At 44.1% G+C, this 71,496-nt stretch overlaps 2 protein-coding genes across 2 annotated transcripts in view; both read left to right on the top strand.

The window, feature by feature from the left end:
- Positions 1–1,310, top strand: part of TMEM158 (transmembrane protein 158) — a 1,551-nt gene extending 241 nt beyond the window's left edge. The window contains exon 1 of the mRNA XM_075140744.1: positions 1–1,310. This exon is cut by the window's left edge and continues 241 nt beyond it. Coding sequence (XP_074996845.1) covers positions 1–689 — 689 coding nt within the window. The 3' untranslated portion in view covers positions 690–1,310.
- A 41,484-nt stretch (positions 1,311–42,794) lies between these two features.
- Positions 42,795–70,303, top strand: CDCP1 (CUB domain containing protein 1). Its single transcript, XM_075140743.1, has 10 exons — positions 42,795–42,880; positions 49,624–49,688; positions 56,691–56,894; positions 58,267–58,623; positions 59,968–60,336; positions 64,655–64,882; positions 65,633–66,013; positions 66,474–66,839; positions 68,093–68,174; positions 69,383–70,303. Exons 1-10 carry the CDS (start codon positions 42,795–42,797, stop codon positions 69,825–69,827), a joined length of 2,583 nt encoding a protein of 860 aa, XP_074996844.1. The 3' UTR covers positions 69,828–70,303.
- The last annotated feature ends 1,193 nt before the right edge of the window (positions 70,304–71,496 follow it).

The following is a 71,496-nucleotide window of genomic DNA, read 5'->3' as shown; positions in this document are numbered from 1 at the left end:
TCCCTTCCGCTCCCACCTCCTCCGGGCAGCAGCAGCAACAGCAGCAGCAGCAGCAGCAGCGTCCCCAGCCGCAGGGGCAGCCGCAGCCCGCCGAGGACCCGCACTGCAATATCAGCGTGCAGCGGCAGATGCTGAGCTCGCTGCTGGTGCGCTGGAGCCGCCCGCTGGGCATCCAGTGCGACCTCCTGCTCTTCTCCACCAACAGCCACGGGCGGGCCTTCTTCTCCGCCGCCTTCCACCGCGTGGGGCCGCCGCTGCTCATCGAGCACCTGGGGCTGGCGGCCGGCGGCGCCCAGCAGGACTTGCGCCTCTGCGTGGGCTGCAGCTGGGTGCGGGGCAGGCGGGTCGGGCGCCTGCGGGGCGCCGCGCCCCAGGCCGCCGCTGCCTCCTCCTCGCTCTCCTACCCGCCGGCGGCGGAGCCCGGCCAGTACTGGCTGCAAGGGGAGCCGCTGAATTTCTGCTGCCTGGATTTCAGCCTGGAGGAGCTGAAGGGGGAGCCGGGCTGGCGGATGAACCGCAAGCCCATCGAGTCTACCCTGGTGGCTTGTTTCATGACTCTGGTCATCATCGTGTGGAGCGTAGCCGCCCTCATCTGGCCGGTGCCCATCATCGCCGGCTTCCTGCCCAACGGCATGGAGCAGCGCCGCAGCACCGCCGCCGGCACCACCACCGCCGCCGCCGCCAAGTAGCCTCTCCCGGTGACTGCTCCCTTCTCCTCGTCGTGTGGTGTGGAGGGACGCGCGGCGGCCGCCTCCCGCCGGGCCGGACTCTACCGTGTTTTTCTTGTTTAAAGCCTGTCACAGGTGCGCGGCGGGACACCGCCCGCCCGGGCGGCCGCGGGGCCGCCTCAGGGCCCGGCCCGCCCTGAGGGGAGCAGCCCCGGCCTGAGGGGAGCCGCCCCGCCGCGCCGCCCGCCCCGCCGCCGCCGGAGGCGACCAAATCCTGTGGGCTCGTTTTATATCTTTAATACCCGTTTTAAACGAACCTTTTAGTAAAAAAGAAGAAAAAAAAGAAAAAGCCCCCAAAAAATCAACGCAGGAAATAAAAGACCCTCCCATTCAACCGCATTTGTTGTAGTCGGAGTAGCTTTTTTTGTATATGAATATAGTCGGAGCGGGTTTTTCCTTTATTTACGGAAAGGGAAGTCTCTTTTTGGCAGGATCAAGAACTGAAGCGGTATATATATATTGTTATTGGTGAAGCTGAACTTTAACGAACCTTTTACACTGTATTTCCCAGTTGAGATAGTGTGTATTTATTATTGTAGCTCCGCGTTACTTGGCTTTTAATACAGAGGTTTTCTTTCTGGAGCCACCGTAGCCTTTTGTCAGTCTGTTTTCGCCAGGGTGGAAAAGAGGGTTTGGCCGATTTCCCCGTCTGCAAACCGGCTGTGAAGCTCGTTTCCCCGTGAGATGATATTACTCGGCTTGTTGGTGGAAAAAGGAGAATCCCCAACCCTTTCTGAATGGTGTTTGTCCATTCCTTAGAGTAGATTTAGGTCTATATGCCTACATCAGGGAGGGGTGGGATGGGGAACATGTCTGTGCCAGAGATCCTCCAAGGCGATTTACTTAGCACCGCTCCACAGACTATGGCTTTCTCCTCGGTTTGAGGTCGGGTGGTTTCGGTCCTGGGAAGATGAGGCCCACTCTTTGAGATGTGTTAAAAGCAGCCCGGGGGCAAGTCTCTGACTTCCACAAAGTGCATTCCTCAAAAACAATTCAGATGCAGTGTGTTTGTTGAAGGCATGGTAATATCGTACCTTTTTTTCATCTACCGGTCCGCAGGGTTACTCACAGAAAGCCTGTGGGGTGGAGAGAAGGCAGGAGCTGCCAGTCCAGAGCTAGATTACATCTGCCAACTGTGGAAGCATGCAAGGAAGAAAGATTCGCAAGATTTCTTCTTTCTTGTTAAAGCAGCCAGTTGCGTAGCCTGAAATATCATTTGTTGTATACTTCCAACTGTTTAGCCTTATAAGAAGTCGTTTCATTTGCCTTAGATGTGATTAGTCCACCTAAAGTTTCTAAAACCAAAATGTGAACTAAGTGAGAAAGATTTGCAATAGGAATTCTCATTCCTTTTGTCAACATCAATGTATTTAATTCGTTAGGGACACATGAACTCACTCGGGGCTAATTTGATGTATTTGTAATGTTGTTTTCTTCCCTATGTTTGGTGGAAATGACTGGATGAAAAGTCTGGAAGGATTAAATTCTTAGGATTCCTATTTTTTTTAATTGAGAACAAAATAAAATAAATGCATGCTCTATGTGTATGCTATCTGGAAAAAAATGCAGAGAGAAAAAGATTGACAAACAGCAGAAATAAATCAAGATTTTAAAATGTTCTGTGTTACTGGGCCACCTCTACATCCACTGTTTCTCCTATTGATCTTAATGGGCACGTCACTTGAGTAAACATTGCAGTTGTGTTGTTTTCAGAAAGTAGAGGATCCAGGCACGGTGAGAAATGTGCATTTGACTTGTTGATCCAAAGGGCACTTTCCCCTGTATGCTTAGTTTACAGAGCCCTGCTTTTCTTTTCTTGATGTGAAAAACATAAGTGTCATTTCCACCTTGTGCAAATTCTTTTGCACAGAAGTGTGACGTGCTAGAGAGCAGTTACTTGCCTATAATGCCCCGTCTGACAGAGGAGCCTGTTCGTACTGAAAGGCAAGGCTAGCAAGAGAACATTAAAGCTGATGTTAACACCCTCCTGAAACAGAAATGCACTACATACAGAATAACCCTGAGAAGGGTTGCCATGCCAGAAAAGAATTTCTTCTTTTAAATGAAGATACGTTTAGGCAGAGAAGTTAAGAACTTTTGTTGGAAGTTTTGCTGGCTTTGTAGTGTACAGTGCATAGTACTCACTCTGAGTAAGCCTGTGCTTAAACTCGAGGTTGGAATCTCTTTTTTGCTTATCCTAATTTCACCAGTGATGTGCCATTGTTTTTTGTCTTGAATTGCATCAACACAAGCAAGATAATGGCATTACTATCTGAAACAGGCAGCTTCAGTTGTTAAAGGTTTTTTATTTGCAGTGCTTACAGACACCTACCAAGAACAGTAAAGCTGGTACAGAATGGTTTTGGGGTATGTCTTCTAACTTCTACCAATATCAGCTTGAATACAAACCTTGTGAACAGGCAATGCCATACTCAGAATATTTTGCTGCTTCTCTTAAAAGTGTGATAGAAGAGAGGGATTTGCTTATAATTCTTCTATAAATACGCTTGTAAATGGAGCTGCTATTAAAAATCTGCTAAAATGTGAAATGTTTAAAACACAGGGATGGCATTAAAAAAACCCAAAACAAACCCCAAAAGGTAAATCTTGTCCAGAATACAAAAAAACGCATTGTTTTCAGGGAATACTGATCTCAGCTACAAAGTGCAAAGAGCAGTTCTGAGTTAGGGAAGGTGTTTCCTTGGATCACAGTAACCATTGGGGTAAGCATGTTCCCTTCGTAGAGAGAGGACAGTCATGTTTCTGTGCCTTAAAGAGTACTTTTAAAAAAGTACTTTTAAAGAGTACACAGTGGAGGGCACAGAGATTACCAGATGTGCAGGGTTTAGCCTGGACCTAGCTCCCTGACCCCTCAGGTTTCAGTGAATTGGCAGCAGGGTTTCTCCTGTAAAGAACAGAGAATGGAAATGCATTATGCAGATTGTGAGCTTTCTTCGGTCACTAGTACATCTGGCACCAATAACCCTGCTCGCATAGCTGTGGCTGCTACTATGACTCTTAAGTAGCCGATAATTTTGAGTAACAAAAGGCACACACAACTTTTGCCCGCATCCATGGGAATTTCATTTGAATTAAACCCAGAAGATTCAAGCCCAGAGCAGTCTGATATGGTACATCTCCACACCAGCTAGTTTTAGATTTCAGCTTGAGACACCAAAGTGTCTATTTATTTTCTTTTTCACTGGCAGTGGAGTTTTATTGTCTCTGTACTGGAGATGATTCTAAGCCATTTTTATTCATTTGGATTTATTTTTAAAACCAGTTAGTAGCAGGGTCAGCGCAAGAGCAGGATTAGTCACCATATATAATCCTCCATACACTTAGGGAGGGCATATATATGCATGTATATACATCTATACATGAGGACTTACTGTTACAACAAAAAGTCAAAAGGGAGAAGAAGGGTGGTGAGAAACAAATAATACTGAACAAGTAATACTGGTTTTCCTTCGCTAACTATTTGTTGGATCGTGTTTCCTGGTAGGTTATCCTGATTTTATTTATGTACATGTTTGTTGGAAAGCAAGGGATACCTAGAAACAGAGGTAATTTCTCAATTTCCTTTTTATGTAATGCAAGTATATTACAGATTTTTTTCCCAGGAACCAGGAACTCTCTCCAGAGATTGATTCAGTGTTAGAAGGTACTAGGCTTGTATGCTAGTATTAGACTGGGACATTTTTTGCTGTGTAGTCAGACCTCAGCATTGGATCTCTCTCTCTCATATACTTGTTTAGTTATGTTTTATAGATATATTAGAATCAGATGAATATGTAGTTTTAGCATGAACACAGTCTTGCTGTTATTTGGTGCCACATTGATTCCCACAATGAAAATATAAAAATGTAGTACAGTATAATAATAATTATATATTATGTAAGCATACTGTTGTTCAATAGGTTATCAGTAATCAAGAGCAGTTTTGTATGTCAGGAGGTACATGGATACTTGGGGCAAAATTGCCGTACTTGGATAAATGTGAGAGTTGTTACTTATTCAGGGCTTAGTTCGCCAGTGCTTTCGATGATTAATATGACTGCAGCAGCAGTACTATTTGTGCAGTGAATATTACTCAATATGAGTAAGGGCTACTGAACCAGGCCCTAAAAATACTAATTAAAAGCCTTACTTGGTTGAGTAAGTATTATTCATGTGACCTCCGCTTGCTGAATAAAAGTATCTCCAGGGCTGACATTACGTGATTCCAGGGGCTGAACAAAAGCCCAATGAAATCAAATAGTTAAGTTAATTGAAGTTTTGTATGATTAAAGAGCAAAGAATCTATTTTAAAGATACATATCTAGATATAAGAGTAGGTATTGCATTCTTGTTCCTCTCTGTTTTTTATACACATAGTTTATAAATCCAAAGCCAGGATTTCTCAGTCCAATGTAGGGCCCTGCTAGTTTGGAAATCAACTTCTTTCTGAAGCTAGTGTGAAAATGCCAGTTATTTTTCAAGGAATTTTACTGAATAAGTGTCTTTTTTTTTCAATATATTTCAGGGAAAGGCCTTGGTTTTTCAAAAAACATTTTTAATGATTCTGGGAAAATGTGTAAATATCAAATCCCAAATGTATTCAGATTTCAAAACATAAAAAATATTTTAAACAAGTAACTGATTTTTAAAAGAATTTTTTAAACAAAAACATCGGTTTCCATTTTTCCCCTCAGAAGTAGAACATTTCAATGAAGGTCAGAAGTGCATATGAGTGTTCTTGCAAAAGTGCTTTTGTGGGAAAAAAAAAGATTTTTTTACTCCTATTTTTTGTGTGATACATAGCCATATTCTAATCATAGTGTTCTCTTCTGTGATTTCGAATTGATTGCAGCTTGTGACAGATAAGGAACTACATTTTTGTCCCTCCATAATAGTTCTGGTTAAATAAGTTGTTCAAAACAATTGGAAAAAAAAATGTAGCTTAGCCTTTTTTGTTTTGTTTCTATTCTATTATGCCAAGGGAGAAAGCAGCCTGGTATAAAAAATCGGGATATTAAAGATGTTTACTGGAACTGTCTGGGTGGTGTTTAATGAGATTTGTGGCCAAAGTCTCACAAGCCAAACATCTTCCAACTTTTTATAAAGTTTAGATTCATAACTGAGTGTAGCAGTTTGATCATCTGTATGACAGAGGAGTCTCTGGATCTGCACGTTGGGAAAGCCAGGGTCTAAAACCTTAGCTCTTATTTTAGCTTTCATGTTATCTCAACAGGTTACCAAAGTCAGAGCAAAACTGATCCAAATAGCCTATGAAGCACTGTGTGTTTCTGCATGTTAATTTAAGATTAATGAGACGTGAATTTGAGATCAATGCTGTTCTGAGGAAGTGAATTCGTTGGGAGTGTGAAGTTAAATTATATTTTTGTTCTTGTAAGGTGAGACTTGCTAGAAGCAGTGAGACCTTACCTTGTTGGTGTCATTCTGGGTGTTGCTAAGCAACATGAAGTGGTTAAAATGGAGATACAGAAGAAGAGCATGGAGGAATAAAGGAAACAAAAGGCACAGAAAAAGCATAAAAGTGAGTAAATGTGCCACCACATTCTGCAAAGAAGTTGCAAAGTATCAACTGGGAAAAAGACAGCGATTAAGATCACAGAGAAAAAAGAAAGCTGACACAAGATGAATTAGGAACTCAATCCTGTACTTCATATTCAATAAAATCTTTCAGTGCTTTGCTTGAATAATTGATTGCAGTTTTGGCCCCACATGGCAGAAGTAATGGCAAAAGAGAATAAGAGCCTGGGAAGAAATGGGAGGCTCAAGAAAAATTAGGATTGGAACCACCATACCATAAATAAAAAGAGAAAATAAATCACTCTCCATATTACTGGAAACCAAACAACGAAATGGCAAGGCGCTTTCTTGCATATACTATTGTACTGGGTCTGGCTGAGATGGAGTTAATTTTCCCCGTAGCAGCCCTCATAGTGCTGTGCTTTGTATCGGTAGCTAGAAAGGTGGTGTTAACCCACCAGTGTTTGGCTACTGCTGAGCAGTGCTGGCACAGCACCAAGGCTGTCTCTCCAACATTTCCCCCCCTCACCAGTAGGCTGGGGGTGGGCAAGATCTTGGGAAGGGGGGCACAGCCAGGATAGCTGACCCAAACCGACCAAAGGGATATTCCATACCATATGACACCCGCTCAGCAATAAAAGCTAAGAGAAAGGAGGGGGAAGTGGGGGCATTCGTTTTTTACGAGGTTTGTCTTCCGGAGCAACGGCTATGTGTACTGAAGCCCTGCTTCCCGGGAAGTGGCTGGACATCGCCTGCTGATGGGAAATAGATAATACATCTTTTGTTCTCCTTTGCTTCCACGCACGGCCTTTGCTTTTGCTTTATTAAACTGCCTTTATCTTGACCCATGAGTTGTGGGGTTTTTTTTATTCCCATCTTATTTTCTCCCTGCCCCTGTCCCGCTGAGTAGGGGAGTGATAGAGCGGATTGGTGGCACCTGGCATCCAGCCAGGGTCAACCCACCACCACTACCTACTCTAATTTTGCTTCAGATGTTCTCTGAGGTTGTAAGGCAATCATGCTAGAAGTTGTGTTTATGGAATGGATATGGTTCTTCCATCATACCTTGTTTTCATCCATGTAAAATATATGTTTCTCATTGTCCAGCACAAGGATGTTAATCAGAATTGTATTAAAGCTTTTCACCTGAATTGAAGTAGTGCTGGTGTGACTGTATTTCCCAGGCTGGGCCACTGCTGTTGACAAGACTATGTGCTTTGATGCTGTTTATAGCATTCTGATCTCTATTGCCAATACTTTCTCACTCATATATTTTGAAGATTACCTGCTTAATCTTCCTTTCTTGACCCTATCTTCATTGTCTTCCGAGCTTTACTCCGCTTTTTCTTCTGTCATTGAAAATTAATCATTCTTAAGATTTGCTCCTTCTTACTTACCATCTCCCTCTTCCCTTCTCTCTTTCCCTAGCATGTTTTTATCTTGACATTTTCTGTCTTCAGATTTCTCACCTGTCTTTCCCACAAGCATGTCTTATATTATCAAGCTACAAAAAGTACCCCAGGAAACTGTGCCATCAGTTTCTTCTGCTTTTTCACGCTGCTTCTCACCCATTCAGACCGTACCTCTCATGCCTTTGGTCTGTGACACCTACAAGTCAAAGACGGACAGGAAACTTTGTGTTGAGGGCAAAACCCAAGTGCAAAGTTGTCTCTCCCACCAGTCCTGTGGTCACAGGACTTCTTCCACACTTCTGCCCCAGACACTGAGCAGGGGCCCTAAGTTATTGTGTCTTCTTCTAGTAAATGAGAAGTGGACCCATTTGAAGAGCTTCCTTCCACATTAATTCCTCAAAGTCCTTTCTCTGAATTACCCTGAATAACTCATGCACCTGCCCAAAACCCTGTCTCATGAATCGTGGGAGCTCTCACATGCCACCCTTCCCACGGATCCTCAACTGCAGTGTCAGGACACGACTCACCCTGCCTTCTGCTCTAACTGAAGGTAGATGTCTCACACCTTGGCGAAGCTCTGCACAGCCAGAGAAGCAGTGATCTCACTTAGGAATGGATCAGCGTTTAAAGTCACACTCGGCTCAGGTATGCAACTACAGGGTCAAAACCATTACTTTTCAATTAAACCTTGGATTCCGCAGAAATTGAACTCCCTTGCCTGGATGGAAAAGTTGTAGAAGCAGAGGGCCCCGACAGATTTTCAAGTGCTGATCCAGCAGCATTCTGGCTTCACTAGTAACTGACTGAGTGGCCAGGACGACTCACTGCAGCCCTGCTTTGGTAAGATGGTAAATATGTACAGCTGACGCTGGAGCCTGTGAGTGCTCAAGCCTTCTGAAAACAACATGTCTGTCCGTGTCTCTCTAGCTGTGGAGGAAATAATATTTACTCTTCTCGTACTGGTAGTGAAAGGATTAAGGAGCTAAATCTCGTATGGTGTTTTGAGCATGTGAAGCACAATAAAAATGCAGAACACGAACATGATTTTATTCCTTCTCTGTTCTTTTTCGCACTTAAGGGCATAGTTTGAGCTTTGTGTTGTTACATTAAGGTATTCTGCACAATTTTGTCCACAATTTAGCCAGGCAATAGTTGTACTCTGGAAATGCTTTTCCAATTGAAAGGTGCTGCTGTGAGCTGATATATGAAAAACAAATCATTACTAAGTGATGAATGTTACTGGAAGAGGTTCTCATTAATCCAAAAGTATATGAAAGAATCCCCCAAGGTGTGAAGAAGCACTTTCTAGGAGGTGAATATAGGAAGAAATTGGTGTGGAGGTAGCTGGTGGAGTTTTAATCATGGGGCTATTTCATTTCTGTTCTTGCACTGCGTGTTTCGTCACATTTTCTCTGGGGAATGTGAGCTATGCCTAATTATGCCAGCAATGTAGTTGCTCCTAAACGGAAACTGGAAACTACTTTCTTCAGGCAATTCTTACTATGAATTCTTGAGATTTTTTCATTTCCTCCAGGACACGTAAAGCACTTAACAATGCAAGGTCACATCATTTTCTTAACCCAGAGAAACCCACTTTTGAGGCATGATGTTTACCTCACAGTGTGTCCAATGCGGCCTTGCAACACCCCATCCCTTCCCCAAGACGGGGATTTCCCATGGTGCCCCAACCCCCACTATCTAGTTGTAGGATCATTTAGGAGCTAGGACCATGAAGACAGAGGCCTTATGCCTCTGTGCTCTACCCCAGCCATATATCACCTTTCCTCTGTCCTGGAAGCACAATTATGGTGGGAATAAATTTACAGCAGGCCCATGCAAGCAGCAGTTTCTCACAAAAATTAATACATCTGTACTGGAGAGGACCATTGCCAGCAGACCTCTTGTTCCTCTTGCCCTCAGTTGACGGCAGTCCGTACCAGCGGAGCACTCCACAGCTATGACTTCTTCATAGGTCCATGCCGGGCAGCTAAGGAAAACCACATTCACAGTTTAGGAAATGAAGGCGGTTTTAGCCTGAAAGCTATTTTGAGCAGAAAAGATCTTTCACTGAGCTATTCAGGAGTGTCTGTGCACTATATGAGTCATGTACTGATACCTTTAATGTATACAGAGAGTTTTGCAGGCCTTTTTGGTTTGCTTTTTTTTTTTTTTTCAGAGTTTGCCTAGGAATTGTTATAGATACTGCCTTGGGAACACCCCTTTCCCATGCATATAAAATGTAATTCCGTGCTTTAGCTACCCTGCTGTGAGAGTGGATTGCCCGTGACAAAACTCATCTTCCAAAATGTCACTTACTTATCTCCAGTTCTGAAACAGAGGCTCATATCCTCTCCCCTTGAGATTGCCATCATAACACTTACAGGCACCAGCCCATGCTGGGTTAAGACAGAAGAAAACTCTTATTTTCTTCCTACATCTGGAATGTTTCATGCCTGTGACAATTTTGAGTTCCCTGAATTCAGCCGGTGAGATTGATAATGGTGCTGCTCAATGCTAACTGAAGTGTCGTGGGTGGAATGGGTCAGAGAGATTTACTCTCCTCCCACACACAAAGTACAGAAAGAAAACAACATAGGCTAATCCGTTTCCCTACATGTGCAGGGCACAGTGAAGCAGAAATCAGTGGCTTTACCCGTGTAAGAAAAACAACCCCCCCGAAGCAGACTCTGAATGAACCAGTTCTTCAAAAACAAAATCCAGAACTGTTTTCTGTGCATGTAACTCCTGCTGATCGCCATGAGAACAGCCCTAGCGTAACTGTGTGATTGGGAGGTCTTTTACCATAGTGACAGGAATAGGATCACTTTTTGAAAATTTCCCAATTAATTTCATCAAATTATGTGTGATTCAGCTGATACCTGCACTATCTTTAGTATCTTCACGGCTATCAACTTGTCTCTATTGCTATCTTTCTTCTGTGACATATAAAAAGATAGTGAGAAACCTATGACGATGAATAATGCTAATGACATTTCTGACCAAAAAACTGCTTAAAATCCCAGTTAAATCCTTCTAACAATGATATTCAGAGAGCTCGTAAGCTGGAAAACATCGAAGAGTTAATACATTTCTGTAATATATTTAAAATATCAAAATCCTCAGTGTTGAGGACTACAGGTTGACTGTAGCAACAGAAAGCATTCACAGCAAGTTTCCCAGCATGTGTTGTCTGCTATTACTTGGCAAATAATAGTTATGCTTAGCTACTTCCTAGTATCTTCCGATCCCACATTCACCGTAAAACCAATTACTCGTGACAATGCGCATAATATATTTTGAAACTACTACTCTGAATTCTTCAATGATACAAGCATACTTCATCTTCATTCATAAACCTGTCTTGAATATTAGGGTTTAAAAGGCCCAAAATGTTCTTTCCTTTTGACCATCTTCATTTTCTTGCCTTTATTTCGTACAGTGGCTGTACTGTCTGTTTTTGCTCAGCACGCTTAAATTTGTAGTTATTTACGAAGCGATGTAATATGTGAGCAATTCAGCAAAAACTTGCTGCAGGCAATACTAATCCTCTTAGGCTTGGAGTTAGCACAGGAACGGAGGGTGCTGGAGGTTCCTTGCACTGCTTGCTGTAAAGTGTGGAGCACGACTTCAGAAAAGAATGAAATCAATGTTCGCTGCAGTGATTTTAAGAAATTGATCTTTATTCATCAGTTCAAAGCACTGAGCAGTCAGTCTGGGTAAAGCATAAGGAAAGGGGGATGTATCAGCTCCTCTGTTTTTAATTTAAGCTTTGGCGGTTGTTAGAATTTGATGAATTTAATAAATAAATGTATTGCAGGGTGTAAGTTTCTACATTACTGTAGGATTCTGAGTTAGTTCAGAGAACTGGAATGTAGGGGTTTGATTAATTCAGGGGAAGTATAGAAAATATAGATATGCTGAAAGAATAGACCCCATGAAGAGCACTTCTGACGGAAAGCACCGCACAGCAGCGCGGCTTTGCGTAAGTACCACGTCTTGGCTCACCCCGCAGCAGTGCAGTACGTGCCAGTTAACCACACCACGCTGAAACAACTGAGCCTTCTCCTTGGTGGGCAGGAGGGTGAAACCTCTGAGAGAGGGCAGGCCAAGGCCGAGGGCAGCAGTCACTATCGCCGCTGCAAGGTAACCTCTGTGCCACTTTGGAGGCAGAACCCTGCAGCCATGGGCACATGTCCGTGAGCCGTGAGCACGTGTCCGTGGAGCAAATAGCTGGAGCAAACCTGAGAAGCTGCTTTCCTCTCGTGGCTGCTTGGTGAGAGTTACCACCTCGTCCTACGTGGCTGTTGGTGTGAGCGCTGCTTCAGAAAAAGCAACATCACCAGGTATGTAGGCTGGTCTGAAGAGGCACTTGGAGCTACTCTGACTGACTCCGGTTTCAGTGTGCTCGGTCATGCTCTCTTGACTTTTGCTCTTCTCCACTCTTGAAGGTAGCTGCCCAGGGAGTGCCTTGGGTATTTAACAAATATTAATCACTAAAACGAAGTCTTCAGTTTATTAGCTACTAGTGACAGCCAGAAATTTTAAAAAGCGTTTCAATCGAGGGAGATTTTCTGCAGTTGTTTGCACCTTAAGGTGCTGTGCAAATGGAATCCAAACGTCATGGCTGAAGGGCATTTGTGTTGACATTGCCTGTTCCAGTACTCCGCGCTTCTTGCATTTTCAAGGTTTCACACTTCCTTCCCTAAGTTATTTTCCTCCATCGGCGATTTGGCTTCGAGACCCCACCACAACTTTGATGCTTTCCTCTTTTCACTGACCCAAATATCAGAATTCTTCGTGCACGATGGTTTTGAATATGAGTATATTCCTGTCGTGTATTTCATTGCGTATCCTGAATTTTCATTTCTCTGAGCTCCTGTTGGAAGATGAAGGCAAGATAAACCAACTACCGCTGCTGTTCTCACAGAGGAATCCATTCCTGGCCAACTTGGTTGTGCCTGTAGCACTGTTACAAGCTTTGCTTGTACCCAAAGGTCTGAGTGATTAGCGCTAACATGACTGGCATTTGAGTTCAGCAGTGCGTTTGGTTATAGTCTCTGTGCACGGATATTTATGCTTCGTGTCATTAATAACCAGAAATTGTGTCTAATAAGGTTACGCTTATGTGTACATTTTATGGAAAATGGCATTTAAAAAACAAGCTATGCCTTGTCTTAAAGGTCAAAGTTGTAATCAGATTACCTTCTGCATATTAAGAAAAGCAAAAAATTCATGTAAAAATGTATGAGATGGATAGCAAAAGCATGTATTTGAATAATAATTGGAGACTGTATTAATGAAAACTGGGCCTCTGTGATAAACTACACCGTATCTGAATGGTAACATGATTGACACAGAATTGATCATGACCGCGAGAGGGTGTAGGCACTGTACGACTTTACTCCAGACTTTACAAACACTAGCATGAGTACTTCTTTGTACAAACTTCAGCAAGCCCATTCTGACGTGCTGCAGGCACAAGTCAACACCTGGGGCCATGGCCCGGCAGCATACCCAGCACGTGGCATCATCATGCTGGCTCGCAGGAGCCCCACTGAGTGTTCAGCTCTACTGCACCCTTCCAGCTTACCACAGCGCAACGTAAGAGGCACGGTGCCGTTGCGGCGCTGCTTTGCTAGATGTCTCTGACTGGCTCACTGCTCCTCTTGCTCCAAAGACTTTTGAACAGCCAAAATGTCGGGAGCTTTCTGAGCCCAACCTGTGGGTCCCAGACAGTCGAGCTACAGTCGCTCACCAGCCCCAGGCTGTCCTTGGGGGGCTGCTGGGATGCCCTGACTTTGCTTGGTCCGACTCTGTGCTGCCGTTATGCTCCAGATTCTTGCTCCTGGTCGTTGGTTCAGTCTCCCACTTTTGGGCTCTGTGTGCTGCTCAAGCCTCTGAACCCCTTAGCTTTGACCTGCTTCTCTGTTCCTGAGCATTTCACCCGATCTTGCTTGATCTCTGACTTCCTTTACTACTGGCTTCCTGGCCGTACTGTGCCCCTGACCTGACTCTTGGGACTTGAGTAAGTTTTTCAGATGAGGGACTTGGAAGATGGAAGGACTTGTTCCTTTAGTGCTGCCGTGGTTTAACCTGGCAGGCAGCCAAATACCATACAGCGGCTCGCTCACTCCCCCCATCCCCCTGGTGGGACGGGGAGAGAATCGGAAGGGTAAGAGTGAGAAAAACTCATGGGTTGAGATAAAGACAGTTTAATAGAACAGAAAAGGGAAAATAATAATAATAATAATGATAGAATATACAAAATGAGCGATGCACAATGCAATTGCTCACCACCCGCGCTGACCGATAACTGAGTAGCAATCGCTACTTCCTGGATCACGCCTACTGTTCATATACTGAGCATGACGTCACATGGTATGGAACAGCCCATTGACCAGCTGGGCTGGCTGTCCTGATTATGTTCCCTCCCATCTTGTGTACCTAGCTCAGTCAGTAGGCATGGGAGCTGTCCTTGGACTAGGAGGGCACTTAGCAACAACTGAAAACATCAGTGTGTTATCAACATTCTCCTCATACTAAATCCAAAACACAGCACTAGGAAGAAATTTAACCCTATCCCAGCTGAAACCAGGACAAGTGCAGATAGCTTTTCTTAACCTCGTCATGACTCGTCATAGTGATTCATTTTGGATGTAAGTAATTCACAAAGCTAAAAGGAGCAAACAAAAAGTTTAGGTAGACACTGCAACTAAAATGAGTGATTTCTCTTAGGGTAAAGTACATCAGAGAAGAATGGAACTGAATATAACCTGTACTGTCAGGGAAGATAGAGACTCACAGACATACAGGTATTCACAAGGCACATCTATGTTTGTTGATGGAGTTGGGGATTTGCTTTAACAGCAGTGTGATTTATGATGTAATCACACTGTCTAATGATGCTATCAAATACTGGCCTGTGCGATGAGCAGAAGTGACTCACTGGCAAGTTAAATAGCAGAAAGGGAATGAAAATGTGCATTCACCAGCTGTCCTATTAATGCACAGTGCCGTAAAGCGCCATTAACATCTCAGTACATACAGGCTAAATAGACTTACCCAAATCAGTTTTATTACCTCAGTATGCGTGTGCCTTAGCCTGCAAACCAAAGCACAGTGCTGGCTCTTTCCCCACTGGGAGCAGAGCTGTGTCCTGCCGTGCTCTGCCGACCGCTTCCCGTTCCGCACAGCCGGGCTGCCCGTGGCAGTGCCCCACACCTGGCTGGGCTGTGTGCCATCCACCCCACAGACCCTGCGTACCTAGCCGTGATCACCAGTGGCATCCCGTTTCCAAGATAGCAAGAACAGTTATGCCAATAAGCCAGCGTCCAGAAAGTATCACCTATTTGTCTTTAAAGACCTGCTTTTTAACGGGTTATAGTGAGTTAGGAAATGATAGATGTTGTAAGTGTGTTACAGTGCTATTAGCGTACCAGGGAAGATGTTAAAAGTGGACGTAAATCATTTGTTATGCAGTCTCCTAGCCTATAGAACAATTCACACCAAACATTTATTTCCTTAATAAAATGTCCTTTCTTCTCTGGTTGACTCTTTGCAACACAGCAAGAATCAGAAACTCTGCGTGATCAATAAATAATAAGGAATTGATTCCCTTGTAACCACTCTGGCCCTAGTGCTGCAACCCCAGTGATTTCAGCATCGTTTCTCTGGATTTACACTTGGGAATAGGAGGTCAAGACCTTTTTTTCGCTGGCAAGTAAGAGAAGGCTCTGCCACAGGTAAAATAAAGTGCCCCTGGCTGGCCCTAGCAATTGCTAAGAAGCCGGGGGACAAACTGGCCCGGCAGACTGGACCTAAGCAGCCCAGGGCTGGCCATGAAATCCAGAGGAGAGGAGGCCGGCGGGGCTCCTGCAGCCAGCTATCCGTTATCCTCCCACCGCAGGAGCTGGCCGACAAGGAAATCTCCGTCCACAGGCTGAAGAAGGACTAGTGACAGTATGAAATTACTCCGAGGTGCAGACAAACCAAGTGACTCCCCATGGCTGAGCTATAAATTAGTCTCTGCAGCCCGCCGGCATAGCCTGCCTGCTGATAGCTTATAAATAAGTCAGCTGTAGAGCAGGGTTAATATTTACCTACATGTCTCAGACGGGTGGCATTCTGAAGATGGAAAGTTTTAGAGAAGCACTAGAGTAAGTCATCATTAAGCCTTTACGCTGGCATATTTACTCACCTCTAATAGCTTACAGAGGTGCAGAAATACAATTAAACTAGAAGATATCTATAGCTGCTTGCCTCCTGATAACACCTCATCTTCTCATGTATGGATTTAATGCCTGTGCTGGTGGTGTAACATATGTTTACCATGTTTTACAAGTACCAGTGTGCTGACCTGATTTCTGTGTATTGACCCTGCCTGTTTCTTTGTTCCTTTGGTTCGTATTTATTTATTGTATTTGATAATATATACAGAAGCTTGCCAGTCTCAAAGGCAGGGTGGCTTATCCACAGCTCAACGTTGAGAGTGTTTCTGCAAGTAAAATGTGCTGTGGGATTGGACTTTGTGGGCAGTAAAAGTATCCTTCATTACACTTCATCAAGAAATCATTAAAACCAACCTCAGCCCTTTTGAGATCTGTGGTTTAGGACAGAGATGGGCACAGCACAGTTCTTTCCATTTGCTCTGGCTGGAGAGATTTTTTTCTTTCCTCATGATACAGCTGTTGCAATTTGCTTTTTTCTTTAAAAACAATAATAATATACCAATATGCAACCGTATTACTGTTTGCCATTAGCCCTTACAAGCATCCCTACATTTTTGTTACAGGCGCTATCAAAGGAGAAGAAACAAGGAGCAAATACATGCGTCTGTGCGTGTGTGTGTCAGCTCACTGCAAGCAAGAAAATTTTGCTGCTGGCCTTTTGCATGGGTAATATTGGAATAAAGTATTACATAAAAAGGAAAAGGAGTGTCTGTGGCACAGAACTCAATATGGTGAAGGGAAGGTAGTATTTTGAGCAATGCAGTCATTTAATTTATTATCCTCTAACAACCTAAGCTATAATTTTGCTTTGTATAAAACCTGGTCATCACACTAATTCTCCACATCTTCAAAACCATGATGCCGCACAGACATCTGTGCCACGCCGTCAGCTTGGACTGCGAGAGAAAACCTGTCTTTCACCAAGGTGACGGTCCCTCTTCCTTTCTTCCCCTTGTCCTCCTGAAAAGTTGCATAGGAAGCACGACTCAGAGCCAATTCCCAGCAGATGACAGCAGGGAACAGGGATATTTATATTCTGCATAAACGTGCAGTCTTTCTAACATGGCCATTAGCGCTCACAGTGATGTGCTACAACTGCTAAACCCAGGTTTGCGGTCACAGCGCTAATTGGATGTAGCAGTTCAGCCTGCTCTTGGGTCTGCTCTTGATCTTAGCAAACTACCATAAGCGCAGTTAGCAGCCCCGGGCACCTAGTCCTGCATATACGGTGGATTCGCAACCTTTAATGTTTAGGGCTGTGAGAACAAGAACCAGTTTGGAAGCGCTGGGTGCAAGAAGCAGGTTTGCATTGCTTTGGATGAAAAGCACGAGGTGATGTGAAAGCACTATTTTAGATGTCTATTTTAGGATGAGATGATCTGTGCTCTGTAAGGGACTATTTCTTTCCACTGTTATGTACGAAGCCTAGATGGGGTATTTACACAGTAGATGTTTACATTTGCTTAGATGAATCCCACCCCTAAAGCCAAACCTAAATTTTGCCATGTGTAATTTAAACACATTATTCTTTCTCCTTCTCACACCCTGCCTCCCTCAAACAAATAGTCCCTTCCTGCTTATAGCTACCCTTGAAGTATTTGAAGACCCTTCCTCCATCACTCCTCCATGCTCTCTTCTTTGGCTACGCAACCACACATCCTTCCATTTCTCCTTGCAGGTCTTATTTTCTAGACTTTCAATTTTTTGTCATCAGGGCTCTCTTCAGCAGGCTGGCCTTCCCGAGGCAGTCCATCCTTGGGCATAACATACCTCCACAACTTGCATGTAGCAGACCTCTGCAGGCTTCCTGCAGGGCTGTGCTCACCTTGGTACAACAGATGATCTTGCCACTGTTCCTACCTCGTAGCCACCGCTGGTGTTGCAGTACCCAAGCAAATCTCTCAATCTTGGCTGCCAAAGGCCTCCTCTTTCTCTTTTCATGCTATTTAATTTAATATACTTCTAGGAAGAATAGAATAGGAGCAGAATATAATAGGAATTATATGCTATGAAGAATAAGTCGCCTGCTATAAACTCCAGATGGAATTCAGAAGCATGCTCCACGGAAATATGTCTTTTGACAATGAGAATAGGTTCATCATCAAACCCCTAAAGATGCAGAATGTTCTGTTTTCTCGGCATCCGACAAAAGTGATGAACTCTATCTTGAATGTCCAAATCATATCTTTTCTGTACTAAAGTAGCCTGCAGCAAAGCAGTAGAAAATAATTTATTTGGTAGGTCCAGTTTCATGCTATATTCAATTCTAGCATTTCCTGAAGAATCTTCAGCTAATAGTATCTTAAATTTATACTGATTACTTAAAAAGGAAGGAGCTGGGAACAATGGATGTCCTATCTGAGTGAAGTCAGGCAAACATCTAATTACTGGCCTGCAGATTTTCAGATAGCTGTTGTTTGACCCATGAAGACATTGAAAAGTCATCCCCTCCTCTAACAAACGTCACTGGTAGAGGCTGGAGCCTTGTCTGAACCTTGAAAATAGCACATATAACACCTTTGTTAAACTAGTTTCCATGGTAACAATTTCATGTCATTGAACATCATTAAAGACTGTAAGAAATACGAACTTTTCAGTTAGCTTGTCTTTAGGGTTTTATTGACCTCCCTTTCTGAATAACTGTTCTGCTGGGAGATAAGGCTCAAGGCAAAACAAGGGGTGCAGGAGGTGGACTGCTTTGCTGTCACATTATTAGCAACCCTTTCCTTTGATTTTTCAGCACAGGATTTCAGAACAAACTGTAAATATGAGTAGGCATGGAAACGTGGCACAGATATTTCTGTCTCTAACACAAAAATAAGTCAACCAAAGATGACTGCAGTTAAGTAGCTTGTCCAGAGGGGAAAAAAAGGGAACCGTGAGGAAGCTGAGTGAGAAATTACGTGCTGTGATGACTTGACTCCCCCATTTAGCATCCTTGCCGGAAGGCTATTGTCCCACTTCATGTTAAAGCTGGATAAAACCACTGTCAGGCTCCTTTGCCACTGGCCTCTCTGGCACAGCAGAAAAGATGAAAACCCTGGCAAATCTCGACATATGTGAGTAGCTTAGCTCTTCTTACAGGAAGCTCTAGCAGTAAAAAGAAGTGAGATGCAGTAGCAGGAAAATTCAGCAGTTGCCTGTTATTTTCTCTGTGCACTGTTGTTTTTTTTTTTTTTTAGCTTACATAATTAACATTTGTTTTCTTACTCAACGATTTTTCGTGTACTACAGTCTGCTCTCATGGGCAACGTTTGTCACTTCTCCTGCTAAGGCAGGATTGCAGCCCCAGAAATGGGAGCAAACCATGTCTTGACTCTGGCTCTAAAATCACACCGGCTTCTACGTAAGGTTTTTCTAGCAGCCTGAAGGTCTCCTATGGCATGTCACCTGTAGAGACTTCCACAGCACTGAGGAAAGACCCTTGAAAACTACGGCTGAGAAAGGAAGTCAGTAATAAGTACCCTGTGGCCCCGCTGCTGTGGTTTTCCAGGCACTGCGCCTGGCTGAAAGAATTTGTGGATGCCTTCTCCTCTACATGACGCAGGCGCAGCAAGCTGGGAAAGGACCTTCAGAGAGGGAGGAGGACTGGGGAAAAAAGGTCTGTGCTTTTTTGGGTCAAATCCAAACCCACAGATGAGAACTTTTTGCATTTTGGGAAATGCAGATATGACTGCAGGCAGCCCCTGTTACTCCAGTGTGTTAAGTTGGGGTGTCAACTATATCCAGAGGGTGCAGAACGTAGATTTCAAAAGACGAATGGTTCACCAGCTGAGATATGTATTCAAGATGCTGCCATCCTATGACAAATAGCAAATTGCCTACTACTGCCAGGAGGATGCCTGCACAGAAATCAAAAGAAGGATAAGGGTTTCATTTTTTCCTGGTGGAAAGCTGTTTGAGGGGAAATCAAATAATGCACTGTATTACTATAGGATTATAATACAATAAAGATATATCCATTTTGGACCGACCCAAAATTAAACATTGTTTTTCCACACCAAAAGAAGAAGCTGTGAAACTGTGTTTCAGGTTAAACTAAATAATTTATAGAGCATTTCACAGAGGCCTTCGGCAGTTTCTGCTGCAGCCTGAGCAGGGGGAGGTGGAACACAGTTGGGAGGGAGCAAGAGGAGAGGTGACATTCCTGTTTCTTTAAAAATTTCCAGAATTATTTACAGGCACAGCATTACACTTTTTGTTCTGGATACTGAAGACTGACCTGGTCATGATATTTCTTCCCCCTTCCCACAGAAGCCTAGCATTTGAGGGATGCAGCCTAGATGTAGAAGGGCAAAGTTGGACTTCCTCGTCTCTGAGGTGAATGCTGTAGCTCCAAAATAAATTTCTTTAAAAACACACTCAAATACTTGAAATCACTGAGCCAGCAACTCCATAACCTGGTGCCAGTTTCTACGTCACTGAGCAGTGAGATGTGGATTTTCCCACACCACTGCCCAATCTAGTGAAGGAATTGACACCACGAAGTGTTTTCTTCTGCTTTCTTTAGCTTTACAATGCTACAGCAGAATGAAACACCAAAACCTCAAAGTCAAATGATCTGACATTTTCTAACTATTAGTTTCTGCCCGAACTTTTCAATAAATTCAACATGAAACTTGAATAAGCATAGTGGCTCCTAAAATGTCTCTCACTGACAAAAAAATTTTTTGCTACAAAAATTAATTTAGGTACCCACTAACATTGAATGAGGCATAAAAGTCTGTTACATTATCATTCTGGAATTGGAATTTCTACAAAAAAAGAAATTTAAAAAATAATTTAGCATTAACATGTTAATTTTTAAAAATAAAATTCTACCTGCAGGGCTGAAAGGAAATCCAGGGGCTTTGAAATGAGGGAAACCTCAACCACAGTCCCACTTCCAGCTTTTTTAGCTGAGCCCTGGATATTCCCCCAACCCCAGGGCAAGCGATTCCCCCGGTAATCGCACTGTTTTGGGCAGTCCAAGGCTCCTTCCCTGGCTGTGTCTGCCTGACGGAGCTGTGCGGAGCTGCGCGGAGCTGCATGCAGCAGGGGCCCAGGGGGTCCTGGCTTGGAGACAGGCTCCTTTACAGGCTGCCACACTGCTTGCCCAGATGCTGGTTGGCTGAGCTGATAGAAAACCAGAATGAAATAATATGCACAAAACTTTTGATTTCAATTATCAAAACATCTTTTCATCTGACTTTTTTCCAATGACCTTTTAAAATGAATTCAGCCTTCTTGGCACATTTGTTATCAGTGAGAAAATATCCTTACCTTTAAGCCTACCCATGATCTTTTCCTTCCCTTTTTTGCTTTCTCTGCTTCACTTTCTCTTTTAAACCTCAGCAACCCTCCTATCTTTCTCCTTCTCTTGCAGTAAATCCCAAATCTGAAGAGAAATGTGCCTCATTCTGTGCCTCATACCATTTACATGGGCATGAACTACGGTGTCATTCAACACTGACACTCATTTCAGATGAAAAAGTGATGCAAAGGAGGAGGGGGTGGGCAGACCTTTCTGCGTTGCTATTTCAAACGATGTACATTATGTTGGATGCATTTTCTTTCTCTTTAAAAACTCAGTGTCCTTGCTTAGTGCTAAAAATTACTGTCCAAACCTCCTTTCTACTTTGAGGAAATTAAAAGCTGTGACTAAGGCTCATCTCTATCAACATCTCAAATCACTCTTTAATGAAGAGAACAAGGATCTTGTCTCTTTGTTTTCACACAGGCTTCAAAGCAGCTTGCTTGAGGATAGCATTTAATTGACCTCAGTGATGGAGCACTTCCAGGATGCCTCTTGCCTAGCAACAACCGCCAGGTAGGAAAGCTTTAATAACTGCTAGGATTTAGAAACCGGACAATGCTATTGTGTAGCAGTGGTGGTTTCTGAGCAGCCCAAAAGTGAGCCATCAGTGCAGGCTGGCTCCCCTAATACAACCTTAGACCAGGGCGGCTGGCTCGTAGGTCATGAGCCCTTGCATTTCGCTGGCTACCCAAGCACAGCTCCGCTCCCAGGCCCTAGCAGCAGGACGGTCCCCGTGCAGGGGTGCATTGTTGACTGTGTGCAAGATGGTTGCCGCAAACATCAAGAGGTTGCCCCCAGATCTAATGGCATGCCCAACCCTGCTCCGTCCTGCAAGCTGCAAGGATGCATGCAAGGATAAGGTAGTTATCCTTCACCAGTGAGCCACTGCTGGGGCTCCTCGGCTTTCTGAGGGATGTGGTGCAGATGTTGTGGCTTTCAGCTTTGTACAGACAGCTTCTAGGTCAGGCTGGCCACTTTACCCAGACGGCTTGCAGAGCAGTACGTGGAAACTTGAAACTTCATGTGGTAACCAGAACTGTGCCTCTTTGGTAAATAAGCAACCCTTACCTGGCCAGGGTTCATTTTATCCTATAATGTATGTTAGGTGACAGACCAATCAAAGCAAAAAACAAATGGGAAAAAGGGACCGGCACTAAAATTAAGTGTATCCAAACCATTTTGACAGAGAGCTTTTCTCTGCATCTTCAGTTCCTAACAAAAGAGAGAATTTCCAAAGCCAGCTAACAGACAGGGTCTTTATCCTACTAAGCCAATGTTGGGGCCAAGTCCTTTGTCTTTTAAATATAGAGCACTTTAGGAAATGAAGCTGACAAAGAGAATATAAGAGAACAGTCAATATTTCCATTTATCCCCATTCCAGGTACAGGGTTTTTTTGGATTAGCAAAGAACTGTGCTACAAAGAGTCTGTGTGTGCTAATAACTAAGCGTTCCCTACATTTGTCTCCCTGCTTTCAGAAATGTCCTTCTGCTAATTTTCAGTAGTCCTTTATTACTCATTTTTGACTGCTTAGGATTTTTGTGTTTTATATATATGAGTGTCTTTGTGTCTGTATGTGTATATAGCTCATACACCATTCTGATGGACTTTGTAGCCTAATCCCCTTTCTACACTTTTTTCCCCCAAATCCATTGCTTTTCTTGTAAATCCTCTAACCAGCCTGACACTGTAAACAGAGACAAGAAGCAAATCTGATAGTTACTGTTGTGCTCCTAGTCCTCCTCTCTCCTCCTCTCCCCCGAGCATCAGCATCCACAGCCGCACAAGGGGATGCCATGTGAGAGGCGAATAGAGCCAAGCCTTGCTAGCTGCTGCTGCTCGAGAGGAGGTGATGCAGATCCTCATCCACAGGGACTGAATTGATCTTTTGGGATGGGCTAAACAGGGGAAAAAAGGATTATTTGTTCAGGGAGTGATAAAACCAGAGAGTTACCCCAAGTGCTGAAGTATCTCACTTGGACTCTGTTAGCCTCCCTTGCCCTCTTCCAGCTCGTACCTTGTCACAAGACCTGTTTAGGCCGGGAATCTGCCTGTTTCTTCCCTGCCGCAATCAAAGACTTAGACTATAAATGTCTCAGGGCCAAGAGTTGCTTCATGTTGTTAGTCAAGCACCATTCATGCCTGCAGCATTGTACCAGCAAAATAACTTCTCTGGGTATCTGCTTTAGTGTTGAAGCCACTACCTCCGAGATCAGGGAGGCATGCTGCAAACTGGCCTTGTCTGTCGAGGAGTCCCATCCCATGGCTCACTGAACCTGTCTGGTCTTGGTTAGTGGGGCCTCGTTAAGCCCCAGCATGGTTTGTTTTGTGGTGTCTCAGATCCGGATAATCCTATGGGGAAAAATGAAACCCCGAGTCTCTACTGTCTTGCTCTGTGGCTATACCCTGACCTGTGTGAAGCTGGCGGAAGGTAAGAGTCTTCTGGTCTGCACTCATTTGGTCAATGCTCTCTTGGTGGAGCAATGCTTTGGTGTTGGTAAAAACCTGAAAGGGAGAAGGCAGAGATTGCTGTACACATCTTAATCTCTGGTGTGCAGGAAAAGTTTCCCAGCTTCTCCTGCTTTTCTTTCCTGTGTTTTTGTCCAGGAATATATCTCCACAGGCTTTTGCAGCCTCACGCGACTGAGCTCAGCCCACACTCTGAGAGTCAACTCTGAGGTGGAAGACGGAGAGCTGCAACCTGCGTGGAGCTGAGTCCAATGCAGAAGCACCAACCTACAAGGGGCTGTAGCTAGCGCAGGTCCAACACTGCCCTAACCCGGCTGTATTATTTCTGCCTGGCTCAGAGCACTACCAAGGCATTTCCCTACAAAAAAAGCATGTAATCTTATCACTGCTTTATTAGTCCAAGCCTCTTCCAGAAACATGTTTTTCAGACATGTCTAGCTCAAATCTGGAGTAGCTGGCTGTGAGATTTCAGGGGGAATTACATGTTCCTCGGAAGCATGTTCCTCTTGACTTTACTTTGAGGCAAAAACCGAGGAGCAGATTTTGATCTCTGCTGCCTGAGAGGGAGTTTGCAGTGACATTATGGACAGCAGTTGGGTTATTCTCCATTTATACCAGCTGAGAGTTGAACCTGGCCTGCAATCAAGCCAGTAGGTCTCGTGGGATCTTATCTACACTGTTTTTAAAATCTATTTCTTAAGGAAAACAAAGGCAGTTCCCTTAATCTGAAGTTGGTAACATTTGCAGTAACCCAGCTACCCAAAACCAACTCCCCCCACAAGTAAAACTCCAATAGAAAGGCGGCAAACGAGAGTCTTCTCCTGCTGCCTTGCTGCTCTATGAGAAGGACCAGCCTTATTTTCTTCAGGAGAAGGCACAGAGGCTATAGGGCATGTATACCTTGCCGAGAAGGGATGGCTGAAGGGAAGGCTGGACTTGGGCTGGGAGGATTCGATCCCCGCTCTCGCACGGGCTGCCTGGTCGAACTCGAGCATCACTTTGCTTCCGTTCCCCATCTGCCAGATGGGATTATTGCTCCGCTCAGGCATGACAGGGATGGGGGCCGGGCAAGAGCCTGTAGCAAGAGGAAGGCTCTCTGATCTTGCAGCTCCTGACATCTGTGCCTACGCTGGTTACAAAAAGGCCACTGGTGTAGGTGGCTTTTTGATGTGGAAACTGCGACGAGACCTGAAATGAACTGAAACCACTTGCCTCTTTGTCATAACGAAAGCAACTGAAATAAACAGTAGAGCCTGTTTGTTTCTAACAGGTTTGACCTGTGAACATGAAACCCGGTTCTCTGGGGGGTTAGGGTTATCACTTCCCATTCATGCTGCTCCCCAATAATACCTTCCATTGTCTTTTGTTTGTCTCCTTTCCTCCCCTTCCCCCTCAATTCCCTATTTGTCTTCCACTGCTCCTGCTTTTCTTTTCTTCCATCCTTCAGTTCACTGAGTTTTTTCACAGCAAGGCTAACTGGTAAAATCACAGCCTTTTTTCACAAACTGTGACTCCTGCTCTGTGCTCACATTTTAACCCAAATTTATTTTTCCCATCCTATCTCTAAGTGGTTGAAATAAGCAGAATGCATAAACACACTGAGGAGCAATTTCGAATGGGTGAGGAAGGGAGATTAAGGAAAATGAATAGCCCTGAGATTCCCAGGGGTACTGGGAGCTCCTTTCCCCCAGCGCTGCAGGTACCAAGCTGACTGTTTTCTAATCCGTCGACTGGGCTAACACTGATGTCACGGTGGCTATATTCACACTGTAATCAACATCCACCTCCTGGCTATATTTTAAATTGGATTAGGGTGTGAGTTTCCTTCTCACTTTACAATCAACATGAGCAAATGCTTTGTTTATCAAAGCAATCTGAGCAATGCATAATGGAAAGCACTGGATCTATCCGGAACAATTATAACAGTGGAATAGGTGCGTTACAATAACGGGAAATCTATTCTGCTAAAAGCTTCCTTCAGGATCATTATCTAGAGACCTGCTAACCCTGTAATTGTTCCCTCAGCACAAGCACCCTCTTCAGAAAAATAAAGACCATAGCGGTCTGGTTCAGAGTACAAAGAGTCGCGCTTGCTGGTGCTCTGATGCATGCAGCTCCCCATCCGAATCCAACGCTTCCCTCCCCCAGATGAGAAAATGCAAACTAAGCTCTTTGCACGGGGATTCCTTACTAGTGCAAATCCTTCTTGTTTAAAAACATCAGGGGAAAGATTACCTCTGTGTCCAATAGCCTCTTTGATTTATTTTTAACTAAACAGAAGAGTTTTATCTAAATCAGTTCCAAATGTATATTTCCAAAGAGTAAGAGACTGATGTCTATGTATAAATCAATGGTATCAATTTGTACAAAGCGGAATATTTACTGTGATATTTTCTTAAAATTGTTAAAAAAGAAGTTGCCTGCTTTCATCTCAAGGATGTTTACTCATTTTATACATGGACAAGAAGTATCTCTGGTATTTCAAGTGAATTTTTCCTGAGCTCATCAAATTATTCCCCTCTAATCCCAACTTTTAAAATGTTTGTAATTTTTTTATTCATCTGATTAATCTTGATATTTAGAGAGTAATTTATATCAACACACTTTATCCTCGAACTTCTTCACAAACTTGTTGTTATGGCTGTTGTCGTGTGCGTGGTAAAACAGACCCGTTCAGCCTAGGAGCAGGCATGGCTCGGTACAAGTACGGGAGGGACTGAGCCCTAGCTTTGTCTCCAGCTGGATGGAGACTCTGCCTATATTACTGTCCTGGTTTCGGCTGGGATAGAGTTAAATTTCTTCCTAGTGCTGTGTTTTGGATTTAGTAGGAGAAGAATGTTGATAACACATTGATGGTTTTAGTTGTTGCTAAGTACCCTGCTAGTCAAGGACATTCAGCTTCCCATACTCTGCCAGCACAAGAGGCTGGGAGGGAGCATGGCCGGGACAGTTGGCCCAGCTGGCCAACGGGGTATTCCATACCATGTGACGTCATGCTCAGTATATAAATAAGAGGCGCGGTCCAGGAAGTAGCGATCACTACTTGGTTATCAGTCAGCAGGTGGTGAGCAATTGCATTGTGCATCACTCATTTTGTATATTCTATTATTATTATTATTATCCCTTTTTTCCTGTTCTATTAAACTGTCTTTATCTCAGTCCACAAATTTTACTTTTTTTTCCCCCGATTCTCCCCCCATCCCGCTGTGGGGCAGGGGGAGTGAGCGAGCAGCTGTGTGGTGTTTGGCTGCCTGCCAGGTTAAACAACAACAGTTACCACGGAGGTCACACCTAGTCTGTCTCAACTGCCAAGTGGGCCATTAGAACAATCGGTACCTGAATATTATCACAGAAACCTCCTTTAGTTTATCTACTTAAACAAGTATTAAGCCTTTCTCAACAGAACTTTGGCACTTACAACAACAAATGCAAAAATAATACAGCCAAAATGCAAAAAACAGGCAAATAAAAGCAGGACAGTCAGACTTGCAAAGAGGATGAAGAGCCTCGCAAGGCTGTCCTGCTTATCTCCCATGATTAATCCCAGGAGGCACCTCAGTTAAATTGGATATCCTTGGAAAGGTAGCACGTAGTGAATAACAGTTGGAGGAGGTGGAATCAGAGGGGAAATGCTTAATCAAGTGGATATTTGAGTGTGTTAGAATTAGAAGAGAAAACAACGGCTGGGCAGGTGAGGCAAAGCAAAAATCTGCAGAGAACGAAAGACAGGGACAAAGCCCGGAGAGAGCTCTGCACTGGTGGGGAAGGAGAAACTGAAGTCAGGGTGAGAGCTCAGCACCCCGCGGCCCTTGCTTAAAATCCTGGCTTGATCGCAAAGTGCCTGCATGCCGCTGAGATGGTCGTTTTGGGCAGTAGATTGCACTAACCATGGCAACCCACAAATCGGGGCTAAAATCATCACTCTTTACACGTCTGCCCACCAGTGTAGCACCTCCTGGTGTATTGCTCCTCTGCTAGAACCTGTTCCAGCTGTCCTCAAGCCTACACCTGTAAATCAATGACATTAAATTAATTTTGTAGCTGTCCTAGCTCTTTCAGAGTGGCAAAGCCTCCCACCACATCAGTAATACCCAGCATTCACAACAGGGCGATAGGCAGCACTGCTCTGGGCATGTTTTTGAGGAGATACTGCTCGAGCAAAGAGTTTTTTGGCGTGCAGAGGAAGGGCTTTCCCCATCCACAGTACCTATAGATTTCACACCAAAATATTTTTTTGGTGGTATAGTTTTGGGGTTATATTATATTATATTATATTGGTTGTATTATTATTGTATTACTGTATTATATTGGGGTTTTTACTATTTTTTTAGTAAGATTAAGCATCTAACTGGTTTAAAATCACACTTGAAATTCTCACAAAGAGCAAGGATTAATGGTAGTAATTATGCTTCTGCTTTTAGGAAACCCTAACCCTTAGGTTTCGAGGCACTGTTCCTGCTATGACATTCCCAGGAGCTTTGTGTCATGATGAGAAGGGATTTTATTGAGGACTGATAGAACACTGAAGAGCTACTGTCTCTTGAAGACAGCAGAGACCTTGGGAAGGTGGGTACCCTTCTCCCTCTGATAAAGGCTGCACGCTGCCGCTAAAGAAACGCCGATTTTCTGAGCAAAGTAACCATCTGCTAACAGGAGCCAGGACTAGATCAATCTGCCACTGAAGTCAAAAAAAAAAGCTCACATTAAAGCAGGTCGTTGTGGTCTGGCCACACAGTACAAGGAAAGTTATTTTTATTTCTGATTACTGCTGTGGACTGGCTAAAGAAGCTCTTAAATGCCTCTCAGCAGTACAAAAGGATGCTGTTTATCTGCTGGGAATGCGTTAGAGAAAGGAAGATGCTAGAATTTGGAGGGCATGATATCTTTTATACAGCAGTCTGATGCAGAAGCCTCCATGCATCAGCTGCACTTGAAGGACTGGAAAAAGATGTACAAATAAACAAACAAACCACAAGCCAATATCCATTTGAATTTTAAATACATTCACTCTGGATGTGCTGTCACGCCTTTTGTGTTCATTTGCTTGCAGATATGGGGAAATCACGGTTTCCAAGTTCAAATAAACTCGGAAGAGAATTTTCAAAGTTCGTATGCCTGACTATTCAAAAAAATAAGCATTACATACATGTTTATGAATGTTTGTACTGGAAGTGACTGCAGATTTATTCAGCCAGGGAATAAAAATTACATCGCTTGATTTATTTGACCAGCCACTAAAAAACAATGTGCATATTAATGAATGTGAATAATTACTTAAAATTAACATTCAATCTACAGAGCAGTAGGATCATTAAGATGTATCAAATAAACTTAACTAAGGAATAAATTCAAAAGAAATTCGTGATCCTCTGGCAGTTATATAAATGGTAGAGAAGACTGCATTAATTGTATAAATTATTCTTTTTTAATTATTTGCTCGGCTGCAGTAAGTATTGATAATATTCTGTCTCAGGGAGGGAAGAATTATGACAAACAAATTTTGCTTATTCTCCTTACAATGGCAAAGTAAACACAACTGAGAAACAAACTGAAAAGTCTGGGAGCGTTTCTAAGTGCATTGGGGAGATCTTGTTGTTCGTTATTTTTTCTTCTCTCCGTCTTCTTTCTACCCTTCTACACAGCACTAGTGAGCTTCCTAACAGACACGTTTTTTGAAAACTTGACTGATTAAAATGTTCATTGGAAGAAGAATTACACAACATAAAGCAAGCTTTGATCCATGGAAAGGTTAGATGATAAATGGCAAATGTACTCTCTACAGAAGGTGCATGTGTGCGTGGCTGCAAATAAAACGTGGGGCAGCCTGGTGAGCCTTTTGATCCTCAGCCATGTGCAAGTAGAAACATTGTGTGCTTTGGGGATCCAAGAGTGTGCAGAAAAAATAAATTAGGATTCTTCTACTTCTCAGCGTGTAACCTGCAGCTTTCGATAGCTGCCGATAGGCAGCGGTGGTCCCCGAGACTCTGAGACCTCTTTCCTGGAGCAGGTGTTGAACGCAGAGGGCAGCAGGGATGGTGCTCATCTCAGTGCCAGCAGATCGTCCTCTTGCTTCCTCCCCACCGGGACGGGCAAAGCTGCGTGCCTTCCTCACCAGGCTCTATTCTGAAGATAGAGATCTCCTCCTGGGGCTTTCTCTGGTATTTGCTTTGGGATCTGGCTGGATGAAATTTTCAGGTAAGACAAACTTTCGTCAAAAGTGTTTGTTCTGCTGCTTTAGCCTGAGAGACTGTTAGAAACATCTTACCTTGACTTATGACAGCGCTGCCCCGTCTCCTCCCTTGTTCCCTTTCTCACGTCACCTCTAGAGCTTGTTGGCTCAGCTTATGGGACACCCGAAAACTGATTTTTTCTTCTGTTTTTGAAGGGTCAATTTTCAGTTGGATTAGTGAGTTGACTGTGAAACTAGATCCTCAGGCTTGATGTCCTGCTGCGGAGGACAAAGCAGCGATTTGAAGGAACGGCATCAGCCTGCCTGCAACCAAAGAATCATAGAATCATGGAATCATAGAATCATTAAGGTTGGAAAAGACTTCTAAGATCATCGAGTCCAACCGTCAACCCAACACCACCATGCCCACTAAACCGTGTCCCTAAGCGCCACACCTACACGTCTTTTAAATACTTCCAGGGATGGTGACTCAATCACTTCCCTGGGCAGCCTGTTCCAAGGCCTGGCTACTCTTTCAGTGAAGAAATTTTTCCTAATGTCCAATCTAAACCTCCCGTGGCGCAACTTGAGGCCATTTCCTCTCGTCCTAGCGCTAGTCACTTGGGAGAAGAGACCAACACCCACCTCACTACAACCTCCTCTCAGGTAGTTGGAGAGTGCAATGAGGTCCCCCCTCAGCCTCCTCTTCCCCAGGCTAAACAGTCCCAGTTCCCTCAGCCGCTCCTCATCAGACTTGTGCTCCAGGCCCTTCACCAGCTTCGTTGCCCTTCTCTGGACACGCTCCAGCACCTCCATGTCCTTCTTGTAGTGAGGGGCCCAAAACTGACCACAGGATTCGAGGTGCGGCCTCACCAGTGCCGAGTACAGGGGCACGATCACCTCCCTATTCCTGCTGGCCACACTATTTCTGATACAGGCCAGGATGCTGTTGGCCTTCTTGGCCACCTGGGCACGCTGCTGGCTCATGTTCAGCCGGCTGTCAACCAGCACCCCCAGGTCCTTTTCCTCTGGGCAGCTTTCCAGCCACTCTTCCCCAAGCCTGTAGCATTGCCATTGGGTTGTTGTGGCCAAAGTGCAGGACCCGGCACTTGGCCTTGTTGAACCTCATACAGAGCCGTGGAAAATGTGAGTTCCTGGCCTCCGCACAGTCACTGTCCTGGGAACACCAAGCAGCTGTACAAAGTAACTGGCAGCCTTCTAATGGCCTTCTGGTATCAGCAGCAAAACCAGTAAGGATATTAATTTCACTATGTGGCATCAGTAACAGAAGCCAAGGAGCTTTCAGACTGCTGGAAATCTTGGAAAACCCCAGACAGACACACCGCCCCCAAACTACTTCTAGTTCTTGCTCCAAAGCATGTGAACAGCAGAGCTTTTTGGAAAGAAAAAGCTCACCGTATTTTTTTATAGATAATAAAATGATGAGTTTATTGACTCAGTTAAATCAATTTGGCTAGAATGTGCTCAAAGAATTCAGGTTGAAGTAGATAGTTGGCATGAAAAATTTCAGCACAAAGAGTATGATAAGCTTACAAACAATCAAAAACAATTTTAGAGGGGGAAGCATCAGACAATCTTAACCAGAGGTGCCATTCCCAATCTAGAATGGGGGAATATCATATATCCTATTAAATGCCACGTATGATATTATGGTACCTCCTATAGTACAGAGCTGTTCCCTTGAATGATGATGAGGATGATGATGATTTCCGTGCTGTACAGTTGTATCTTCAGATATTCAGCAGGGACTTTTATCAAAGAAGCACTATTCCTCCATACAAGAAGGATGCCCTTGGCAGATCCAGCATCAGTTTATACTACCTGTCTGAGACTTTTGACTTCTGCAAAGGAGCATACATCCCAGTGAACTGTTGGGCACCAATAATTTTTTCTACTTGCAGCTGTTGTCTAGTGAGAAATGAGAAACTGGCTTTCCATTTAGCATAGTCTCCCTCCAAAATGAACTAGCCATCGCTTCACGTAAGTTATTGCTCTGCTGAAACAACCCGAGGGGCACTCAGCCTCCACACAGTGAATGTGGCGTTCGGCAGAGCAATCAGTCTGAATCACCCCAACAGTCTCTGTTCCCTTCCAGGAAACCTGCTGGCCTCACCGATTTCCCGGGGACAGTGTATAAGGAATCACCGCATGATCAGGAGGTACTGCTGACATAAAAGGATGCTGTAAGCTGCGACATCTTGTGTAGCTCACAAAAAAAAGCCATCTGACAGCACAAAGATATTCAAGAATATTTCAGGAAGGAATTAGCATCTGTGTACCAAATGCTTCCAAGTGGCTAAGCTTTAGGAACGCTCACTAGGATTTTTAGCTGAGTTTGCATCTCAGCTCTAAACCCAGGGATTTTTTTACACTTGCTGCACATTGCCAGGAAGGAGGGGACAGCAAAGGTGTCTCACCTCCTTGTTTGTCCCCACAAACCTGCACCAAAGGCATCTCCTGAACCCCGTTGTTCTGGGGAACTCAAGGATGCAACACCTCCTTGTGCTGCTCTTACTACAGCATCTGGTGCATGTTAGCTGCGCTAGCTCTGCAGGACATCGGCCGTAACCTCTATTTTGAACGTGCTGCAGAATCAAATGTGCAAAAGTTGAAGTCGAGAGAGTTTAAGCACCTAAGCAGGGGATAGGTATAAATATCATGCCAGGATCTGCCCCTACTCTCTTCCATGAATGTGAAATTCCCTGATGTAAAAAGCTAACAGAGGTTCCAGCAGGGGAGAGATTTGTGCATGATCCTCGGCAGCAGTGACATTTGCGTTTGGCTGACTCTACCTGTGCGGAACAGAAGGAATATTTGACAGCACAAAGGAAAAGTCAAATGAAGTCAAGCACGGAAAAGAATATAATTTAAAGCATACACCAAGGGCTTACACTATGTCCTGTACAGAATTAAAGGAGACATTCTGCACCTACTTTTCTCAAAGTATTTCTCTGAGATGAAAGATGGGAATTCATGTTTTGCTAAATGTGGAGTGAGAGCCAACTGATATTTATAATTAATTCGTGGTACAGATGCAGTGTCCTAGAAAATACATTCTCTCTCCTCCTGTTTTACATGCAGCTTCGTTAGGAAGAAGGTAGCAGGCTCAGTCTGTACGGGCTCATTTGAGAGGGCTCGGTGCCCTCTGCTGAGCTTGAATGCACAGGCAGTGATCAGGAAAGAAAAAGATGTTGAGTCTTTTCAGGCAGAAGGATCTTACGTTGCCTGCCGTCACCAGCGCCTTCTCCTTGTCCAATAAATGGGATATTTGTAAAGTAATTTTTCACCTAGACTGTGTTTCTCCTAAGGATTTGATAAGCCTTTTTAGTATAATGTAGATGTTTTCTGAAGTCCTGCTTTAAAATCCTAGGGGAGAAGTTCTCTTTACTGGAAACATTTGCTCTTGGAAAAGTCGGCATCTGTGCCAGATAAATGCATTCTCATTTGCAGATCCCACTGTATTTGTACAATCACCATAGGCAATATGTGGCAATTATCTTCTGAGAAACACTGATTTTCTAGCAATGACGGCTACCGTGCCTTTCACCTGAGTTTTGGTCTTTAATGTACAAGCCTGGGGATTTGCGAATGTCTCGTCTCTGTTGCAGAAGTACAGCAGCATGTATTACAAAGTTAGTACCCAGAAGAGCAGCGGATGATCTGTGGACATGAAAATAGAGCTAGACCTCGCCCCAGGACTGTACGTTCTCGGTATTAACAGGTTCTACAGAAAGTTACTGCTGATCCATGCCCTTTCAGCATCCAGGCTATCTGTCTTCTGGGTGGGGTTTCAGCTCATCCGAAACCCAACTCCTCTCCCCTGAGGGCAAAGCAGCTCTTCTCCAGCTGCTTTTGAAAACAAGAGACCTACTGATGTCCGTAGCTTCAACTGAAAGTAAAATTTTTCACACTTATACAATCTCCATTGCCACAGCATCAGAGAACACCCCACCACCCCCCACTTTTGAATGCATTTTGAATGGGTGCATCTTTCTAGCACTGATGACAAAGGTGTTGGTATTTCTCCTTGTTAAGCGTTAGGCAACTGAGGCACAGAAAGGCTAAAACTACATCTGTACGACAAAACGCAGCTCTCAACCAGCAGGATCGAAAGAGGGTAACACAAAACCCAGTACAGCCCAGTAAGTTCTCCACCTAGTTAACTCACCCCGCTGGGAAGCTTGGCAAAACAGGGCTAGTGAGGTGCACAGTGAGAGTGGGTGGGAAATGATGGGCAGATGTCTAATTTCTGCCAAGTGTAAGGACAGACTGCTGTGCTCCCATTTCTGAGCAGGCTTTTTAATATCCCACTTTGTTCCTACAAAACTGAGTTAGGATGCTGGACCTACACGCCACGGATTCCTGGAAAGCTGAATTCAAATCTAGATGACAGCTTCTTAGCTTAGTGCCCTGTAGCCTGCAGAAATCATTACAGCAGCATCGGGAGCCGCTTGAACAACTAAAGTATAAATGCAACATCATCGGAGCATCACGCCCAACTCTCCCGGGCTTTGGTGACAACTGGATCTAACCACAAACTTTTCAGTTAAACCAAAAAAACTTTAATACTTCACATTATCCTGTTGAGCAGAATCTCACTTTTTTTGATACATTCTGTATAACTTAAAATAGCTTCTGCATATGCTCGCTTCTTCCTCATTAAACATTTCCAGGAAAGTCTTAGCAGTTTTACATGTGGAATAAGAACTTCAGCTTCAGTTTCCCTGCTGCAATTGCACCTAGAACATCGCCACAAAATCTCATTAAAGTCCACAATTATCTTTAATCGCTGACCTAGCCCTTTTTTTACCTTGTCCGCCTGAGATAGCAAATATTTTGCTGGAATGGGACTGGGTATGAGTGACAACAGAATATCTTGGGATGCAACACCCCTGCTTGAGAGCTTTATAAATCTGTGATGGAAAGACTGTCAGTGCCAGGCAGAATTGGTGTCTGTGGGAATTGGATCATTTCACTACCTAACACAACCTGTTTAAAGGCAGAATATTATGCAGTGGGCACCTGATTCACTTTCCTAATGAAGCCGTAGACCTTTACAAAGGCATGGGAATGTTAGACCACACGCGCAACTCAGGGAGGAAACCTCAATGTCTCAAGCTCTTTCCAAATTTACTATTTTTACCCAAATAGCTAATAGTGCAGGCACATCACCGATAGGTCCCATATCTAAAGGACCCATTACATACGTATCGGCATGAGAGCCATCGGGAAGCGCTGGTCTCCCCATGGAGTCCCTTATGTGACTCACGCCATCTCTGCTAAGTATACACATAGGCATACGTGGTATATTTTGTAGTGGCATCTTATTCTGCAAGTTGTTTACCACACATACTATTTATATCTTTTGTTATCAGAGCTTGAGCATCTGTACCAGAGATGTCTGTATAAACTGACAAACAAATACATAAACTATGCAATAAATAACCAGTCCTTAAGCGTCGAGGAATGTTCCTGCTGTTAAGCTGGTTTGTTATGATTTCACTTAGAGACAGATAAAGATGATGGAATATGACTTCTCCCTGACAAAAAATTGGGTTTCTTCCCAGAGGCTCAGAAACACTGGAGCCTCGAGACTCTCTCTGCCGTCTCCTTTGCCTGTCTGTGTGATATATGACAAGCGCTCCCTTCCTACGCAAGCAGGTTGCTCCTTTCAGGCCACAATATCTCATGTGGTACAGCAATACATTTTATGCTGAACCACCCCTGACCACCATTTGGGAGCAGATGGATACAAACCAGCCAAATAGCCACTCTGGCTTGCTGGTATGGTTTTTTTCCCCTGCTTTTTGCATAGCACAAAGCAGAAGGGGGGCAGGCAGCCCCTCATGAAATCCTGCTTCTATTTCTTTTCCTGGGTAAACTCCCTTTAAAATATGAGCAAGAAGAAAACAATAACTTTACACCAAAGAGAAATGAAACGTACCGGAGGCAGCAATTTCTCTCCCATGCTACTGTAACAGCACCGCATTCTTCACACCCAGTTTCACAGGAAAATTGCAAGCTATCTGTTTATCAAAGCATGCTCAGGGATAAATCCCGCCTGGCTTCTTTACGTGAATGAGTAATCCTTATTTGAATGAGCAGCCCTTATTTGAACGAGCAGTTTGGCCAGGGGCAGAGTTACCAGGCAGTTTGTCACCCCCCTCCTCCTTTGCTCAGGGTGCAGCTTTTCGCACCCTCTCTCCGCTTTGCCGCTCCATCCAGCCCTGCTTGTGAAGTCTCAGGCAAAGGGCAAAAGATTGCAGGATAAGACCTTGCACATATAACTTCCAATCTTTAAGGAAAGCCTGTTTCTCTAACAACCAGGGTACAATTCAGAATTGCCTCACTGCTACGATGAGAAAAAAGCCCCATGCTAACTAATCGACTGAAGGGTAACTCCCGTCAGCTCGGGGGCTGTTTCTTTCGCGGCATAAAACCATTGAACAAGCTGTAACAAATGTTGCTGCGCTTGCTGCGCAATGTAGCTGCCAAGTCAAACCAGAGATATCAACAAGAGCATTTTAAATGTCCTGGCGAGAGAAAACTTTTTTTAAGCTGTTCGGGTGCTTTGTGGGTGTATTTTCAGGTAACAAGCCTTGGCTCCAAGCCCTGCATTCAAGCATCGCTGAATCTCATTCATATTCAAAAACTAATCAGAATACATATTCAAGTGCTGTCAGCAGTCCCTATGCTTCCCACAATTCATTTAACCACCATTAATAACTCGGAAATAATTAAGCTTTTGACCAAAATTATATGCTGCGTGACTTCAGTCTATGGAAGACTGATTTGTTGACGCCAGAATATTCCATGGAACATTATTATAGCTGGGCCTAATTCTTTCCTCCATTTTTTATAATCGATAATGTAAATATTATGACATGCAGAACTGTATTTCTTATTTAGAATCATATGTGTCCTCATTAAATAGAGTAAATCCCAAATACAGCAAGCAGGTGTTTTACAGCTGTAGCACAGACACACTTCAACTTTATTTTGAGAACAGCCTTAAGCAAGTTCCTAACTTGAAAGCAATGAAATTTAAATACATGCAATAATTATCTTTTATTGTGGGAAATTCTATTCTACCCTGCAGAGATGGACTTAATCCTGTGTCCAGAGGGTTGAGTGGACTAGAGCCAGTGTCAGTAAGACATTGATCATGCTGATTACAAAATTATCTAAGTACATACCTACATTTTTCAGAAGGGCCTTGACTTTAATGCACCTTGGCATTTATGTTCGCTCCCTTCCCTCGCTCCTCCTAAGTCCCTTCCTTCCCCTGAGAAGCGACTCACCGGACCTGGTCAGGGGCGCTGGGGCAGACTTACCCTGTGGAATCACTTTAGTAGAAGAATTGCTTTAGTGGAAGAATTACTTTAAGAAGTTATCAAAGGAATGGAAGTGTGCTCATATGGCTCACATTTTCACAAATACACAGAAGACCGCATGGGGCTGTACGCCTGGCAGGCAATAAAAATCCCATCTCCTTACATATTTGTTGAGGCAGTCATGAGACTCCAACTCCTTCTCCAGGCAGCTGCCACAAACAGCAGAGATGTGTCGCATCCCATGTACCATGACGGATATGCCGTATTACTGTAGCTGGATATTCCTGCTAGGATGGAAGGAGAGGTAACAGCGACTTTGGTTCTCTTGAAAAGAGCCAAAGGAACGTAGAAAGTTCTTTGGTCTTTTCTTAATATTAACCTGCTCTGTCTTAGTCTGCTAGGATGGTGCAACTACTGTACGAGGGAAACAGACCACTTTCGTAAAACACGGTCAGTAAAATCAGCTTAAAAAATAAATGTGCTATTAGCTATTTCCTTACCTACCTCAGTCAGGAGGTAGCACATTCAGTATATTCCAGTAATAAGCTTCGGACAGTGAAAAAAATATGCCTGGAATTTGCTAGGGTTGAAAAATGCGGTATTTCCTGTGCTCTTGCAAGAGATCCTGTACTTCGTACCATTCTCCTGCCATACTGAGCTGAGCTTCCAGCACAGGGAAGCAGATGCTGTGCATCATTGCTATTCAACTGCAGCGGAACTGGAGAGCCAGCGCATAGCGGTTACCCCGGTACATCAGATCCCAGTAAAGTGGAGCTGCACTCACCCCTGACCGGTGCGTACAGACACCAACAGCCCCAGGTTCTGCTCCCTCTAACACATCCTCTTCTCCGTTACAGGCTTCTGCCACCTTTTGCTTACGTATTTGCAAGCTCTGTGGAGCAAGGCTCTCTCTCAGTGTTGGCATGGTGCCTAGGGTGAGGGTGTCCGTGTTAGGTATGGTCTTTAGGCATCACCACAGTCCGTAGCCATAAAGCAGCTGCTTGATCTGATCTTTTTTTAATAACAGAGGAGGTGAAATACTTAGAAATTCAGCTAGAATACCCGGTGAGTGCCCTCTCACCAGCGCGGGGTACTCGTCCGGTGCTCTTCGGGCAGCTGGCTGAGTGTCACGCAGCTGGCTGAAAGCTGCTTTGGTTTACACAGCGAAAGCAAATGCTATCTCATACAGCAGCTGTGCTTCAAGCACGATGAACTGCATCTTGATTACTCTATTTGAGGCTGCATCGGCTCTTCTACCACCTGCCTCATGGACATCTGCACTAAATACACACCCTGTCGTTTCAGAATTCGCTGCGCTTCTTTTGCTGTTGAGAGTCAGAGCACGGTAGAAACGACCAGCCTAAAAATTACTCAAGTGAACTTTCTCTCATTAGGATAAGAACACATTTAAGACGTGTGTCTCTCCTGGTGTGAGGTTATCAGAATATTTTTTCAGCAGATTTTTCCCCAGGCTGTCTGTGGGGGTCAGTGCCCATGTGCCTGTATGGTTATTTCTTTAAAGATTTCATTTTAGGTGAAAAAAAGTAGGGAGCGGAATCTTTCATTGACAACTATTGGTAGGAGCAACACTCAGTCTCTGATGTGTTCATTTAGCAATATTACACACACTGTGGGGATAAGGAAGCTGAAGTGGGAGATTTGCTCCTCAGAAATAGTATTGTTTAGAATTCATGTGCTTCCATTTATAGCTTTTCTGTGTTTTCTTGTAACTTGCTCTGTGTAATTAATAGGGCATTTCCAGACAAAGGATATGATTCCCATAGACAAAGGAGAGGAATAGTGTTGACTAACCAGCACATGCATGGGTTTTTTGGTTTTTTTATCCCATTTTTATCTCTTCCCTGCCTTCCCTTGCTAAATTCACATTTCCAAGATGATTAATCCTAGCTCTTCCTCAGAAGAGTATCGACATTATTGTGGTCAGCCGGTCAGTGAAGCTCACCACTGAACAACGATACACGGCCCATGTGAAATGGCTGCTCCAGAGCACTTCAAGGCTTGCGGAAGAAGAATGCTATAAAAACGACAAATAATGTTAATGAGGATTAAACCCCCTAATTTTCTACACCATTTCCAGCTGGACCAGAGCACTGTGCATTAAGCTAATGAGAGGTGAAAGCCAAATTAGCCGGTTTTGATGGAGCTTTCATTGCGTGTGGGCACACTCTTGACTGCAGATGCAATTATTTCTCAATCCCTGGGAGCTTCAATCCATAGACTTGCATACCACATTAAGCTGATCCAGTAAGGCTGACCCCCAAACCTGACCCGGCTGACTCTTGTTCTTTTCTGAGGAAATGACTGTAGAGCAGGGAGGAGGAATGTAAAACGATAGACACTGCTCTTGCTCGCCTCCAGCCTGAGTCGGAGGCGAGAGTTGCCTGCAGGATGGTAAGTCTGCTTACAGATGCTTTCACATTAACCCACTTTAGGACCAAATCAGGATCTTTCCCATCACTGTCAATATATAAGCATAACCAAAAAGAGAGGAAAACCAGAAATGTCTTAAACACAAAAAAAAAAAAAAAAGATGATGGGACAATTACAAAAAAATCTGTCTTCAATAAAAAGACTGACCGAGGGAATTGTTCATCAGCTGCATCAGCCAAAATAGACATGTGGACAAACTGACAGTCACAAGAGTATTCAACTTCTCAAGAAAATACACTGAAGTGGAAGTCGATAGCTATTTCAAAGGAAATTTTAGTAAAAAGATGTGTGAAAGGAGGGTCTTTTACTCTTCCTGCTGTTTTCCTTCTTTCTTCATTTTAAAAACAAAGTTGAAGCAATTAAAGTCATGGCAAAGCGGATTAAGTTATTTTTATGCTTAGCATATCGACTCTTGCCACTAGACTGACAGTTCTTTACCTCTGGTCCTCACTCTTTGCAGACAGAGGAGAAAAGTCTGACTTTGCCAGGGCACCCATTCAACAGCATTCACCTTCAGAGCATGCTTTCTTACTTCCTGGGTCGTGGAGCATCATCACGGAGAGTGGTACACCTCCCTTTGCCCTGTACTCTGAGGGTCAGGGTGTTTTGGGGTAGATATGTGGAACAACTCTTTAACTTTAACCCTGCCACCCCCCCAGGACTCAGCTATAGCATCCTGGCGTGTCTAGACAAAAGGTGTTGATGGAGGTTGACTCCTTCACTGTAGGTGATACTACAGCAACCGCGATTGCTACCGCTGTAAGGAAGTGCATTAGCTGCGCAAGCCTTAACGAAGTCAATGGAAAATGCCTTCACTTTGTGTTGGTGGGTTTTTTCCTGTAGAGTTATGTATACAGTCAATGTTTTTTGACTTTAAGTGGTCGTTTCTGCATGCTTTCCCATGCCAAATATTTTAAGCATCTTGATCCAACTATCTACACTGTTTATGCAACAGTAGATGTCCGCTAGGAAGGGACTCTCATAACCAGCCAGTCCGTCACTACACAGCCCTCTCAGCCCTACGGAGAAGCACTCACTCTCCTGTCACACTGGGGAAGCCATAAGGACTGTCTGTCCCTCAGTCCATCATCTCCAAATTAGAGGGAACTGAGCTCATCTGTCTCACAGAGGTGGTGTTAGACTGGCTAGCTAACGTTTATAGAGCTCGTTTGGAAATGATGGCGACCAGAGGTGCGACAGAGGAGAACATAAAAGCAGCCAGACCAGGGTGATTTCTGCTTCTGTGTTCCTACATCAGAATTACAAATGACAGAATAGTGTTAAGAACTATAACGAACATAAACTCACATCTGTTTTAGGAAGTCTATCACACTTTTTCCATGTTTTGATCTGGAAAAAAGAAAAAAGGGACTAAAAGGTAATATAAAGCTGACATAAGAATTACCTTCAGTGGGAAAGTACTGAACTTTATGAAGATGTGAAACTTGATAAGACACAACTAACATAAATTAAAACCTGTGAGTTGGCCGAAAGCCTTCCTATTTCTCCAGTAGGAGAAAATAAAAACCCTAGCCCTTCCTTATTTCCTTATGTTAATGAAGTGGCATCACAACTGATTTGAGCCCCTAAGAAATTATTCTGTTCCTCCTCATATGGCTGTAAAGGTCCTATCTGTTCATTTCTCTGCAGTCATATAACCAGTGAATTACTTTCTTATTAACAGTGTCTGTTTCTAAAGACTGATTTTTTTTTTTGCCATACATATTTTCTTTTAATTGCATATTCTTCATTAAGATGAGTAAAAAGCCGTACTATGCAGAAGACCACTGAACAGTAGATTTATTTATAAAAGAGGTGTAAAGATCTCCCAGGAGAGCTGAGTATCCTCGTTGCCAGCTGAAATCAGAAAGGGCAAAGGGTCTTTAGTCTTCTCTAAAGCTTGATCTTAAATCTGTAAAAGTTCTTGAACTTCTGACATCATTTTGACTTTTCTCCTTCTTTGAACCTGAATATTCCTGTGCACATTTCTGTAATAGCCGGGTGCTGTTGTGGGCTAGTATAAATGTACTGGTGTTTTGCAACAATATTGCCAAAGAAACAAATGCTCCAAAGCAATGGCATGGAGTTGCTAGAAGATGAGCTGTCTGACGTTAGTAAGGTATCTACTCACTGGGCAAACATCTACTCCTGACTACGTCACAATGGTTTCTGCTCAGAGTTTTTCATTGCAAAGTCCCCAAACATTTAACAAACAGGATACAAACCGCCGTTCACTGAGAGGAACCTACTTCTGTGTGAAATGTGGCACTTCCAAACATAGAAACATAGAATCATAGAATCATAGAATTGTAGAATGTTTGGGTTCAAAGGGACCTTTAAAGATCATCTAGTCCAACCCCCTGCCATGGGCAGGGACATCTTCAACTAGATCAGGTTGCTCAGAGCCCCGTCCAACCTGACCTTGAATGTTTCCAGGGATGGGGCATCTACCACCTCTCTGGGCAACCTATGCCAGTGTTTCACTACCCTCATCATAAAAAATTTCTTCCTTATATCTAGTCTGAATCTACCCTCTTTTAGTTTAAAACCATTACCCCTTGTCCCGTCGCAACAGGCCCTACTAAAAAGCCCATCCCCATCTTTCTTATAAGCCCCCTTTAAGTATTGAAAGGCCGCAATGAGGTCTCCCCACCACCTATGCATCATTAGATGAGGCAGCACATCTGTTCGGAGATGCTTCGGCAGGCAAGGCTTTACCTGGCATCAGTAACGGATCGGGCACTCAGCAAGAGGGCGAGGGGAGCTTGCTGACCGAAAATTCGAAACTCTTTTGGTAGGAGTTCATAATGTCAGAAACGGGCAGAAAGGGGAAGCGTTCGTGTGAGGTGTAACAGCAGAAATAACACTCTGCAGCAGCAGCAGGAGGAGCATCCTCTCCCACTGACTGCCGCCCGCACCGCCAGCGCCCCCGTCAAGCCGGCTCCATCCCGCCGCGCCGGGGCGGGGGCGGCGGCGGCAGCGCCCGGGGCTGCCCCGAGCCCATCCCATCCCATCCCTTCCCTTCCCTTCCCCGCCGCCCGGGAGGAAGAGGAGGGACTTCACCTGCCCCGTCCCGCCCCGCCAGGTGCGAGGTGGAGCAGGAAGCGGCGGCGGCGCCAGAGGGGACCCGCGCCCGCCTCGGCGCCGGGCCCATGTGGGGAGATGGCAGCGGGCCGGGCGCTGGCCGCGCTCCTGGCCGCGCTCCTGGCCGCCTCGGCGCAGCCCCTCCAGCGGGAAGGTAGGACGGGGCGGCGGGGCGGCTCCCCCTCACCCCGGCTCGGCCGGTGGGGCTGCCCGGGCGGGGGGGACCCGCCCGGCGGGCGGGTGAGCCCTGCCTTGCTTTGCTTTTCTTGGCTGCACCGCAGGCAGGAGGCCGGTGGCTCTCTTTTATCTCCGTGTGCTACTGCTCGTTTAATAACTATTAGTTATTGCATCTGGAGTATTTCTACGGTGCTTTATGGCGGTGGCAGCCCCCCGGGAGGAGCGTGTGCGGGTCGTCTTGCCGCGCCGACGGGCGGGGGTGAGCCCCGGGGGTTGCGTGTGCGGGGGATCGGGCTCCTTCCCGGGGGGAAGGCTCACGGCGACTCTGCCTGACTCCTCGTTCCGGGGCGGGAGCCGTCCTGCTGTGCCGGGGTGCTCGGGCATCGCCTAAAAATAATGTTGAAATAGGGACATCCAGTTTCAGCACCTCTCGTTCGAACGTTCCTGGTTTTTTTCTCTATGAAATAAATACTGACAAGATAAGGGATTTGATCTTTACGTCCTCACCTGCTAGAGTATTGATTTTGCAAGGAACTTCACAAAGTTCCTTGGACGCCAGGACGCCAGAAAGGCAGCTGAATTATCTGTAAGGAGCAGGAGCTTGCAGGATCGTGCTCTGTGTTGGACCGTGCAGTCGCATAAGCTTTTAAGCAAAGAGAAAGGTATTATTGATATAGAGCAATGGATGAACTGTACGTGCAGGGAAACAGAATGGCTTGTGTGCCCAGCCGGGTCGGGTAGTCTAATGCGAGACCGCTGCTCACTACGAACTCTGCGTCTCTTGAAATTCCTGGATGCTTGCTGCAATTCCATGTATATAACCCATGAATAATTTTCTTAAATCCTGTCTGCCACCCCAAAAAAATTCCGAGTATGAACGCAGAGACAGTGTGTGGGGTTTTCCTCAATTTCCAAAGCTGCTTGATTGCAAAAAAAGCCCATCCTCAAATTTAAACAGTTTGCTTTATAGCTATTAGTCTTGTTAAAGACTCTTGAAGTTTGAGTCCTTCTATACAAAAGAACTGCTGAGTTATTTGCAGTGACTATGAATAACCTAAAGAGTCTGATGTGAGATTTGTGCCTTTTCAACATTTCCATTACCTTTAACTGCGCTGGTTTTGCTGAAGTGTGGCTCACAGCCATTGTTATTGTAAACAATACAGTCTAAATGTTGACTGTGAAATTGGACAGCACTGAGGTTTAAGTTTCAAGCTATGTAGTCTTTTAAATAAAATATTTGCATTTAATGCATTGCCTCTGAGTCAAGTGAATGACAGCTATTTGCCTTTCTAAAGCTCTTCAAAGGAACAAGAAAGAATATTACCCTGTGGTTAACTGTGTGTTGTTTTCAAAGAAAAAAAAACTTTTAAAACCTTAGACGGGTCAGTGCTAGAAGGAGAGGAGCTGGACCTTCCAAAGATCTTGTATTGTTGAAGTAGCAAATGAAAAAATCCTCTATTGCATCTTTTTTTCATACATAAGTCTAGACATTTACTGGAAGACATAGCAGCCTATTAATCATACATTCACACATTATTCCTCACTCTCTGGTCAAACCATGTTATCAAAATCCTTTGGTCCTTTTATTCCCCCCCCCTCCCCCCTCCCCCCAAATCTTCTTGCCTCATGTTAAATTTCATGGGCTTGCTTTTGAGGCACAGTACAGCTCTTTTTGAGCCAACATCTTTGAGTTTTGCTTATTATCATCACCTGCTCCAGCTTTTCAGCCTCTCTTATGTTTAAAACATCCGAACAAATTATGTATTTGCGTTGGCATTAAAAAAAAAAAAGTTTATACCTGCTTTACGCAAGGTTGAGCCCGCACCGTCAGTTTGGTTGGGTGTAGTAGTGAGCAGGATGGTGGCTGTGGGTGCAGGCTGTCCCCTGGGAGAGCCAAGCAAGTCTGCTTTGCGTGGGGTTGTGATAGCTCTTGTCAGGAAGGTGGCAAAACCAAATCAGATGGGAAGGTGCAGGAACTAGAAGGAAGATGGCGAATCTGACGAAGAATGTCTAGTCTATTCTTATTGTGCAAACCTCTACAAACAAGATGTCTGTGTGGTCTGGGGCTTTCTTAGTTTCATCTAGAGGAACTGGGGAGAAAATTCTCACCAGCCAGTGAGCATGCCCTCGGGCAAACCGTGAAGTTGCTCTGTAAAGCAAAGATAGTAACAGCAAAGTGGCACAAAACACCACGTTGGGTAGACCCAACGGTTTGCTGCCACTGTTGGTGGTCCCTCTTCCTACCTCCTTCAATCCCTTCCTTTCCAACTGCATGCTTCTGCCCGATTGTCCCTCTCCTGCACAAGCACCACTGCTCCTGTGTGCCAGGTCCTCTATCATCCCATCAAACTCTCTAACTCGGCGCCTTCCTCCTCTTTGTGGACCACCAGCCCACCCAAAAAAGATGTGGCTCAGTCTCGGCTGCATTAGTGGCATGGGTTGGCAGACTGAAGGTTGCGATGGTGTGAGCGGGACTGGAGAGGGGAACGGTGCCTTCCCAGGTTTGTTGACAGATGTCTTGTGCCTGGTGTGTCCTCCATCCCAGTGAGAGTTGCTTTTGTTATTGCACAACCAAAACTGTAGTTGGAACATTTCCCTAAGCAAAGGTTTGTCTTGAAAACCCAAGATAGTTCAGGTTAAAATTTTTCCCCCACCCCCCTATGTAGTTTGTAATTTTTAAGGCGTTCCCTTTGCCCTGGTGCTGACGTTGGTACTGGCTCTGCTGTTGCTGCATTTTGGCTGCAAGATGCAGCATCTCCCTTTCAGCCAGGCCAGGTTTAGGCTGGGTGTGCAGAACCACACACGAGGTGGCCATGAGGCACACGTGCCTCTTCTCGGGGACTGGTGACGCTCTGGTGGGATGGGTACAAATCCTGGTGCGCCTATCTCTAAAGCTGTCTGTTGTCATCCTCGATGGAGTCCTTTCTTTTCTCTCCTCCCTCCACCCGTTGCCAGCAGGTACAGTATTATAGGACACAGTACAGTGTCCTTACTGTCCTGTAGGAACGTGTGGGTGAAGCATGGCTGGTCACATTGTCTTCAGAGGAGCTTGTGGTTCTTCTTCAGATGCAACTTTATACATAATGTAAATTATTGAATGAAACATTGGTTAACTTGTAGGTGGAAAACTGCAGAAAGAAGTATTTGGTACGATAGCTGTGCATAGACATGGGAGTGTGAACGAAGTATTGCGTATCTGACCTCTGAAAATGTGTTTTCCAACTAAAACATGTTTCTTTGAAACACTAATAATGAAGTTAATAAGACTTTTATGATGTCTATGAAATATAAACAAATATTTCAGATTTAAAGTATCCTTATGTGATAAAATCTGCATATGTATTTTGGAGTTTGTCTTTAAAATGTCATTATTATAATAAGTGAATTTGCAGACAACGCCGCAAATTGTTTCCTGCTCTACCCCCCAGTTAACTTTTTCTTGGCAACTGGCTGATTTGAGTCATGCATCAGTTTTAATACGTAAAGCTGCTGCTTTTAATAAAATAACCCTGCCCCAAGCTGTTAGCAGGGTCTTTCTGGTGTTCTGACAGAATATAAATAACCAGCCTGTTTGTGCTCCTCTGAAAGTCAGTGGAAGCTGGATTATTTCCATTCTGAATCGCTGTTTTGCTCACTCGATCGAGACCTCTCCTTTTAAGACCACAACTTATGTGCCTGAGTATTTGGTTGTACCTTTTTTTTTTTTTTTTTTTGCTTGCCTCATGCCATTATCAGTCTGGAGCGCTTAATTTTTACTCTCTAGAAAATAATATGTGGATAGTGAATTACTTATTTATTGTGTGTCTCAGTTCTGGTGCTACTACCTTAAATTTTCCACCGGGAAATACACTTAAAATTTTTTCTCAATTCCAGATTTTTGGGGGATAGAGATGTTTGCTTTTAACATGTGAATCTTGTTTGTGATTTTTTTTTTTCATTTGTTTTGTCTTTTTAAAAGGATCTGAAAGGATGCAGAGGTAATGTGGAGGCCCAAGTGGGGAAGTGAGGTGGTGGTGGGTTGAAAATATTTGAATATTAATACACTGAATTGAACTTCTTGTCCACAGCAGCACAAATGACCACCGGTTCGAGTGCCCCCACCAGAGACCCTCAGTTAGGTCGTGGTCTCTGGAGTCACGTGTGATTGAAGTTTCTCCAACAGCCATACTCTTGATCATGGGATTACTCTTACGCAAAACTGAAAACACCAACAAATAGCAGTCGTTTGGCTAAGAAGTGGCCCAGGAGAGAAGAAACGTGATGTGGTGGGCCAGCTCCTGAGGCTGGCTTTTTTGGTGGCTGGCGAGTCTTCTGTGCCTGGGGTTGTCATTTGATGAGCTGCAATGGCTTATCAGGCAAAAAATAATCAAGGGGAAGCAGGCTGAAAAGGATTATTTTTTGGCATTGGCTCAAGGCATGGGCTCAGAGGACTGGCCGCGGGAGAAACAGGGGGTGGAAGGCTTGGAGGCTGCTGAAGCTCATGTCCAGAGTACCACCATGGACCTGTGGCGTGGAGGAAATTATTCTCTAGCTAGAAGATTGCCCTCCTGTCACTTTTTTTCTGACTTGTGTGCATTGTCTTTTTACACCGTAACGGGAGTTTCTAGACAGAAATCAGAGCTTGGCTTATGAAATAAGGGAAGAACCTTTCCCCTACCTGATATCAGGTATCCTTTGGGTCAGTTGTGTTCAGGCTGGTTAATTACTTAAATAAATCAATCTTATCTATAATTAATATTGGATAGAAAAGAAAGTAGGAGGAAAGCTACTGAAAAAATTAAGTTTTAACTTCTTGAAATACGTAGCAGCAGTATTTTCACAAATAAATATTGCTGGGGCTCGGTTTATGGTATAGCCCTTATCACCCAGCTTAATTGATATTTATACATGTATATATGTTAAATAAAAAACTTTGGAATCCACATCTGCCAAAACCTCAGTCTTAGGTAGAGGCTGAACAACTCTGCACTTAGTTCATTCCAGAAATATTTCGTATTAGAAATAGCGTGAGGAGCCATCCTTTGCTGAGAACAAAGTCAAGATGCTTTTGGCCTTACCTGTGTTGGCTGCTGCAGCTATGGGTGACAGGGTTATGATGTGTTTGCACATGAGTGTAGGTCAGAGGTGACTAACTCTTTCTTCTTCACCAGTTTCTCTGTATTGATTAGATTTGCGTTTGCTTTTTGTAATTGCTGATGGCTAAACATGACCTTCTTCAGGTCCTGGTCAGTGATAGACGAATGCAACCTGAGAGCAGTGAATGTGCGTGGAGTCGTACCCCTTCATGTTGTGGCCGGTGCGGGGCCGCTGGTGGTGCTGGGTTATTGCGGGGGCTGAGCGGTGGGAAGCTGGGTGTTGCTCATCACTGTCATGAGCGCGCTGTTCAGCTGAACTGAGCAGCGATTTTCTTGCTACGCCTGCGGCAGGGTCGTCCTGCTGTCTTTCTTCTGGGTGCTCCTTTGAGCTCGCCCTTTGGATGCTTTCTGGCCATGGTTTCCACGCAAGAGCTCCTAGAAAGGCTCAGCTGCAGCAAAGCCAGTGTTAGACTGGGGGATGTGGGGAAAAATGGGTCTTGGATGCCAGTTTTGATCTAACTGGTCTCTTTTTGGGTAATTCCCCTGAATCCTTGCTTTGCTTAAGTTTCTGTTAAAATTTTTTTACAATTATACATCTTTAATAATTTTTATAATTTATAAACCTTTGTCCGACTGAGGGAAAGACTGAAGATGTTACCTTAACAGAGCACTTCCAGCAGTTTCTGGGACATTAGCCGTCTCACTGAGGCTGTTCAGATGTCCCTGTCAAACCTCAGCTCTGGAGCGGACAACACACCCACTGCAGCACGGGTTGATTTGTTGGAGCCAAACCATTAACCAGTTCCCACAGAGCATCTGCTGACTTTTGGTGGTCTCGTAGTAGGATTCAGCTGATAGAGCCCGGTCACCATTCCTCAACTCAAAAACTTCTCTAATCTGACCATGCAGATTCCTCTTGTTCAACCTCTGCTTGTGCCACCAGGACATGAAGGAAAGGACGTGGGTTGTGCTGCGCTTAGTAAACTCTTGACTGCTGGCTGTTATGTCAGAGCAAAATCTTCTGTTTCTGCATTAGCTGGTGACAGAGGTGAGGATTCCACCACCTGTAGCTGAACCTGCCCCGTGTAGATAGTATTGATGGGACCTCCTGGAAGACCTTCGGGAAGAGCCAGCTGAAGAATCATGCCATAACATCTGGTAGATGGGCATTTCACGTATGTTAGTAAGGTCTCGTCTGCTTCTGAGTGCCCAGGCTGCCAGTACTGTGGGAAAACAGATTTTTTTTTTTTTTTTTTTTACCTATCTCATATAATAGGGAGAAAAGTCTCACCTGTGTCTGTTCCATTGGACACCTTTTAACAACCATCCTCAAGGGTGCCATGGGACAGCCTGCTTCGAGCTGTACCTTTTGATTTCTTGGGGAACAAAGCGAGCATGGTTACTCGCTGTCAGAGCAAATGCTTATTTTGAGAGGTGTGATCACGCTGGCATTTCGGAATTGGCCCTGGCTCTTCTGGGTCGGTGAGTGGAGCTGACAGATTAGCGTACGGAGACAGCAAACTGCGAGGGGTGAAAAGCGATGATGTGAAGTTCTTCAGAAGTGAGAGACAGAGCTGTCGGCAGGATGTTTGGCATGGGAGGGACCACTGGTTGCGAAATGCGCTTTTCCACCTTCGTTAACCAGAGCCAAGACCGAAGAGCTGCTCAGACATGCTCCAAGATGCTGTCCTCTCGCTGGCTTACATCAAGGTAGGGATAAACTGTGCAAGCAAACACCCCTTTAATCAAGGGAGGCTCCTGCAGTGACTTGCGTGGTGTCTTAATGTTCCTCATGCCAGCGCGACATTTTCTTGTCAATGTATCGTGCATTTTGTAGGTTGTACGCGAGTTGGCGGTCAGCTTGCAGACAGCATTCACTGAGCTCTGCGTCTCACTTCTACAGAAGCAACAAAATTTCACATCTGTAAAATAATAATAAAATAAAAAAGGCAGCCCAGAGTCAACATTCTCCTTTCTGTAATTACAGCTAAACTTGGCAAGCCCCAAAGTGTCTTTTTTTTCCCACTTATGGTGAAAAAAGCTTCTTTTGAAAATGGCTCTTACACATGAGTTTTGTGAGTGTCTTAATTATCCTCCTAAAAAGGTTCTGGAGAAAGTGGTAGAAGTACTGAAATTTATAATTTTTTTTTTTTTAAGTTATTGTTAAACTGAAGGAAGTTTATTCCTTTGAGGCATTACAGATTAACTTAATGAATTAACAACTTTTGAGTGAGCAGCCTTGCTGGCCTGGGGTACTGACAGACATTCTCTGGTGAATTGTGCTGGGATGGCTTGTAACTTCACTACTGCAGAAGTGTCCACCCTTCCTCCCTGATAAGGGGGAGAACGGGATGCGTGGCGTCTTGCCTGCTTCGTATCCCCATCCTGGCTATCAGTTTAAACCATCAGTGAAGATTAGGGGGCTGTACTGTGGTGGCTGAGGAATGGATATTCTTTCCCATGTGCTCTCTCCTGAGATTTGGGTGGTTACCCTGGCATAGTAGCCATTGGCAGCATCTATCTGTAAGTGTTTACAAGCTTTGCAGATTTTAAGCTTTAATTTTCTGGGTGATTCTCTGAAAGCAATCCTTTCACAAAACGTGGACCTCATATCCCAAGCAAGCGTGGTATTGGAAGACAGGTCTAAATATAAGGACATTTTATACATTTTATATAAGGACATTATATACATTTTAAATGTAAACAGAAAACCTGTTTGCTTTATAAAGCCCAACAGGATTTCAGCAACTTGCAGCAAGCAGGGTTGGCTCTAATTTGTGATTGTGCTTGTGATCTCCGTTTGCTGCTCACAGCAGTTTAGTAGGTGAGAAGAGTATAAATGGTGTATGGGTCCCTGACTAACTTTGCTAATGAAGAATGTGAAGGCAGTTACCTGGATGGGCATCGCAGGTGGCACTGGAGGAGTGGATGATGCTTCAGCAATTGGGTGCTGTCGTTAAGCTGGAGAGTTGGACTCAAATTGACAAAGAAAGATTCAGTAAGGTAGGTACAAAACATTAGAGTCAGCAAAGCAGGGAGACATTTACTCTTTGAAATATTCTTTGACCTGTTGTTGGCAAATTTGAGTTGACTGTGCAATGAATTGTGTTGGAGGTGATGAGGAAATGGACGATCAGGTGTAGCGTTGGTGCGTCTCTTTTAGCTGAGCCATTGGGGCATTTGCTCGGGATGCGGGATCTGGAGCCTGCAGTTCGCATCACGCAGGAGACAGCCTTGAGGTCCCCTCGCTAGGCGAAGGGTGTTTTGGGTGGATTGCTCTGAACGTGTCCTACCAATGCTGCTGTCTCCTGCACCGAGGCTGTCCATTAGATCAGCAACAGGAGTTCATACGGCTTGAAACTGAAATCCTTCAGCTTATGGCAGGGTCACTGCGTTACTGAGTCATACTCCTTGCTTCCCACCGTCTTGCCCTGACCTTCGCAGTAGATTATGTGCAGTGGAACAACCTCAGCAGGCTACGAGCATGCCTGTGGGCCAGCATCCCTGCAAGGGCTCAGAAGAGGCGGTGGGCTTTCCAAGAGAGCCTACCGAGCCGTGGAGGCAATCAGCGCCGCGGTGCTATATCCATGTCCCGAGGCGGTGACACAGAGCGCCGTGGTGGATGAGCCCGTTCTCCGGAGAGGTGTGTTGGTTGTGTGGGTTCAGATCCCCCTTGGGCAGAACAGGGGTTTGGATCCAGGTTCTTCATATCCGGAGCGAGCATTGCCGCTACTCGTCTTCTACAGCAGCCCGTCTCCTCCAGCTGCCTCCGGCTCATGAATGGTGTCTGAGTCAGCCCCATCCAACTGGTTTTTATTAAAAATGGCTGAAGTGGAACAAGCCCATGATTTAACCAGAATGAGCAAACCAACAGTTTTTGTACGTTATTTTGGGATAAATTAATATCGGGGATTTTTTTTGTTGGGGACTCTTGTGGGCTTTGGTTTATTGGTCTGTCTGGATTTTTTTTTTTTTTTATTGTTTTAATCCATCCAGTGAAGTCATGAAACAATCCATAGATCCTTATGGATAAATTGCTGCAATAAAATGCAGCCCTCTAGCCAAAACCAGTTGGACTCTGTTCTCACTCCTGCCTTGTTTAGCAAGGCACTGTACATAGCCATAAAAATTGCTGTTCTGCCAAGTCCCTTCCTTGTACGTACATACACATGCTCTTTGTCCCTCCAGCTGTCTTCTACGTTGCACCCCCCTCTTGTACAGGAAAAATGTCCTTTTGACACTTATATGTACACATTAAAAATTACTAGAGGATTAGTGTCAGGTGCGACCACAGGAGATAAATTTAGGCTAAACTCTGAGGAGTAATCTGACTTGTTTTACACTATGTAGTTTGTTTCTAACGCAAGTTGGAGAGCTCTGAGCAATAAAATTGATGAAAGGTTTGGAAAAATCATACTGTTGAGAAGAAGCTAGCCAAGGTGCATTGGCACAGAGAGGAGCATTGCTCTGAGCGATAAAGGGATGCCGTGATGAGACAACTGTTGTGAAGGAGCAGTCGTAAACAAGGATGAGCAGTAGCGAAATCCAGTTGTGGCAGGGAAGATACAGACTGAGTTTGGGGCAGTTGAAGAAATAGCCAAGGGAGGCTGCAAAACTGTAATCGCTTAGAGGAAAAAAATTGAGGGTGATATCAGATGTCTACATCAGCCTGTGAACCAGCTCAGGGCTGGAGGCTTCGCCTCTGACATCTTCTAGCCCAACGATTTCATTATTGTGCAGACAGAGACTAGATCCAGCTTGGCAATGCTTCCTCTTGTTGGTTTGGATATCCGGTGTGTCATCCCTGTGCAGCATTAACGAGGCGTGGAAATTCCTTTACAAGAAGCGTGTACAGTTACTGGTAATCCTAATAAAAAGGCATGCAGTGGGAATCGTAGACAGTGACAGATCAGTGTGAGTCACAGACTCACTCATGTTTATAAAAGCTCTGCAATAAAGGTGATTTTAAGTAGTCTCTCTATTGTGCTGCATGTGTGTGGCATTGGTTGGGGGTTTTAGTCATTTTTAGTGACTTTGGGATTACTGGATATACTTTCTGCATGAGTCTTTTTCCATTTTTCCTACGAAAATGAGATTTGATAGCACATCTCTAGCAGCTGGCTGCTGTTAACATTACAGCACTGTGCTCTTATTTCTTTGACCAAAATGGTTATCTGTGGAGTTTCATGAGGCTGGCTTCACGAAAACTAGAGACAACATTGCTTTATTTTGTCCGTATCTGCATGCCTTTTCCTTGCAGCTGAGAGCCAGGTCAGTCTCCCCCGTCTGTGGTGCTGCTGTGTGCGTGCACCAGCCCAGGCAGGAGCTTCGTCTCATCTGCCATTGCCCAACATCGTCTTTCTTGCAGGGAGGTCAAATGAGTGACTACGTGGTCATGAAGTCTGGAAAGGGGGTGGGAGGCAAAAAACACAGGCAGCAGAAGTCAGGTCTTTCAAGGGCTGGGGAAGACGATGCTTTGTTTTGACCCTTGTAGAAAGTATTTACTCATTTCAAAGTATCGTTCAAAAGTTCTGTTCCTTGGTTTCAGCTCAGGGCGTGTATTTGTTTCATTTTAAAGCTAGTCATGTGCTTAAGGTTGTGCTTAAACTTAATCCTTATGACTAAAAATGGTCTTAGAGCCGTGCCCAAGCATTTGGTGCAGAAGCGCTGGCTGTTAGTGGCCCTGGTGCGTTTCTCCGTCCTGCCAGGTTGGCCGTGTGGTTGTGCTGTCCCAGGGATGGGAAAAGGAACAGTGATAACTGTTTGACAAGAAAGTGAGGAACAGACTTTTTAGTCATTACTTATAAACTGTAGACAAGCGTGGCTATTACCGCATGCAAGAAAGAAGTCTCTTTTGTCCGTAGCTATTAATTATTGGTATTATACTATTACATTTCATATCTGGATGACATAAACATCAGAAAAATTATGACCATCAGGGTCAAAGGATATTTTGTGCACTAAGTGTGATAAATAATGATAACACCCCTCCCATAAAACCCAAAAGCGTCCAGTGGTATGGAAAACAAAACTCTGGGCTAGGCTGGAAGTAGTTGTTTCACTTTCTTGTCTGAAAACTGTTTCCTCCTGAAGCACAAGGAGGAGCAGCTCTGGTTGCTGGCTTTGCTTTACTCTTTTCTTTTCCCCACCCTGCGGACATTGCCCTTGTGATTGTCCCCTGTGTGTTTGGAAGGTCATTGCACAAGGCAGTTCTTAGCCTGTATGATCGTCTTTTTTTTTTTTTTCCCCCTCCTTCTTCCCTTGGGGAAAAGCCAGATTGAAAACCTCTGCAAAAGTATTTCTAATGCAGAAATGCAGATGTCAAGTAGGGCCAGCCATTGGAAGAGGTGAGGGAATTCAGTGTAGATTCTCAGGGTAGAGGACTGTCCTGTCACTTAAAAGCTGTAGGAAAGTTACTAAGTGACCAGGTTCTTACTAATGGTATAGAGGGTTGGTAAACTCATCATTACAAATATGTAGAGAAATTCTGCAAGCCTCATGGTGTTTGAGGTTTTCATTTAAAGCCTTTGATCCTGGCGGCAAATAGGTAAGGCAGTTTCAAGGGCTTGTTAAGTCTTTTGACTTCAAGATTGTGTAGAAAAGCTGGAAAGTCTGGAAAAAGATTCAAGACCAACAAAACTGAAATAAAAGCATGGTGGGATATCTCTTTTAGTACCCTTTTCTGCCCTACTCCCCCTAGCAGTGGGATTTTGATGCCTGGTGTTTGCACACCTGGAGCTGCAATGTTCCCAGTGGCAGGGAAGGGCGATAGCCCGTGCTGACTGATCGATCTCCAGGGCTTTCGCAAAACGTTGCAATGAAAGTCAGGCCCTGCAAAACCATGAGATTGCTGTAAAAATCAGGAATTTTAAAAGGGAGGTTTAAAAATAGGACAGGTGGATTTTGTGGGAACTTGAGTCACTGATGCTATATGCTTCTCTGTAGCTGCGATGGCTGAAGTTTTGAGTTGGGTGGGTAGGTTGGTTGAAGGTCTCTGGTGTGCTCATCTGCTGCGAGAGGGCTCTGCCCATCAAGGGTTCCCAAGGTGTGCTCGGCCCCGCTCCCCACAACCCTCGCTAGATGAGCCCCGGGGTCTCTGGTCTTCGGCCAGCCTCTTTACCACCACCACGGTGACAGCAGCTGGCATGGGCCAGGCTGGATGCTTAGGTGCTCAAGGGTTGGTAAGCAGTTGGGTAGAGCCTGGGGTGCCTTGCAGATGTGCATTTCTGAGCTAGCTGTTCTCTCACGCCTTCCTGGCACGCTGCCTGGCAATGGGAATGGCTGTAGGGGCTCTGCCAGGGTGCTGCGCTGCTGGGTTTGCTAGGGTAAATCTCTCTTTATTGGGGTTAATGAGCAAGAGGATTCCCAACCTGGCATATGGGCAGAGCTTTGTCATGTAGCCCTGTGTGATGTCCCACTCAAGGAACAGACTTTTTTGAACGGAACTTGGGGTACCCTTATTTCTAGATCTTATTTTTTTATATACAATTTTTTTTTCCTGTAACATTAAAAGCACAAGTGCTATAGACACGGTGATTGTACCTTCTGTACAGTGGAATAAGGAAGGGAAAGTAGTGAAAACAAGTGGCAGAAAACTTGCCAACTGACCTGTCCTCAGATTTTCACCTGGGGCTGGGATATGGTTGACTTCAATGCAAACTTTACTTGCTTCAGCCAGGGCTGGGCTCAGTCTTTGCTAAGCATCAAACTGATGCTAATAACTTGTCTAGTCTTCTTGAATGTCCAGTTGGTGCTCCTTCGTGTCTTATATTGCATGTATGTCTTTAGAAGACAGTCGCGTTTGGTCCATTTGTTGATAAATTGCTACCAATTCAATATGAGAAGATTATTCAACGACCAGTTTCTTCTGTGGCTCCAGTATTTCCTGTCAGAGCTGCTCCTGCATTCAGTAGGAGGGTTGTTTGAGGATGGGTTGAAATCTGTGAAGATTGCTGAGGCTTTTATGTATTCCCCAAAAGCCGTAAGTCTATGGTGGTGGTGTCAGGGATGGAGAGGAGGTATCCGAGCACACACAGTCCGTCCCAGGCCGCAGGTGCCTTCTGTGCCGCTGAGGGGTGTTGATGGATGTCCTATACCTTCAGGGAATGAGTTGTAAAAGGTGGGGAAGGTGGGAGAGGGCCATGACCACATGTATAAGTGGCTGTTGGTACGTGCTTTTGGTATCGCTGGAGTACCTAGTCTGGTCTGCAGTAATTGTTGGGACATATGCAGAGATTCACCTGTTACCATCGTGTACAATTTAAGTTGAGGGTTGCTTTGTTCTTTGGCTGCTGAGTAAACTTCCTGAATTGAGTCACAACTTCAAGGGTGCCTTCAAAAATGAAGCAGGCTCCCTGATGGGCATGACAGATCGAAAACCAAAGTCTGGACAACAGAAATTTGAAAGGAACAGCTGAGCTACTTTTAAAATGTGAAATAAATAACACTGGTGAAGTTAAACTGGAGCAGAACTGGTCCTACACAAATTCCATGTATACTTCTCTCTGGGCACATGCAGCAAGCATATTTCTGTATCGTCTGTGCAGGACTTGAAGAGCTGAGGCATTTTCTGTAGGTCCAACACCAGAGACTTTTGAGAACGTGGCTGCAAATATTCCTTCTGACAATGTGGCATCTGTGGGGATGTGTGGAGAGGCTGGTGATACTCGTACATGCTAGTAACAAAACATGTCTATTTATCTTTCTTCTTAGCTTCCTTTACGATCTCTCTTCGTACGGTGGACAACATTACAGTTATGATTAAACTGAGACCTGGTGTTTCACCAAGCTGTCAAATTCGTGTTAAAAATGTCATCAGGTCTGAACTCAAGATAAAGCCTGGGGAGAACGTGACTTTTACCTTCACTTGTAGTACTCCAGAGAAGTATTTCATCATGGAAATTCAGAAAAATATTGGTAAGATACAGTTTTTTAATTTTTCTCCCAATGGTAATTTTCCTCTAGTAAAACCACATACCTTTTTTTCCTATTACCGTACTAAGGTATCCCCTATAATCTTGGGTAAGAAGTCGTCTTTGGACACTGATAAATAACCTTGAATTACTGAAACTACACAAGCTAAAGAAGTCTGTATTATGGCTGGCAGCATTAATGTTAACTTGGCTGTTTCGGAAACAGTTAAATGATAGTTTGTTGCATCAATTCCTTGCTGCCTTCCCTTTTCTCCCACAGTTCATAAACGCTTCAAAGAATCTTTTTTTCCTTTCCAAAGCCTCTGAGCACTGATAATGATATATTACCCACATTATTCATTGAACAGCTTGATTGTGTCTATAAGGGCAACAGAAATATTGAAGACATGCACGTGTTTCCTTATATTTAATGAACATTAATGAACATTTAATGAACTGAAAATTTGGAAGTGTTGGAACTAAACCTTCATTTGCTTTGTATGTTATCCCTGGTGTATGTATGTTAATGTACTTTTTAATGGCGTGAACATGTGCTACTTCTCAACAAGATCCCAGACTTCATTGGGCATTCAGCCTTTGGGATCATCTTTGCTATTTTTGGGGTAGTGTTCAAGGATAGTTCTCGTCACGTTTTGGAGTTTTATTCATATGGTTCATGCAAATAGTAACATTCACAATATTTCATCATGTATTTGTAAGATGCACTTGTGATATTTCTTCTTTTAAGTTGGAGTCTAGACATAGATTAAAGTATGCTTATTTTTAGTGTCCAGCTTGAAATACCAATAATCTGGATTTTTCAGAGAAAAGTTTTCTAGGTTCTCCCCAGAATCCTGCAGTGGCAGTTGTTGTTACTCATCACTTCTGCAAAATCTGGGCCCCGGGTTGTTCATCAGGGCACCAGGGAAAAGAAGATACAGTTCACGGCAAGCAGAGGAAAATTTAAAGATTAATGTTTTGCCAGGAATTCTCCGAGTGAGATGTGACAAAAACAGTTCTCTAGATCCATGATTTCCAACTCTCCTGATGTTGAATTTTGCCCTTCTGCTCATTCAGCTCTCTACCTTGTTCAGTAAATACCTTCTAAATTCTTCAGCAAACAAGGTGGGAATACTACAATGAATCCCTTCTATTAGTCAGCCTGACTAAAGCAGGTTTATCCTGTCTACTCTGTGGGCTAGGAGTCCTGTTTAGAGATAGCATGTGACCATGTTATAGGACTGTCTTTTAATGCATATAGAAGTTAAGTGCAACCTAAAAATTGTGAAAATAGCAATGAAGCGGAAAGTGTCAAATTCCTTGTTTACTTGAATGCTTTCCTTAGTGTATCATGGCTGTTCTCTCTCTGCATTTAGACTGTGTGTCAGGTCCGTGTCCCTTTGGAGATGTTCATCTTTACCCACTGGGGCTACCTCGCCTTAACAGGACTTTCATCTGGGATGTGAAGGCAAGTACAAAGGCTGGACTTGAACTGAAATTTTCTACCCCGTGGCTAAACCAGATTGAACCAGGAGAGACATGCCCAGATTTCGTTAGCTACAACATCAACAGCTGTATCGATATGGCCACAGTCAACATTGGCACCTTCTGCAGGAACGGCTCGGTGTCTCGTGTCAAGCTGCTGGGAGGAGTCATCATGTCTCTGCACCTCCCGTGGGACTCGCCTCTCACCACCTCGGGCTTCAGCATAGCTAACAGGGCTTCCATAAAACGTAAGTACAGAGTAGTGTTGCCTCACCTGTAATTGTCTCGTGCAGATTGCAGCAGAATTCTTTAAACGTTTCTTCTCAGGTAGCCTTCAAGTTTTGGTGATGCTACCCCTAATTCCCTTCCACTTCATCTTTTCTAAAAGCTGTTGTTGTATGGTTTTTAGTTGGTAGCTGGTGCTCTTCTGGGGTCAAAATATCTTAGTTTGATCGGTTATTAATTATGAAAACTCTTGTGTTGCTGCTTTTGGTGCACATTACTCATTTTCAATCTCTTCAAACTTCCTAAAACTTAAACATACCTGCTCGGTTGTTTTTATGTTTTCAACTAAGTGAGACTAGATAGCATAATTAGAATGAGCCAACATCCCAGTTGCTGGTTGCAGTGTGTAGTTAGGTCTGTTTATTTTTAAATAAGGCTTTCTTAACTTGCTGGAGCCTCAAACCAATGCCTCTCTTCAGGAGAGGAAGGTGGGAAAAGGGGAAGCAGTGCCTGGAAGGCACATGAGCCTGCTCAAATACAGCTATCTGTTTCAACCTGCACAGTAACATAAAACGTTGTATAATAATCTTCTTAAAATACCTGGAATATTATATAGCAATCAGTGGGTTACTTTGTGATCTCGTGACAAACCTTCTTTGGGAGATGTTCTTGCTCTTTACTTGAATTCTGCAGTTGTTGCCATCAGTTATAGAAGGGATCTGGTCCAGGTTCGAGCTTCTAGAACGCAAGTTTTTGTAACTCCTGGCACTCCTCTCATTTGCACATCGTTGCTGGAGTCCTAGAGCGGGACCGTAAGCTCTGTGTGCCCAACTTCACGCTGCCAAGAGTCATCCAAGCATAAAGCGTCTTACACAGCCTCCATGGTTTGCATTTGTGTGTTATCATGCCTATTTGAGGCTCTTTGCTGGCATGCTCGTGTTAGATCTGGGAGGTTTTTGGAGGAGAGCTCTGTGCTGGTATAAAAGCTCACATCTTTTGTTTCCTGAAACCCAAAGAAGCAGAAGCAGTTGTCAGGTTGCATGTTTGCTCTTGTAAAACCAGGACCAGAAGTAGGAACTAGGATTTCCTTTCCAAAAAATAAAGGCCTCTGTGTCCATGTGTTTGAAAGGTAAACCCACTAAACTGAAAACACAGCATACATCCCTTACCTTTTCTGTAATTGAAGACAAAAGCATCAACTCAAATATATGTTTTAGCCTGAGGGTTTTGTAATAAGTTAACCTGTAGCTGAAGTGGATGATCTCTCTGTCAAAATCAAAATACTCTGCTGCTGGGGTGCTACATATGCCAGTGTGTCATCTTTAGTTGCAACTTGTCTTGTGTGGTTTTTTCCCCCCATGTTTTAGGATTATGCATTATTGAATCCATTTTGAAGGGGGAGTCTTCAATCACCCTGATGTCCCCAAACTACCCGCTGGGCTTTCCAGAAGATGAGCTCATGACGTGGCAGTTTGTGATTCCTTCCAACATGAGAGCAAGCGTGTTTTTCCACAACTACAGCCTCTCCAACTGCGAAAGGAAAGAGGAGAGGGTGGAGTACTACCTCCCTGGCTCCTTCAGCAACCCAGAGGTGTTCAAGCTGAGCGACAGTCAGCCTGCCAATATCGCTGGCAGTTTCAACCTGTCCCTGCAGGGCTGCGATCAGGATGCCCAGAACCCGGGCATCCTCCGCTTGCTCTTCCAAGTCGTTGTTCAGCACCCGCAGGTCGACGAGAGTAAGTACCTGCCTGACCCTTCCGTTGCTTTTGCTTACAGACGCCTGGGCTGAGCACCACAAGGAAGAGAGATACCGGGGTTTTCTTGAACTTTGGACCCTCCTTGAGTTTAAGGAGGTGGGTTGCCAAGCAACGCTGAGGCCTGTTTTACCGCCCTGGGTACCACCAGCCGTCGTTACGGCAAGGTGGACGGTGATGCTAAAATTTGCAATTTGTGGTGGAGTATAAGGCTCCATCGTAGATTTTACACTGTAAAATGTAAAATTTTTACACTGTAAAAAGCTTGTAAATGGACATTCCTTTCCTTTTCCAGCACCCGCATCATGTAATTGAAAAACGCCTTAAAACCTGCGGTATCAGGTCTTGCATGTTGAGTAAACAAAGCTAGCGTTTCCTTGCGACGTGTTCCCTCTGGGACCTGATCCAGCTATCGGGCAAGGACCGTAACTGCTTGATCGGAATTGCCCGGGCTTACATGTCACTGCCTGTTCTCCAGTATAGAAATCAAGTTCAAGCTTATTCGGATGGTTTTATTTTCATCTGTAAAATTCAACATTTTAAACATAATTCTTAAAATGTGAGCCCAGGTTTCTGCTCTGTATGTAAGCAGTCGTGCTTAGCCAGGTGAAACCTGTTGTCATGGCTGGTCAGGATCCATAGCATGAACTGGTGAAATTGGAGATGTAAAATTGTCTTTATGCGACTAATGGCATCAGTGTGCATTTCCGTCCTTCCTTTCTTCCTTCCTCTGAGTTTTATTTTGCTTCCTAGGGAAGCCTGAACATCTTCTAGTGTGAAGGAGTCACACTAGAATGGAAGGTGTCAATAAGATACTCCAATGATAATTGCCCCTACCCATTTGTATGTTCTTTAGGTTTCTTGTTGCTACACTAAGAAAAAAAAATTTTTTTTTCTGTTTTCTTGCCCCAAATTTAGCCAGGCTTAACACAATGACATGTAATACCACAGCATCTATCTAAAAACAGAAATAAAAGGCCTGGCTGGGTAATGAGCTATGAAATAAGTGATTTATCCTCTGCTTTCTTAGCTCTGACCTCAGTTCACGGTGGAGGTTAATAGTCAAGGTGCCCTCACTGCAGAGGAGCAGGCGGAGGGAAGTCCACGCTCCATACTGCCACTGCAGCAGGAGCTACTTAGAGGCTTTCTAAGTCGTTTTAGAGGGAATGAAATTTGAATGGTCTGTACCTTGAAGTCACGTATCCAGGAAGGGTCTGTAGCATCTCACCACTGTAATCCTCAGTTCTTTGGACAGTCTGGCTCCATTCATGAGCAGCAAATCCTCCTGAACTTGTTGTTAACTAAATTGTGTTTGCTTACATTTATTGTGTATTGCACCTTGGAAGCCAGACAGAGTGGAAACATTGTATGGAGTTAATCAGCTTTATCTCCCTTCTACTTTGGAAAACAAAGAGGAATTTTAATATATTTATGGCCAGTAGACAAGACGATAATCACCTAAAAAATAAAAAACAGGTTGTTGTTTATTGAATGAAACGCAAGTAATAAACCACTTGGATTTAAGAGACAACTGTTTTTTCTAGGGATTTTATAGGATTTCATGACTGATTTTTGTAGTTTTATAAGTTCCATCAAAGATTCAAATTCAGACCTCAAGACAATATTGAAAAACAAAAAATGCTGTCAGCAGTGTACAAGTTAAACATGGCTCTTATTAAAAATGCATTGGTATCTGCATATTCTCAAAGCTTCCCAAACATTTGGGTATTCCACAGCTGTCTGTGGTGCTTGTCATTAAATAAGAGGAAAATATAGCTCTTTCCAATCAAAATAATTTCTTGATCTAACCTTCTCTCTGTTTAGCTGCCACAAAAAAAACCCAAACCTCTGCAGAATGAGTAACTTTTGCAGTAGAAATCATAGATTCTGTGCTTGGTTGTGGCAATGACTTGGAGATTTCCGCCTGACCTCTTGCCTTTTTGTGTGTCTGATTTCCCACACAAGAAAGCTATTTTATTCACCTTTTGTTTATGCCTTTGAGATCTTGGCTAAAAACAGAAAATTAAGAGTAATAATAGTGTGTGTGTGTGTGTGTGTATATATTTTAATTTTTTTTTAATCTGTCCTTTATAGATTCATAGAATCACAGAATTATTTGGGTTGGAAGGGACCTTAAATATCATTTAGTTCCAACCCTCCTGCCATGGGCAGGGTCACCTTCCGCTAGATCAGGTTGCTTTCTTTGACATCAGAGATACGTGCCTTGTTAACAGCATAAAGGTGCTCTGTGCATCCGATACCTATCTTTGCATACGATAGGTAATCTTTGTGAACTAGGCTGCAGCCATGATTTTCAATTTTTTTTCCTCTTTCCTTTCCTCTCCCGCTTCTAGATGTTCTGAGTATTTGCAACTGCCATTAACTTACATGGGAGAAGGTGTTTGTCATCCCTGCTTACCCCTGTTGTTCTGGCTTGCTGTAGCAAGTCATCTAGGATATCACAGACTTGCAGAATGGCTGAGGTTGGCAGGGACCTCTGGAGGTCATCTAGTTCCACTCTCTGCTCAAGCAGGGTGAGACAGAACAGATTGCCTAGGACCGTGTCCAGTTGGATTTTCAGTATCTCCAAAGACTTCACAACTTCTCTGGGTAACCTGTTCCAGTGTTTGACCACCCTTGCATTAATTTTTTTTTTTCTTTTTAATGTTTAAGTAGAATTTCCTGTATTTCAGTTGTGCCTCTTGCCCTGTCACTGGGCACCATTGAGAAGAGTCTGGCACCGTATCATTTACACAGGTGGGCACACATCCACCTGAGCCACCTTCTTCAGGCTAAACAGTCCCAGCTCTCTCGGTCTCTTCTCCTGTGAGAGGTGCTCCAATCCCTTAAGCATCTCTGTGGCTCTTTGGCCTCACTGCAGTACGTCCACGTCTCTTTCGTACTGGGGAGCCCAGAACTTGACCCAGCACTGCAAATGTCTCACCAGTGCTTTAGCAGAGGGGGAGACTCCCTTGCTCAACCTGCTGTTGATGCTTTCTTGCATAGCCTAGGAGGCTGTTGGCCACCTTTGCCTCAGCGGCACATTGGTGGCTCATATTCCATTTGGTGTCCACCAGGACCCCCAGGTCTTTCTGCAAAGCTGCTTTCCAGCCCCACTCTTGCAAACTTGCTGAGGGTGCACTCTGTCCCACTAGTGAAAACGTTAAGCCATTTTGGCCTCAGTACATGCCTCCTTAAGCAGGTCTTTGAGCTGAATCTCGCTGTTTGAGAGAAGCTGCCAGGGATGATGGTCACTGTATGTGCCTGGGCACCTCAAGTCCAGCGAGCTCGGAGGGCGTTACAAGGCTTCCTGCAGCAGCTGGGGTGCAGTGGGGTACGGGGAAGGGGGTGGCTGCCAGAGAAGTGGTGGCTAGTGTTGAGGAAGAGGAGGGTGCTCTTTACTTTTCAGGGTTAACTCTGCCAGCTCTCAGGTTTGCTTTTTACAGCTAGTCACAAAATATTTCTGGAAGAATGATTTTGAGCAATTAAATGGAAGGGCAGTGTGGTAGTTCAGTGATGCTGTTGAAGGAAACCAAGCAGCCTAGCAAGGCTTGGTCCTCAGCCTTCCCACTGGCGTGGTGACAGACTTTTGATCATTTGTAGCATCTCTGTCTGTTCTTAACTGCCAAACAGAAGAGGCTTTTAGGAAGTGTCTTTGAAGGCTCCAGTGACCTTCATGATGACTGCCAGCACTTCTGCTGAAGTACAGTGCTTGGCAGTTTCTTCCCTTTTGAACCATATCGGTACTTGCATTTAAATTAGTTTAATCTTTAACTGGCTCCAGACAACCAGATGTGCTTAATTACGGACTTTGGACAATTTTCTTCAGCTTGGCTCTGAAAAACCTAAACTAACAAAAAGTTAGTTGAGATGGCAATCTTGCAATAAATACAAAATTTGAGAACAGAGAACCTTTTTCTGATCAACTGTTGTGTGATTGGTAGAACTGACTTTAGAAGAAATACAAGCAACTTCTTAGGGAAAACAAATCTGACATAGTTGGCTGAACTCCTTACATTATAGCCTCAAAAGAGGCTAGCATACATGTTACCCTATTATAGCTGAAAGTGGTGGAGAAATGGGTTTTGTGTGTGGAAAGGCTTAAACTTCTAAATTAAGAGTGATACGATACTGCCTGAGTTTGTATTACACTGATGGAAAGAAGTAAATAATGTTTTCTTAGCTAATGTAGAAATGGCTATAACAGCTGCTTGTCTAATGGGGTGAGAAGAGACGGAAGAAGTTCTGCTTCACACCATGCTTCTTGCCAGTAATTGCTCTGGCGTGTTTTTCATTGCAGATGTCACCCATTTGGTCGACCTGAGCAAGGAATGGAATATGACTGTAACGATACACTTCGAAGGGTGGCCCAGCCGCATCCCGCTCATGTCTGAACCGATATGCCTGATCTGTAAGGATCCTCGCACCTGTGACCGCGTCTTGATGTTAGTGTCCGGCGCCGTCTACAAGATCTCCTTTCTGTGCAAGGACTTGTCCCGTCTGAGGATCACAGCTGAAAAAGGCATAAGTATGACAGGAGTGGCTTAACGTTGTTTCCTAGGGAATGCTTTTGCGTGCTTTTCCCCAGCGGTCAGCCAAACCTTCTCTCCTGCTTGGGCTTTAAACAGAGTGAGGCTGGAAACCAGGCGTTGACCAGCTGGGAGATGGGTACAATGAATCTGGAGATGACCTTGTTGTTCGCTATGTCATTCTACCTTTAAAAATAGAAACTGCGTAGCTATTCCTAGAAGGGAAAGGACAGAAGGCACCTAAGAATCTTCTTGCTGAAAACGGTAAAATAAGGAAAGAGAGCAGGAGAGCCATAAACCTGCCCATGAAAATGCGGCCACCAGGAATGCATCTTGTGCCGCTTGCATGTCCACTCAGTGTAGGATTTTCCCAAATGCTTTCAACTATCAGTAGAAAAAGAGTTTTAAAGTATGTATCTGGACCTTGGCTAGTCTGCAACTGTGGCCCAGTCAGCCAGTGGTACAGCAAAAGGAATATCTTGAGTGAGGAATTTTGAATATGTTTGTATCTGTTGGTTTCTTTGGTGTCCTGCACCCTTTTGAGGAAAACTCTTTAACTACAAATGATACACATTTGGGTAAAGATTACTAATAGAGGGTATTTTCTCAGGTAAATGCTTGTCTGGGTCTGTAACACAAAACTGACAGTACTCTGGGTATGCGTACTCTTGTACGCAGGAAAACTTGCTTTTCCTAGATATTTCCTGCAAGACAAATACAACCCTTGGGACTTGTTTTTGTGATTGCAGGCTGTGTCGATCTTCGGTGGTGTCAGAGGAAGGTCTATTCCCTGTTGGTGCCCAAAGCTATTACCCAATTGCCGATTCGACTGCATAAGTTCATTTGGAACATCTTGGCTCCCGATCTGATCAACATAGAAATTACTTCTCCGTCCTTGAAACTTCAGCAACACGTCCCAGAGCAGAGGTGCAACACAAGCTACAGTTACAGCATTGTTAGTGCCACCCCAGAGAGAGAGTTGAATGTTGGTGTATTCTGTCCTGGTGGATCCATTGAAAAGATTCAGATGAGGAATAATATCACCATATCCTTAAAAACATTTGGTAAAGGATTCCTCAATGAGTCTAACCATCAGGATCTGAAAATGTCTTTTGTGCCACATATTAAAGGTAAGGTAGTGGTTTGTACTACTTTGTTGTACAGTGTTGGATCTCTCAACATGCTTGTTAGAGCACGTCTGAATAAATAGAAATGAGAGTTCCATTCTTTACAGTCTAGTCCTGGAGCCATTACTAGGATTGATCTTTATCTGAATCAGTGAGGTGGTTTATTCCTGGAAGAAGGAAGGAATCTCGTACTCTATATGGCAGATAGTTGTTTGTGGGAAATTCTGCAGATATATCTGTGTTAATTGGGATAATTACTGATGTGGAAGGGATGATAGGCGAGTTGTATTGCTGGAACTGAGATGCTGGAACTGTATAAATTTGCTGGTCGCAGGTATAAGTGATACTTTTTTGTTACGGAGAAGAAAGACCAGATAATTTTACGTGCTGAAAAAGAAAGCTTTAAAAACAAGGATGTATCAAACCTAAGTTTTTATTCCTTTATTCCTTTCCTTTACTACAGATGAGTGCACTTTCACTGTGAGTCCAGATCCAAAAGCTAAAGTTTACTTGCAGACTCCCAACTGGCCATATGGTCTACCTCCTTATGTCTCCATATCCTGGTACGTCGTTGTGCCCAGCAAGCAAGTTGCCCACCTAGGGTTCTCCAAGGACCGCATGGGCATTGCTTGTGAAACAGGCCGTGCCTACGTCAACATAAAGGAAGAGACACTGGGGGCAGAGGAGACCGTGCGCCGTGAGGATGAGCTTCTGCCCGAGCCCCGAAATATGTATCACAACTTCTGGGTAAACGTCTCCAACTGTAAGCCCGTGGATAAGACACAGCTGACCTTGCAGTTTTGGGTGACTTTTGCTGACAAGCAGATAGGTGAGTCCTGTAAGGTTGTGGTGGTTTGCTTTCTGCTTGTTTCCTTGCTTTCCCTTGGGGGAACAGTAATGGATGTGGGTGTGGGTTTTATGAGATCCCTGCCTTCGGAAATACCTGTCCCTCAAAAACCTCTGAGAGTTACAGCTGGGTACTTCTAGAGGCTGGGGAGGAAGGAGGGTTTTTAATGTGGTTGGGGATTTTTTTTATGAGACAGGGGATTGCAGGGCTTGGGGGGAGTAAGACTGGATTTTATGTTCTTTATTTAATTTAGCTTTTCAAATTGGAAATCACAGCCAGAAGGTATAAGAAGATCAAGTGATGTTTTTTCCCTCCTAAGGTCACAGACCTGGTGAACAACTTGGGATTTGATTATGCAAACATATTCATCCAAGTAGTCTTTACTTCATGTTAGCAGTTCAATTAGTCTCAGTGTTCACATGAGCAAGAAAACATCCTTGGGGCAGGTCTGACCATTTAGTGGAGAGTGCGCTGACTACTACAGCAAAATCTGCACTCTTGGTGTCTTTCATCTCCCCGAAACATAAACCATTAGAAAAAAGGCATTTTTAGGGCAGTCTTTGCTCCTGTAAATTTGCTTCACATTTGCACTTCCCCTTCATCTGTGGGAGACTGCTATCTGTAGAAGTATTGGCTACACAGGCTAGAACTGAAACAGTATCAAATTAATTTCTATTTTTTCCTCTTTTTTCTTTTTTGTAATGTATATTCCTTTTAAAACATGCAGCATTTTTCTTTGCTCACACGTGGACTTTCCTGATCAATTTTATGACTCTTAGAAAACCCCAGGTCAACACAATTTGTGTATTTCAGAGGAAAGGATTATGTTGAGGGAAAGTTGGTGAAATGTCACTGTTTCCTTGGTTGAATCCCTCTCTGTCTCTCTCTGCACTTTCTTCTCTTGCCTGCCTATTCAGCCAGAGGCACCTGAGACATTGCAGGTAAGTTCAGCAGCCCATGAGCTGTATTGAATTCTTGGAGGTGGGGTAGTAGGTTGGTTGGGTTTTTTTGGCTGTGCTCCACTGCTAGAAGCAGGAGTTTGTCGTTGCTTGGCCTCCAACCTCTTGGAGATGGCTTGTGTTACCCTGCGGTGAGCACGGGTTGGAAACTCCTGCTCTGCAGGCAGCTGGTATGCTTCGAAACTCTTGAGGAGGTTCAAACCCAGCTGGCTTTTGGGAAGAAGCTGAACCTTTTCTCTCTGTGGCTCAGTGTCCTTGTACCTTGTCTGTTTGCAGACCTAGGAGTGATACTTGCTGTGGTGGCTGGGGCTGGAGTTCTCACGACTATTGGACTCACTGTGTGCTGTGTTAAGAAGAAGTAAGTTCATGATTTGGCATGTGTAAGTTAGCAGTTCAAGAAGGAATTTCAGGAGAGCTGCTGGGGCCTCTGTTTCACGTGTTGGTATAGATCCCTTGAACAAGAGTCTGAAGCACGAGGTAGGCAACGTGCTGGCGGTTGAAGTAGCAGGCCTCCAAGAATGCTGCTGTACTCTAAACTGATTGACTTTAAGAGTAGAGCATCGTTCCTTGAGTCACATTACTTTCACCCCCAGTGCATTGCCTACCTTGGCGTTACTTAGCACAGGCTTCTGGCTGTACTGGAAGTAAGGTGTTGGTCGGACTTCATCAGCAATTCCTGTGAAATGAAATCGCAATGAATGTGGCTGCTGTGCCTGTGGCTCTAGACAAGGCTTTGTTCGGACAGGCTGTAAACTCACTCAGATATAGTAAGAGCTATCTTTCACCTACACAACCTCCAGCAACTTCTTCTGGAGTTTGCACATCAAGTGGGCGCATTTTTGTGAGATGAGCCCTTGGGGAGAGAACTAGGTTGTGCAAAGCAAACATGCATAGCCTTACTCATGCAAGCAGGGTCTGAAGTCATCGATAGCTTGGGGTCTCTGATACATGTATGCTCAGTGCTGGCAGGGTCCTGAAGCTGTAGAGCTGGAATGAATTTCTGCAATATGATGACTAGAGCGGTTATGAGCACACTTCTCTGCCACACAGGAAAGACTTTACAAATACAAGCTTAAAAATCTTCAGTTCAGCCTTTGGTTTTCCTACCTGGGGGACAGTCACTCCAGAAAGTACAATCAAGAGAAGTTTGTTCAACTTTCAGAGAGGACCCACTATCTTACTGGCCTTCAGCAAAGCTCAGCCTTGTTTTGTGAGGATCTGATGGCCTCTAGGTCCTATTAGTGACTGCGGATGCTGGGAGACTCAGTACACTGCACAGTTGGGACCCCCGTACTTGGGAGGCCGTTGGAGTTAATCTTGCAAACTTCAGGGTCAGCAGAACAGTGGTAGGTAACCAAATAGTGTGAAGTTGTTTTCTGCTCTGCCAAAAAAACATGTCTAGACTCCAGAGTTATTTTTCCTAAGATTGCAAGTAAAGCCTTCAATCCAGGTAGGCTCTCTGACCCTGGGTAGCTGGGATGGGTAAACAGAAGCTGCCGTCACTGAGTTCAAACGCACCAGCCGTGTGTTGTTTCTGACCTGTTAACAATTTCAACTCTGTAACAGGAAGAAGAAAAGCCAGAATCCCATGGTGGGAGTGTACAATGCTAATGTGAATACCCAGGTGCCTGGAAAACAAGGCTTGTTCACAAAAGGGAGGAAAAACAATGAGTCTCATGTCTATGCAGTTATTGATGATGCTATGGTCTATGCGCACTTGCTGAAGGAATCCAATGGCTCAGTCGCTCCAGAAGTTGATGTGTACAGGCCTTTCGATGGACCCATTGGTAGCTTGCCACCTTCTCCACCTCCATTCTCCTTCAGAAAAGACATTAAGCACTCTCCTAACACCGAGGAACCTCCACCTCTGACGGACACAGACCATGACGCTTACACATTTGCTCATCAGAAATCAGGGCAATCGGAGGACAATGGAGATACAAATGAAAAGAATGGAGATACGAGCATGTCCTTGCTGGAAAATAAGGAACAGGATGGTTTAGTGGAGTGATTTTATGCCAGGTATAGCAGTTTCCTGTGGAAGTACAGGTGACCTGTAAGGACAAGCGTCTAGGGAAAAAAAACTGAAGAGGAGTGTTATTTTTAAATGTGTTTTGATGTTGTTTTGTTTTGTGTGTGTGCTTTTAGTTTGGTTTTTTTTTTTAACTGCAGCTGTTGATAGCTTTCAGTTTTAGAGTGAACATCTAGCAAACTCAAAAACAGTCGAGACACTCCAGGACTGCATGAACTTCTCATTGTGAAACAGGTGGCAAAGGTACGCTCCTGCTTTTTGTTATAAAGACATCAGGAAAATTAATTCCTAACTGCCAGCTTAACTAGAGGAGGGAGAGTGTTTTATCCAGAATGTCCTCCTCTCTCACAAATCATTTGTTCCTGAGTGTGGTTGGTGACTCCTTGAAGGTGTAGGCTACATCACCGTCTCAGGGCAGCTCCAGGTTGCACAGATGTCTAAGCAATCTGCTAATATCTGAGCAAAGGAGGGGACACTGTCATTTCCACCACTTGCTGCTTGAAGGTTCATCGTATTTAGCATACTGGTTGCTATGTAAGTGTAGTGAAAGACCATGTGCCGCCTCGAAGAGCTCTGTGTGTGTAAATCAGTGTGAATGCTTGAGCTTGGGCTCTTCTAGTTTGGAAGTAAAGTTATGGGTTTTCTCTGATTTCCAACTGATGTTGTAATACTTGGATAGCACTGTGTGAGCCTACACCAAAGGCTGTTTTCTTTGCTTTTTTACAAAAACAGTTTCAAAAGTCTAAAACAATTTGCACTTCTGTTCAGATGCCTGTAGCATTCACACTTTACTAATACCTTGCCCTTTTGGCTCAAGTAAGAGTAAGGATTCAGTGAAGAAATAATGATGTGATCATCCAGCTGTTTAGTAATGCATTTCAATTCACATGTTAGAGATGCTTGGTTATTTAATAAGGATCAAAAGAAGGAGTAAAGAGGACAGATTATTTCCAACAGGTGGTTTCTCTGAAATGCAAAGTATGACAGTGAATGAAGCCTAGATTTTTTTTTTTCCCCCCATCAATCTGAAGTTAACAACTGTGTTGAAATGATGGTGGGGACAGCTTTTGATTTCTAGCGGGACTTCTACTTCGGTCATCTAGCTGTCTTTGAAAGCCACCTCTTGAAATCAGGTAAATAATAGGTCTCATTTTTAAATGCTGTAGTTAGCCTGCCTCTCAGTTTCTGTGCCTTTTAAAACTTGAGGGTCAGATCTTCATGCAGAGGACTACGGGTATATGAATAAAATTGCCTTTTATGTACAAACATCTGGCTTCTCAAGGTGTGCAGTTATTGAGGATATTTGCAATTTTGCGTGCAGTACTAGACCCGACGACTTGAGAATTTCTCTCCAAATGTCTTATTGTGACTGTTTCTTGCCTAAGATACACAGAAGTGCCGTAAAACTTTTAGACAGTGTTGCATGCAATAATGTTAAACATATAATAATGTCCAAAATGAAAATGTCTTTACTAGAAACCTTACTGTTTACATCAAAAAAGAATGTGGATTTCTTCCTGTGTTAACTATGCTGGCATTGCAGATTGACTATTTATACAGTCAAGTGTGTGTATTTAACAGTGTATACCATAATACTGCTTGGACCACTATAAGATACAGTATAATGTCATACCTAACTCAGTTTTGT

Source organism: Calonectris borealis, chromosome 2 (genome assembly GCF_964195595.1).
Source record: "Calonectris borealis chromosome 2, bCalBor7.hap1.2, whole genome shotgun sequence".
Lineage (NCBI taxonomy): Eukaryota > Metazoa > Chordata > Aves > Procellariiformes > Procellariidae > Calonectris > Calonectris borealis.
Note: the sequence above shows the minus strand (reverse complement) of the source record. Positions and strands in the feature narration are given on the sequence as shown.

What these genes read in the sequence shown, in the direction of transcription:
- CDCP1 (XM_075140743.1), top strand. Translation starts at nt 42,795, where the DNA reads ATGTGGGGAGATGGCAGCGGGCCGGGCGCTGGCCGCGCTCCTGGCCGC. An exon ending in GCACCCGCAGGTCGACGAGA is followed by an intron (nt 60,337 to 64,654) that starts GTAAGTACCTGC and finishes TTTTCATTGCAG; the next exon opens with ATGTCACCCATTTGGTCGAC. An exon ending in TTTTGCTGACAAGCAGATAG is followed by an intron (nt 66,840 to 68,092) that starts GTGAGTCCTGTA and finishes GTCTGTTTGCAG; the next exon opens with ACCTAGGAGTGATACTTGCT.